The sequence below is a fragment of the Oncorhynchus masou genome, chromosome 32 (genome assembly GCF_036934945.1).
Source record: "Oncorhynchus masou masou isolate Uvic2021 chromosome 32, UVic_Omas_1.1, whole genome shotgun sequence".
NCBI lineage: Eukaryota > Metazoa > Chordata > Actinopteri > Salmoniformes > Salmonidae > Oncorhynchus > Oncorhynchus masou.
In genome coordinates, this window is record NC_088243.1 from 28,904,092 (window position 1) to 28,976,180 (window position 72,089).

The 72,089-nt window shown below is 42.8% G+C and overlaps 2 protein-coding genes across 3 annotated transcripts in view; both read left to right on the forward strand.

The window, feature by feature from the left end:
- Positions 1-5,128, forward strand: part of jdp2a (Jun dimerization protein 2a) — a 16,255-nt gene extending 11,127 nt beyond the window's left edge. Inside the window, exons 3-4 of the mRNA XM_064953814.1 lie at positions 4,078-4,182; positions 4,269-5,128. Coding sequence (XP_064809886.1) covers positions 4,078-4,182; positions 4,269-4,451 — 288 coding nt within the window. The 3' untranslated portion in view covers positions 4,452-5,128. The remainder of the gene's footprint in view (positions 1-4,077; positions 4,183-4,268) is intronic.
- Positions 5,129-14,558: 9,430 nt separating this feature from the next.
- LOC135525872 (heme transporter FLVCR2-like) lies at positions 14,559-58,729 on the forward strand. Of its 2 annotated transcripts, XM_064953815.1 has the most exons (11): positions 14,559-15,540; positions 27,421-27,562; positions 45,192-45,332; positions 46,372-46,439; positions 46,792-46,895; positions 51,927-52,037; positions 52,546-52,651; positions 53,772-53,883; positions 54,311-54,375; positions 56,094-56,206; positions 57,649-58,729. In XM_064953815.1, exons 1-10 carry the CDS (start codon positions 14,944-14,946, stop codon positions 56,166-56,168), a joined length of 1,521 nt encoding a protein of 506 aa, XP_064809887.1. In that variant the 5' UTR covers positions 14,559-14,943; the 3' UTR covers positions 56,169-56,206; positions 57,649-58,729. The 2 variants fall into 2 exon arrangements, with proteins under 2 accessions (XP_064809887.1, XP_064809888.1); XM_064953816.1 differs by lacking the exon at positions 56,094-56,206.
- The last annotated feature ends 13,360 nt before the right edge of the window (positions 58,730-72,089 follow it).

Consider the following 72,089-nt stretch of genomic DNA (forward strand, 5'->3'; position numbering starts at 1 on the left):
TAGACACTCTACTGTACTTGTCCTCTTTCTCAGTTGTGCACCGGGCCTCCCACTCCTCTTTCTATTCTGGTTAGAGACAGTTTGTGCTGTTCTGTGAAGGGGTAGGCCATTTTGAGCCTGTAATCGACACTGTAATCGACACTGTCTACACTGTATTTCTGATCAATTTGATGTTATTTTAATGGATGAAAAATGTGCTTTTCTTTCAAGAACACGGACATTTCTAAGTATCCCCAAACTATTGAATGGGTATGTAATATATAATATATATTATTATTATTTTTTATTTTTTTTTACAATGGAGCCACAGTCTCTTGTATGATTTAGGATGTTAAATAAAAATCGGAACAGCCTATGCTTATCAAAACACTTGATTTATAAGTTAGAAATACAAAGTAACCAGTGTTTCAAAGAAAAAAAAGAACATCCAAACAGGGATTCGTTCCTGTGCATTAAGACCACAGACTCAATTGCTGCTGCTGTACAGGCAGAATCACCTGTCATGCGAGAACTGGAGAAGAATGTTTCTATTAACCCTGTAAATAGTGCCCAGCAGGGCTCAATGTCTTGGAAGCCACAGCGGGATCCACTGAGGGAGGGATCAAACTAAGCTTTGTACGTAATTTATTACGTGGTAACTGCTTGTCAACATTGTTTTGGCTGTTTAATTTACAATCACTGAGAAAGACAATTCTAAATAGGCACTCAAGATTCAATGGTGTGCTACAATTTCAGAATAGATTATTCTACCTTATGGCGCTACGCCCTGAGCTACAGTAGCTTTCCCACTGCTAAGAAGGTGAAATGTCTAGATAAAAACAAAAATCTGCTAGCAGTGATCGGCTCTCTGTTACGACACCTGTCAGATGCTAGTGTGACCACCAACGCTTCCAATGTCATCATCATGTGGTATTTTTACTTTTGATACGAGCATCGATAAGTTGTGTTGAATCAGTAGTGCTATCAACCATCCCATCACTACCAGGCAGGCAAAAACTCAAACCCACCAAAGCAGGCTGAGATGTATTTTCCAACCGTTCTTATACGTAAATAGCATTTCCGGATTTCACAATATTATTCCAACCTCGTAGTGTGGAAATAACCACCAGTGGTGGTTAGTGCTGTTTATGATGAGGGAGGACAACATTTTTTTTTTTTTATGAGAATGGCATAATTTCAATTACAGAATATTGGATGACTGTCATTCATATCCCGTTCACCTTTGTTCAGGCTACTTCATGATAGGTAAATGTTCCCTATAGCCATCATGAGTTTGCTAAAACTTAGCATATGAATGGAAGTTTACAATGTAGGTGCACACAGGTTGAGATAAATTTGAGGTGACAGTGACACATGGACAGTGACACATTCAATACTGCCTTGCACACTCTTGCCTTCATCTCGCTTATCTAGGGTGTAATCATTAGTCCAACAGTTCCAAACAGGAGTTTCTATAGGACGAATTCAGTTATTTTTATCCCTGTTTCGTTTGCTTCCGTTTTAAGAAATGTTTTTCAACAGAATTGGCAGAGTGAATACACCTCTGATCATGCGTAAACACCACGTTGTATTCCTTCTCGCCTCTATGCACTCTTCTCCTCTCACCTTTATCCCTTCCTTTGTGGACTTCAATGTACAACACATCAGCTGTATGTGAGCAGGCAAAACAAAACTCCTACAATCATGCAGTAACATTAATGTTTAGTCAGTAGGCAGTTACACCGATGGGCCCTGGTGGCAATAAATTAATAAAACCAAAAGCTTACCTTGACTTGGAGATATGTTGTTGGATAGTCATAGCCAGCTAACGTTAGCTGACATAGCATCCCTCTGTTTGAGCCGGGTGTTTGAGTAGGCTAAACTAGCTAGCTGCATTTGCTAGCTAGGTAAGTGAACCTGAACGTGAAAAATGACACTCCTCTCTTCTCTTTCATTTTTGAAAATATTAATTTGTTAAACTGTTCAACTATTGTCTTTCTCTCTCTGAGTCAATTACTCACCACATTTTATGCACTGCAGTGCTAGCTAGCTGTATCTTATGCTTTCTGTACTAGATGAGTTATCTGATCCTTTGATTGGGTGGACAACATGTGAGTTCATGCTGCAAGAGCTCTGATAGGTTGGAGGACGTCCTCTGGAAGTTGTCATAATTACTGTTTAAATCTATGGAAGGGGGTGAGAACGAAGAGCCTCCTAGGTTTTGTATTTGAAGTCAATATAGCAAGAGGAGGAGGAAGCTAGCTGTCCTCCGGCTACACCATGGAGTGCTGTTGAGGCAACTGTAGACCTTCATTGCAAAACAGTGTGTTTTAATAAATTATTTGGTGAAATGTGAATCTATTTAGTATAGTTTTGTCTAAATGTTTTACATTTATTTTTATGAAGTTCACTGTGAAGGATGGTCCTCCCCTTCCTCATCTGAGGAGCCTCCGCTGACATGCATGCATACAGTACCAGTCAAATGTTTGGACACACCTACTCATTCCAGGTTTTTTCTTTATTTTTATGATTTTCTACGTTGTAGAATAATAGTGAAGACATCAAAACTATGAAATTACACACATGGAATCATGTAGAAACCAAAAAAGTTTTAAACAAATCAAAATATATTTGAGATTCTTCAATGTAGCCACCATTTGCATTGATGACAGCTTTTCACACTCTTGGCATTCTCTCAACCAGATTCATGAGGTCGACATTTGGAATACATTTCAAATTCAAGTGAATTTGTGGAATAACTTACCTTAATGCGTTTCAGCCAATCAGTTGCGTTGTGACAAGGTAGGGGTGTAGCCCTATTTGGTAAAATACCAAGTCCATATTATGGCAAGAACAGCTCAAATAAGTAAAGAAAAAATGACAGTCCATCATTATTGTAAGACATGAAGGTCAGTCAATCCGTAAAATTTCAAGAACTTTCAAAATTTCTTCTAGTGCAGTCGCAAAAACCATCAAGCGCTGTCATGAAACTGGCTCTCATGAGGACCACCATGAAAGGAAGATCCAGAGTTACCTCTGCTGCAGAGGATAAGTTCATTGGTTACCAGACTCAGAAATCGGCAGTTAACTGCACCTCAGATTACAGCTCAAATAAATGCTTCAGAGTTCAAGTAACACACTTCTCAACATGAACTGTTCAGAGGAGGCTGTGCGAATCAGACGTTCATGCTCGAATTGCAGCAAAGAAACCACTACTAAAGGACACCAATAATAAGAGGCTTGCTTGGGCCAAGAAACAGGAGCAATGGACATTAGACCGGTGGAAATCGGACCTTTTGGCCTGATCAGTCCAAATTTGCGATTTTTGGTTACATCTGCCGTGTCTTTGTGAGGCTCAAGACTATGTGTGGTTTCCACCGTGAAGCGTGGAGGAGGTGTAGAGGTGCTTTGTTGGTGACGCTGTCAGTGATTTATTTAGAGTTCAAGGCACACTTAACCAGCATGGCTACCACAGCATTCAGCAGCGATACACCAGTCCATCTGGTTTGCACTTAGTCCCACTATCATTTGTTTTTCAACAGCTGTGTAAGGGCTATTTGACCAAGAAGGAGAGTGATGAAGTGCTGCATCAGATGACCTGGCCTTCACAATCACCTGACCTCAACCCAATTGAGATGGTTTGGGATGAGTTGGACTGCAGAGTGAAAGAAAAGTAGACACAACAAGTGCTCAGCATATGTGGGAACTCCTTCAAGACGGTTGGAAAAGCATTCCTCATGAAGCTGGTTGAGAGAATGCTAAGGGTGTCCAAAGCTGTTGTCAAGGCAAAGGGTGGCTACTTTGAAGAATCTCAAATATATTTTAAAACTGGTTTGGTTACTACATGATTCCATATGTGTTATTTCATAATTTTGATGTCTTTACTATTATTCAACGTTTGGGTGTGTGTCACAGAATATCATGTTTTTGATTGTACTGGGCCTTTAATGTTGACCAATAGCATCACCTATTGGACAGAATTATCATTAAAACAAGTAACCCGCTTTTAGATTGTTTCTTGCAGTTGAAATATAATTGCGGGGTCCATTTTCCACCTTGTTCGGTTTTAAAATATGTTTGCATTTTCCTTTAATGTAGAGAGATGAGGAAGAAGACAGGAGGAAACGAAGGAGAGAGAAAAACAAAGTAGCAGCAGCACGCTGTAGAAACAAAAAGAAGGAGAGGACAGACTATCTACAAAGGGTGAGAGGTTTTTCTTTAATGAAATGTGAAATAATTCTCCAGTTTTCTAGGAATAAGTAATGATCTTCCTGCCCCCACTGTCTCAGGAATCTGAGAGACTAGAGGTGATGAACTCTGAACTCAAAGCTCAGATTGAGGAGCTGAAGCATGAGCGGCAGCAGCTGATCATCATGTTGAATCACCACCGCCCAACGTGCATAGTCAGGACGGACAGCGTCAAGACCCCTGAGAGTGAAGCCAACCCCCTGCTGGAGCAACTGGAGGGCTAGTGATGTCTCAAGACTCTGAGCTGAAGAGCAGGGTGTTGTTACAGTTTACAGTGAAGCCCCACTCCGGCCAACTAGCAGCACTTCGGTATCTCTGGGTTCCTGGCTTAGAGGCAAACCAGCTAAGCACACCTGCCTGGAGCCAGAGAGCCTTTAAACACAAATGTGACCCAATGTGATTGGACTTTGTGCTGGCAGTTAAATACATTTATTTTGATGTGTTGTTATTGTTTCCATTCAGGTCCCCATAGCCTCAGCCACTATCACTGTAAATAAATAAATACATACATGGCTAAATGCAGCTTGGTGAGAAATACTCCCACTCCTGGGCAACGTGACAGATCTCTCAGGCCCCATAGGCACAGTCAGAACTTGTCCTATGTTTGTTTTTACTTGTGTACTGGTTATGAACTAGTAGGGTTTTTGAATATATTTTTTCCCTGTATTACAGTATGTGCTGATGGCAGACCGGTTGAGACGTTTTATTTTTGTTGGCGCAGGCGTCATATGCACATAGCCTATGTATGGACTGTTTACATTGTAGTTGGTCTGCTATTACTTCCAAATATGGTTCTTATTTTTAAACTTACTGTATATTATATCATATAGACACATATAAGCTATCACAAAAGGTGATACATTTTGTATTTCTGTTAAATAAATAGTTCCTTTCTCCTTTTCTCCTTTTGTTATGGTTTAGAACAGTGAACGTCTATTCAAATGGTCATTTATTCCGTGATATGAATAATGGCATTACACAAATCCTAATTATAAACGATATCATACCCTGGCACCACCACAAACTTACTATAAGTCCATGTAAATACAGCTGATGATTTGTCTATAGGGTTATTTAAATCAGTTGCCTGATTTGATCACTCTTCTCATTCATTTGTTTACAGGGTGAATGTAGTTTAACACTGCCATCTGATGGCAGATATTCATATAGGTTTTGGCTTGGGAGGCTATATGGACCATAGAGTAGATGTTAAAACCAGATATGGACACGCCTGGTGCCCAAATTGATGACCTATTATTTAAATAAATAAATCGCTTTCTATTTTTTTTACAAGATAGGCTAATTGATAACAACTTCTCATTTACAACTGTGAGTTGGCCAAGATAAAGCAAAGCAGTGTGACAACAACAACACAGAGTTACACATGGAATAAACAAAACATACAGTCAATAACACAATAGAAAAAAGTCTATATACTGTGTGTGCAAATGAGGTAAGATAAGGGAGGTAAGGCAATAAATAGGCCATAGTGGCAAAATAATTACAATTTAGCAATTAAACATTGGTGTGATAGAGACTGGAGTGACAGATGTGCAGAAGATGAATGTGCAAGTAGAGATACTGGGCTGCAAAGGAGAGAAAAAAAACAGTGGGGATGAGGTAGTTGGATGGGCTATGTACAGGTGCAGTGATTTGTGAGCTGCTCTGACAGCTGGTGCTTAAAGTTAGTGAGGGAGATTCAGTGATTTTTGCAATTCGTTCCAGTCATTGGCAGCAGAGAACTGGAAGGAAAGGCGGCCAAATGGAGGAATAGGCCTTGGGGTGACCAGTGAAATATACCTGCTGGAGTGTGTGCTACGGATGGGTGCTGCTGTGGTGACCAGTGAGCTGAGATAAGGCAGGGCTTTAACTAGCAAAGACTAAAAGATGACTTGGAGCCAGTGGGTTTGGCGACGAATATGAAGTGAGGGCCAGCCAACGAGAGCATACAGGTCGCAGTGGTGGGTAGTATATGGGGATTTGGTGACAAAACGGATGGCACTGTGATAGACTGCATCCAATTTGCTGAGTAGAGTGTTGGAGGCTATTTTGTAAATGACATCGCCGAAGTCAAGGATCTGTAGGAGAGTCAGTTTAACAAGGGTATGTTTGGCAGCATGAGTGAAGGATGCTTTGTTGCGAAATAGGAAGCCAATTCTAGATTTAATTTAGGATTGGAGATGCTTAATGTGAGTCTGGAAGGAGAGTTTACAGTCTAACCTGACACCTAGGTATTTGTAGTTGTCCACATATTCTAAGTGATGCTGGATGGGCGAGCAGGTGCGGGTAGCGATCGGTTGAAGGGAATGCATTTAGCTTTACTTGAATTTCAGAGCAGTTGGAGGCCACGGAAGGAGAGTTGAATGGCATTGAAGCTCGTCTGGAGGGTTGTTAACACAGTGTCCAAAGAAGGGCCAGATGTATACAGAATTGTGTCGTCTGCGTAGAGGTGGATCAGAGGCTCACCAGCAGCAAGAGCGACATCATTGATGTATACATAGAAGATAGTCGGCCCAAGAATTGAACCCTGTGGCACCCCCATAGAGACTGCCAGAGGCCCGGACAACAAGCCCTCCAATTTGACACACTGAACTCTATCAGAGAAGTAGTTGGTGAACCAGGCGAGGCAATCATTTGAGAAACCAAGACTATCGAGTCTGCCGATGAGGATGTGGTGATTGACAGAGTCGAAATCCTTGTCCAGGTCAATGAATAAGGCTGCACAGTATTGTTTCTTATCGATTGCGGTTAAGATATCGTTTAGGACCTTGAGCGTGGCTGAGGTGCACCCATGACCAGCTCTGAAACCAGATTGCATAGCGGAGAAGGTGCGGTGGGATTCGAAATGGTCGGTAATCTGTTTGTTGACTTGGCTTTCGAAGACCTTAGAAAGGCAGGGTAGGATAGAGATAGGTCGGTAGAAGTTTGGGTCTAGAGTGTCTCCCCCTTTGAAGAGGGGGATATGTTCCGCATTGCGGCGAACAACAACATTGACGAATACGCTGAGTTGGTGAGCGGGTTTATTTGCAAGTGCATCGGCCATGTCGTACCCACAGCGTCTATTAAAGCATTCTCAAACCAGAAACCGTGGATTGATGGCAGCATTCACTCAAAACTGAAAGCACGAACCACTGTTTTTAATCAGGGCAAGGTGACCGGAAACATGACCGAATACTCACAGTGTAGCTATTCCCTCTGCAAGGCAATCAAACAAGCTAAGCGTCAGTATAGAGACAAAGTAGAGTCGCAATTCAATGGCTCAGACACGAGAGGCATGTGGCAGGGTCTACAGTCAATCATGGACTACAAAAGGAAAACCAGCCCCGTCGCGGACAAGGATGTCTTGCTCCCAGACAGACTAACCAACTTCTTTAATCTCTTTGAGGACAATACGGACACGTGCCGCTACCAAAATCTGCGGGCTCTCCTTCACTGCAGCCGACGTGAGAAAAACAAGGCTATCGAGTCTGCCGATGTGTCAACCCTCGCAAGGCTGCAGGTCCAGATGGCATCCCCAGCCGCGTCCTCAGAGCATGCGCAGACCAGCTGGCTGGTGTGTTTACTGACATATTCAATCAATCCTTATCCCAGTCTGCTGTCCCCACATGCTTCAAGGGGGCCACCATTGTTCCTGTTCCCAAGAAAGCTAAGGTAACTGAGCTAAATGTCTACCGCCCCGTAGCACTCACTTCCGTCAAAATGAAGTGCTTTGAGAGGCTAGTCAAGGACCATATCACCTCCACCCTACCTGACACCCTAGACCCACTCCAATTTGCTTACCGTCCCAATAGGTTCATAGACGACGCAATCACATTGCACACTGCCCTGACCCATCTGGACAAGAGGAATACCTATGTGAGAATGCTGTTCATCGAATACAGCTCAGCATTTAACACCATAGTACCCTCCAAACTCGTCATCAAGCTCGAGACACTGGGTCTCAACCCGCCTTGTGCAACAGGGTCCTGGACTTCCTGACGGGCCGCCCCCAGGTGGTGAGGGTAAGTAACAACATCTCCACCCCGCTGATCCTCAACACTGGGGCCCCACAAGGGTGCATTCTCAGCCCTCTCCTGTACTCCCTATTCACCCACGACTGCGTGGCCATGCACGCCTCCAACTCAATCATCAAGATTGCAGACGACACTACAGTGGTAGACTTGATTACCAACAACGACGAGACAGCCTACAGGGAGGAGATGAGGGCCCTCGGAGTGTGGTGTCAGGAAAATAACCTCACACTCAAATGTCAACAAAACAAAGGAGATGATCGTGGACTTCAGGAAACAGCTGAGGGAGCACCCCCCTATCCACATCGATGGGACAGTAGTGGAGAGTGTAGAAAGTTTTAAGTTCCTCGGTGTACACATCACAAACAAACTGAAATGGTCCAACCACACAGACAGTGTGGTGAAGAAGGCACAGCAGCGCCTCTTCAACCTTCAACCTCTTCAGGAGGTTAAAGAAATTTGGCTCGTCACCAAAAACACTCACTTACAGATGCACAATCGAGAGCATCCTGTCGGGCTGTGTCACCGCCTGGAACGGCAACTGCTCCTCCCATAACTGTAAGGCTCTCCAGAGGGTAGTGAGGTCGACCTCAGGGTAGTGAAAACTACCTGCCCTCCAGGACACCTACACCAGCCGATGTCACAGGAAGGCCAAAAAGATCATCAAGGACAACAACCACCCGAGCCATTGTGTGTTCACCCCTCTATCATCCAGAAGGCGAGGTCAGTACAGGTGCAGTCTCTGTGGTAGCAGAGAGAACAGTCTATGAATTGGGTGACTGGAGTATTTGACCATTGGGCCTTCCTCTGACACCTAGTATATATGTCCTGGATGGCAGGACATATATTGGCACCAGTGATGCTTGACCCTCTGCAGCACCTTCTGGTCAGATGCAGAACAGTTGCCATACCAGCTGGAGATGGAACCGGTCAGGATGCTCTCAATGGTGTAGCTGTAGAACCTTTTGAGGATTTAGGGACCCATGCCAAATCTTTTTAGTCTCCTGAGGGGTGAAAAGTGTTGTCGTGCCCTCTTCCCGACTGTCTTGGTGTGTTTGGACCATGATAGTTATTTGGTTGATTTTGACACCAAGGAACTTGAAACTCTCGACCCGCTCCACTACAGCCCCGTCAATGTTAATGGGGGCCTGTTCGGCCCTCCTTTTCCTGTAGTCCACGATCATCTCCTTTGTCTTGCTCACAGTGAGGGAGAGGTTGTTGTCCTGACACCACAGTGCTATAGGTCTAAATACTTATTACATTTGCAAACATTTCTGAAAAACTGTTTTCGCTTTGTCATTATGGGGCATTGTGTGTAGATTGATGAGGAAAACATTTATTTAATCAATTTTAGAATAAGACTGTAAGGCACATATGTCAGAGTCAAGGCCCGCGGGCCACATCCGGCCCGCGAGAAGGTTTTTTACGGCCCCTGGGATGATCTTGATTTATTATTAGAACCGGCCCGCAGACCGCAGCAAGCCGGCAGCCCGCAGATCTTTTACACGCACCAATACTACATTTCCCACAATGCAACGGTGACGCACCGAGCAGTAGGCTGCTTCATTTCAATATTTATTGGCACAGCAGTCGTCAGCATCACAGTAAAATTAACTTTCAGATACCCATCAAAAATGGCAAAACGGAAGGTGGACACTGAGAACCGGGGTTTCAAACAAGGTGGGAGTCGGAGTATATGTTCACGGAGGTAGCTGGAAAACCTGTGTGTCTTCTGTGTGGAGAAAGTGTGGCGGTACTGAAAGAGTATAATCTGAGACGACATTATGAAACGAAACACGCGGACAAAAACAAGAATATGGACATGGAACAAAGGCTACAAAAGGCAGAGGAATTAAAACGAGGCCTCAAATCTCGACAGGCTCTGTTCAAAAAGCCAAATCACAAGGCCAGGCTGCTGTCAAGGCCAGTTTTATTTTGGCAGAAGAGATCGCTAAATCAGCCCGGCCATTTACGGAGGGGGATTTCATCAAAAACTGCATGATTAAAGTTTGTGACGAAGTTTGCCCAGAAAAAAGGCAACTCTTTTTAAATGTGAGTCTGAGCAGAAACACCATTGCCGAGAGAGTAGACCAGTTGTCCATCAATCTAAAAGAGCAGCTTGTGAAAAAGGGAAAAGATTTCATTGCATATTCCTTGGCTGTGGATGAGAGCACCGACATTTCTGACATTGCCCAGTTGTCAATTTTCATCCGCGGAGTGGACTCCAGCCTAAGCGTGACAGAGGAGTTTTTGGCTTTACGTCCTATGCATGGCACAACTACGGGGCATGATTTGTATGAAGAGGTGTCAAGATGTGTAAATGAGATGGAGCTGCCTTGGGAAAAACTCGTGGGTTTGACAACCGACGGAGCACCTGCGATGTGTGGACACAGGAGCGGACTGGTGGCGAAGATACGGGAAAAGATGCAAGAGGAAAACGCGACAGGTGAGCTGACAGCTTATCATTGTATCATACACCAGGAAGCGTTGTGCGGTAAAGCCTTGAAAATGGAGCATGTAATGAGCATCATCACGCGCACAGTTAACTTTATCAGAGCCAAAGGTTTGAATCACCGCCAGTTCAAGGCATTTCTGACGGAGTTAGAAACGGAGCATGGTGATTTGCCTTATCACACAGAGGTGCGATGGCTAAGCCAGGGAAAGGTGCTTCAAAGATGTTTCGAGCTTCGTGAGGAGATTTGTCTGTTCTTGGACAGCAAAGGGAAAGACACAACACAACTCCGAGACGAAATGTTTCTGTGTGAAATGGCTTTTCTGTGTGACATTACGAGTCATCTGAATGCAATGAACTTGCAGCTGCAGGGTCGGGATCATGTCATCTCTGATATGTACAGTACAGTGAAGGCATTTAAAACCAAACTGACTCTGTGGGAGACGCAGATGCGGAAAGAAAATTTGAGCCACTTTCCCAGCTGCCAGACCATGAAAGAGAAGCTCTCTACCAGTGCGTTCCCGAGCGCACAGTTGGCTGATAAAATAGGTATGCTTGCCGCTGACTTTCGACGCCGATTTGCTGACTTTGAAGCACAAAAAAGCAGGTTGGAACTGCTCGGTAACCCATTTGCTGTTGACGTGGAAAGCTCACCACCAAACCTCCAAATGGAGTTGATTGACCTCCAATGCAATGATGCACTGAGGGCAAAATATGCGGCAGTGGGTGCTGCGGAGTTCGCCCGTTTCCTCCCCGACACAATGCCCCAGCTGCGCATCCAGGCTGCTCAAACGTTGTCTATGTTTGGCAGCACATACCTGTGTGAACAACTTTTTTCTTTGATGAACCTGAACAAAACATCACACAGAAGTCGACTTACTGCTGAACACCTCCACTCAATTCTGAGGATTTCCTCAGCTCAGAGCCTTACCCCGAACATTGATGAACTTGTGGAAAAGATGGGACACCACCAAGTATCACCCTCAACCTCAAACAAGTGAACATTACTGTGCAATCACATATTTAGAGTTTTTACTCAGTTCAAGTTTAAAAGTTAAAGTTTAATATTTGTTTTCACTGCATGTTACTTCTCCTTAAACAAAGTGTTGTTTTTGATTAATAGATTTTTGCACTTTATTTTATTGTATTTCAATCCAATTATATTTTAAAAATATTTCAGTTGAGTGGATGATAGAAAATTGCTATTATTGTTTTTTTCTTTGAAGTAAATTTAGCCCACTTTTGCTAAAATAGAAAATATAGGCTACTGATGGTGCCTTGAATACCGGTTTCTTTCATTTAATGTTCATGTTATGGGGATTTTTATATAAAGGAAATTTGTCTTTTGTGTCTGTTGAAAATTAAAGATTACTGACAGAGCCATAAGAAAATATTGCTTTATTTATCTGATCATATTGGAATATATTTGTTAGGTTTTCAGTAGGTTCAATTAGGTTCACTAGACTATATGCGTCATTTAAAAATTTTTCAATGAACATTCGAACAGTCCGGCCCTCGGCTTGTAGCTAAATTTTTTATTTGGCCCTCCGTCCATTTGACTTTGACACCCCTGCTGTAAGGTAACAAAATGTGGAAAAAGGGAAAGGGTCTGAATGTTTTCTGAATGCACTGTATATGGAGTACACAATGCAATGAAATGCTTACTAGCATGTACCTGTTGACAATGCAACAACAATAGAAAAAGTAAGTAGCTAAGTGAATAAAAAGAGTAATAAAAATAAAAGCTCAATAAAATAATTTCACCAATTGATTAATGGGTAGTTTTTTTAACCAAATAGTAGCTATAAATCAGTCGTTCTGCCCCTGAACAGGCAGTTAACCCACTGTTCCTAGGCCGTCATTGTAAATAAGAATTTGTTCTTAACTGACTTGCCTAATTAAATAAAGGTTAAATAAAATAAAATAAAAAAGATAGCCTGTATGGGAATAACAGACATGAGCTAAGCATGTTTACCTGTCGAATGGAATAGATTATAAGACCTCTATGATTCATTTCATTTTGTCAGTTCTACCTCAACATTGCTCATTTTAAACCGGGTTAAATATAATGTTGTAGTAAAGTTCAGCTTCAGTCCACAGGTCGGCACTGTGTCACTGTCAGAAGATATGTGCTTCAAGTCAGAAAAACATTCTCTCATCTCTTCGGTCTTAACTAGCTAGCCAGCCAGTAGCTACCGATGTGGATAGCAATCCAAACTAGCTACAGAAGCTAAACCCATCAAATACACTTGCTGGAAATAAACCTATTTCCTAATACCATGACTTATATCCAGTGGCAATTTTAGCAAAATAAATAAATAAATGGAATGCATGCCAGCAAAGCCACTACACAACACAACACTAAACAATACATGAATTGCACTACAACGATGTCAAATGGTGCCCAAAAACTGTTAGGGCCTGTCCCAACAGCAGTCCCAACATCTTACCGCTGCTACACCTGGCTATCAGTGGAGCCTTGTCTGGCAGCAAAACAGCTCATTCAGCCTCATTTACTGCCTTAAAAAAATATAGCTGATATAGCTGACTTGCTTAAAAACAAATGTGGTTTCTACTGACAACTGAGATGTACAAACTATGTCATAAGGGGATGACAATTGGCTAAGAGGCAATCCGTAATTTTGATTATGACAATGAGTGAACTAGGACGGACGTAATGTTCGTCAATATAACTTTTTGTTTAGCACTTTTGAAATGTACAGCAACATATTTCAGAACATGGGCCGTTGTTACAGTGCTCTCCCTGTACACCAAGTTAGAACTGTAGGCTAAACAAAGTGGGCATATAAGCAGACAATGAAAGCTCTTACAATATTTGATGATTACATTTCTCTAAAACAGGTTTTCTGAGTGACAGAACACTGAGCCAATCAAGACGCAACGCTTCATATTTTCTGCTGGCTTGCCCGACCACAACAGAACGCACTGAGCTCGGCTGAAAGACATGCATTTACTCAAGAAAAAAAAGAGACCATGTTTGTATGTGGCTTTATTAACTCAATGATATATATTATTTTGACATTGTTTGCAAACTGGTATGTGACACGTATTAATGACAAAATAACACGCCAAACAGGCAAGCCTGTTTTTGCATAAAACCCTGAATGACAAGTCACAACTGCTTATATCAATATCCTTAGCTTGCCCATTTACTAAATATACTGTTCATTAACTCTGACTGACAGGCAATAGCTTAAGGATGCTGACTACTAACGCTAGCTTATTTTCATTAGCCAACCCTTATGCTGAGGGAGACTAGCTTGTTAGCTACCACCAACCCTGCACAAACCTGTGGCTAACTCTGCTGCCTCTGCACCTCAACCTGCTCGTCTTTTTGCCACTCCTTAAGAATACATTTTGAATATCCATAATTGCTCTGTGCTATGCTGCAGACTGACTGAGTGACAGACATTTTGCTGAGTGATGACATTGACATCTAACCAGTGCTGTAGGAAGGGTCAAGGGACATGAGCGGTCCACTGGTAAAATTAGTCTGTAAAATGTTTTATTTTATACCTCATAGGACAGGTGATGTGTGTGTGTTTTTTTTTTACCACCAAAAGGTTCAGGGCTTGATCAAAAACATCTGGGCTGAAGCCCTTCAAGTCCAGGCCTAATGACGACACTGTAATTGTGTACAATGTTTGTTTATTAATTAATTGTCACATTTAGCAAGAAACATGTTTGCAAGAAGCAATATGGGTCATGAAATGCTAATTATAATTTGTTCTGTCAGTCACGTCGTGTGCGGAAGTTTTCCTTGTCATTGGTTCAACTTCCATCAGGGTGGAGATAGAGTTTGGACATCACGTGGTGTTATAATAAGCCGATTGGAATTTTTCTCAGAGGAAAAGCACTATCACCGACCTATTTGGGACATTCTTATGTTAAGAGAAACATAGGCTGTATGTATGATTCCCCATTTCAAGTTTTGGAACTTTGTATCATTATATAATAAGATATGATATTTAACATTAGCCTACATTATACCCTGGTTTACTATTTGGCTTGCAGTTGTCTGCTTTTTAATAGCTAGTTAGAAGATATTGCTCATCGAGCATTTTGACGTTAGTGACGTTAGTCACATTTAAAAAGTTTAGATGTGTTGCGCGTTAGCATACACAGCGTGCTCATTTTGAATAATACATAGACCTAGGTGTTTAAGTTGCAGTTTCTGTAGACTAAGTTAACAGTGCGCGCAGGTACCCAAGGGTACCCAAAAACGTTGTCATTATGGGCGACAATCCTGACTTTGATAACAAAGCAATTAAAGAGGAGAAAAATGGTCTGGATCTGAGGAAAACGAACCCTTCCAAATCAGTGGACATAGAAGAACAAATTGAATGTACGAGCATCTCGAATGAGAACCAGGACAATAGGCCTTCAACTACCACGCGTTTATACAAAAGGAGATGGGTGATGGTGTTCCTTTTCAGCTGTTACTCCCTGTGCAACGCATTTCAATGGATCCAATACGGAATAATCAACAATATTTTTATGAAATTCTACAATGTGGACTCTTTTACCATTGACTGGATGTCAATGATCTATATGTTGACATATATTCCTTTTATATGGCCTGTCTCCTGGCTTTTGGACAAAAAGGGACTGCGGTTCATAGCACTGATGGCCACCGCAATTAATTGCCTTGGGACATGGATCAAGGTGGCTAGCGTCAGGTCAAACTTATTTTGGGTGACAATGCTCGGACAGTTTGCAAGTTCCCTATCCCAGGTCTTCATCCTTGGGATGCCCTCCCGCCTGGCATCGGTTTGGTTTGGTTCCGAAGAGGTGTCCACCGCCTGTTCCATCGGCGTTTTTGGGAATCAGGTAAGTTTATCCCACCTCAAGCAAAGGTACCCTATTAAGTTAAAAAGAGTTGCGATTGATTTAGTTTCTAATTCGCCTAACATATTGATTGACTGATCAAAATAAAGAGTGCACATACATGTGGTGTTTTGAAAAAGGTCGGTCTTAGAGGAGAAGTAACTTATTATTTGACATCTTAGATGATGAATGAATAATCAATAAGAACATCTCAATGTCTTAAACTGGACAGTTCATTGGCTCAGACGACATATAGGCCTACAGTATGGCATGTATGACCAATGGCCATCAAGAGAGGGTCCTTACTTTTTGTGGTATTTTAGATGTAAAAGTTGTTTAGACAAATGATCATACATTGAAAGTGGTTAACATGTTATGATTTAGCCCAGAGCAATCCATATGCATTCACACATGGATTTAGGATACTGTCATTCTGCAATGGATGCTTTGTTGAGCATTGAGCGCATCTTGAGCATGCATCCTCTTTTAATAAAGTTCTGACACTGTGAACACAATCTGGAACTGAAAGTATCTACAACCTCTCTTGGGGCGAGATTTGTCTTATTTCCTCCCTCAAAACACCAAATTAATCAAATTATAGATTGGGTAGTTGACTTCTAAATGCAATATGTAATATGTATAATTACACTACTGCAATATGCCTGTATTCCGTATCCAACTACGTTGAAGTCAAACCTTCAACTGGAGGCCATTTGGGACAATGCTGAGGCAAATCAGTTTATTGGGGCTTATGAAAGAATGTAATACCTTTTGAGCTGCATATTATTCTCCATTAGAGGTTAATATTGCTGGTCCTGTGGACTCACTAATCCAGGCGTATAGTGAGTTACATGCATAGTGACAAGCATGTCCTAAAAACTGATCTGAGATGATTTTCATAGGCAGCTTCATATCCACTGCTCCAATAAAGTAGCTTTCCAACCAACCGCATGCGTTTTGTTCTTTGTGAGCCTCTTTGCTGGATTGTCTCTTTTCAGAGCTCACTTTTGTATGGATTTAAAATATATCTAATTTAGCCTACTTTTATGACTCAAGTAGCTCTGTGGTTAAGTGTTTGAGTTGATAAACAATTATATACTAAACATGCTGTTTGAGCTTAGTTACCAGTATAGCTCTGTGCTCAAATAATAATATTAATATTTATTTTTTGAGGTGTGTGTGTGTGTGTGTGTGTGTGTGTGTGTGTGTGTGTGTGTGTGTGTGTGTGTGTGTGTGTGTGTGTGTGTGTAATGTGCTGAGTAGGGTGGGGAGTTTTCCTCCTGCATGTTCAACTCTACATCTTTCCAACCCCATATCTTCCTAGCTATCCAATCATCTCCTTGGGATGTAGCCCTTTCTGTATGGCTGATCTCTTTGAATATGTATACTTTTTTTAAACAATTCAGCTCTCAGGCTTAAAATGTTTCAGACAGACACTGGCATAAAAGGTTATACCCTAATGCTAACCTGAAAATTGCAAAATACAAATCTTGAAACTCCATGAGAAGACATCATGTCAAACCATTTCAACATTTTTGTGTGTACCTTTTTCTAAAATTGCAGCACATTTCAATATGTCATCACCATAACTGTCAAATACACAACATTGAGCATCTCTATAGCTGAATGATGGACAAAAATTTTCAGAAGTATTTCTGTTATGTTTTCTAATACAACTCAATGGATCTTCCACGATTGGCTAGGTTTCTTGAGAATTCTGTCACTACAGCAATTTATGGAATTCAAAGAAAAACTCTGAAAAATATGAAAATATAAAGGTAAATAAGGGGAAATGACATGGTACAATTCCACCATCTTCTGCCAGTACAGTGTATGCAGCTGTACAGTAGGCTATGCAGCTGTACAGTAGGCTACACTTAATCACACACTTAATGCATTAATGCAGCTACTTTTCTACAGGTATGTTAAATTGTCGCTCTTTTAAAAATCCTTTATGTATTTATGAGGAAATCCGCTAAAATATTTTATGAAACTAATAGGCTAGCCTATTATTGATAAAACCAAAAATTAGACACTTCATACACTCCAGTGGGTGGTGAAGACATTCCAGGACATCACTGGCACCGTGCTCCCTCCCATCTATCTATTCGAAATGGTGCCCGAGGAAGGCCAGCAGCGTCATCAAGGACCCCACTCACTCCAGCCATGAGCTGTTCTCTCCCTTACTATCGGGCAGACGACGTCGGACCATGTCTGATACCAACAGACTCGGAGACAGTTTCTATCTACAAGCCATCAGACTGTTGAAAACCTGAACTGGATTGACCACCTGCACAGCCTCTCCGCAATTTAGCACACTCAAGTGCACACCCACACAGATATGCACTCATCCATACACACATACACACACACGCACGCACACACACACACACTCACACATTCATGCTAAACACACATCACAACTGCTGCTACCAGACTCTTGTTGTATCTTTGGCTATGCCGGATTAAGTGAAAAGACATTCTATTCTATAAAATACTTTCTCCGTAATTAATATTACCTGATTGAGCTAATCATGGAAATGTAATTAACTAGAAAATCGGGGTACCACAAAATAATATTTATAGAGCTGTTATCTTCCGAATAATCTCTTAAAGACCAAGTAATATTTTACATCAATAGCAGTCAATATTAATCATCACCTTATTTCAGTCTCATCTGAAAGTTGTAAATTCTTGGTTATCTTCACGAACCCTGGCTAACAAGTTGAATCAGCAATACAAAATTGGGTTTAATTATTTATTTACTAAATACCTAACTAATCACACTGAATTACATATACACAGAATGAATCATACCTTGATTACAAATTATGTCATAAAGGAAAATGTCCCTAGCTGACGGAACAGATATGACAGCTGGTTACACAAAGGAAAGTGAGTTGGGTTTGAGTGAAAGAGCGGGAAGACTGAAGAACAAAGTGTGAAGCTGTGATATCGTAAATACAATATCCTATGCATTCTAAATTACCGGCCATTTAGAAAAGGAAAATGCAATAAATATTTACTCTGAGCTGCGCTTCAATAGGTTGGTGGTAGATGGATGGCCGTGTTGCCCAACAGAGTCTTTGTCCTTTGAAGAGTGTCTCTGGTGGGGAACGGGAAATGTTGTAGTGTCGTCGTTGGGTGGTAGAGGGGATACTCTGTCTGTCCTTTCCTAGCCCACGTTTTTAGCTGATGTTGCTAACTCACGGCTGGGATGTCTCACTTCTTTAGTGAATAAGAGTTCAAAGTTCATACCATTCACAACCAAAGCTCATGCTGAGGTTGGCTTAGTTCTGTAGTTGACATGTTAGTCCTTTTTAACGTATGAACCGTCGTCCTCACGTCCTCGGAACAGGATGTTATATTGACATCAAGGCTTAATATAGGAAGGGAGAGGAGGGCGTGTTTCATTGGTTATAACCAATGTCTCTTCACGTGGGCGGGCCACTGAGTCGGGCCTAATTCACTCATGAAAACCCAATTCTCACATTTTAGAAGCTAAAATCACATCTCATCCCATCACAAATAATTTCATATTCAAACATTTAAATTGCACAACAATTCCATGTGAATCTGATAACTATCATGTGTAGACTTTCCACTGTAGTGTTTAAGTCATCCTATCATTGATGAGAATGTTTCAGATGACAACTGAACTGACATCATATTCATTATGTACCAGCGCATATGTTCGGCTGGTTTGGTTACCAAAATATGGTTAATTTCCCCTCACCTTCTGATGTTCCTAGAATCTCTAAGTAAACCAAGGGATTTTCAATAGACACATCAGTAGGGTAGAGAGAGGAAAAAGGGGGGGAGGTATTTATGACTGTCATAAACCTACCCCCAGGCCAACGTCATGACACTCTTATTATAATTGCTAAACACTGTACAATTGTAATACGTGCCCCCAACCTCCCTTCCAAAAACATGTGTAAATATTGGACTATAAATTGTGCCTTCCTGTATTATACTTGTGCAAAAAAAAATACACTACCGTTCAAAAGTTTGGGGACACTTCGAAATGTCCTTGTTTTTGAAAGATAAGCACATTTTTTGTCCATTAAAATAACATCAAATTGATCAGAAATACAATGTAGACATTGTTAATGTTCTAAATGACTGTTGTAGCTGGAAACGGCTGATTTTTTTAAATGGAATATCTACATAGGCGTACAGAGGCCCATTATCAGCAACCATCACTCCTGTGTTCCAATGGCACGTTGTGTTAGCTAATCCAAGTTTATAATTTTAAAAGGCTTGCTAGAAAACTATTTTGCAATTATGTTAGCACAGCTGAAAACTGTTCTGATTAAATAAGAGTATCTGGTGCATCAGCATTTGTGGGTCCGATTACAGGTAAAAAATTGCCTGACACAAATAACTTTCTTCTGAAACTCGTCAGTCTATTCTTGTTCTGAGAAATGAAGGCTATTCCATGTGAGAAATTACCAAGAAACTTAAGATCTCTTACAGCGCTGTGTACTACTCCCTTCACAGAACAGCACAAACTGGCTCTCACCAGAATAGAAAGAGGAGTGGGAGGCCCCAGTGCACAACTGAGCAAGAGGACAAGTACATTAGTGTCTAGTTTGAGAAACAGACACCTCGCAAGTCCTCAACTAGCAGATTCATTAAATAGTACCCGCGAAACACCAGTCTCAACGTCAACAGTGAAGAGGCAACTCTGGGATGCTGGGTTTCTAGGCAGAGCTGCAAAGAAAAAGACATATCTCAGACTGGTCAGTAAAAATTTACTGGGAGGCTGGCCTTCTAGGCAGAGTTCCTCTATCCAGTATCTGTGTTCTTTTGCCCATCTTAATCTGTAAATTTTTACTGACCAGTCTGAGATATGTATTTTTCTTTGCAGCTCTGCCTAGAAGGCCAGCCTCCCGGAGTTGCCACTTCACTGTTGACTTTGAGACCGAAATCTATTCTAATATTCAGCTATATTTCAAATAGCAGAAATTAAACATTTTCTTTCTTTCCTTTATTGCATATGTGGATAAGCTTAATAGCAGGCTTACTTTTTAACGAACAATCTTTACATGGCCTATTTGGAATGCATTTGTAGTTTTAGTCTCAGTTTACATAAAAAGGATGTTGTTGGTCGGGCTTCAAGCTTGCTGTGAAGTTGTTCCTTCTCCTTTTCCGTTAAACGTTTATGATCAGCAGTTGTATAGGACATAGCAGAGACTGAAGGGGCAGTATACCATTGCAATTTTCCACTGTGCTCAATCACATGAGAGCTATAGACAGCTTTTCTTTTGATTTGAAAATAATATGGACTGGGTCTGGCCCTACAGTCCTATATACATAATCATAAGATGTGTCTTGTGTTTAGTTGAAAAATGTACACAAATAGACATATAACCCACAATAAGTAGAACACAACTTGTCGTTTTATGATAGGCTACATTATATAGGAGTGGTGCCGGGAGAAGTGGGCATACTCTAATTTTGCCCAAAATTTCTCAAACAGACCACCCGGTGAAGGAAAGGTGCCTTGTGTCAAGAATTCTATGAGAAACTCTGACATACACTCTGAATGACTTAAAATGATCAATCCCATATTGGTATTTCACAGTCAGGCCAATCCAAGCTGTACTGTGCAAGTAGGCAAATAGTATAACTACTATTGAAATAGATAAATGAGGCTGTCAACTAAGTCTGAAATACACAGGTTTCTGATTTTTTCTTTTTTTTCTTCAGGTTTTCACTTTCAAAGTCACACTTTTCTCATAAAAACAACAACAATTTTGGATGTTTTAAGTCCACAACAAAGCTTAAACCATATCTGGAGACCACTTTCAAAGTCTGGGGAAAAATAAACAAAATGTAGATTTTTGAGTGTAGTTACCCTGTAATTCAACTGTGCATTCACCTAGCACTGTTGTTTGGTTAGCAGGGTTTCTGTAGCGCACATGATATGGAGTTTGCAAAATGGCCACTGGATTGATGCCAGTAGTGGAAAAAGTACCCAATTGTCATACTTACTTAAAAGTAAAAATACCTTCATAGAAATTGAGTCACCCAGTAAAATACTACTTGAGTAAAAGTCTAAACGTATTTGGTTGTAAATATACTTCAGTATAAAAGGTAAATGTAATTGCTAAAATATACTTAAGCATCAAAAGTAAATCATTTCAAATTGCTTATATTAATTAAGCAACCCAGATTTTCTTGGAGGCTTGAACAAGGAGAGCAACACCACACCTCATGTAGTAGTACATCCTAGCCATGTCGAGCTCTCTGTAAATAGATTTTAGACTTGTGTAACCAACACACAGGGTGCTAACTCTCCTGTGCTCCAGAAAAGCATTGGGCTGCTAAGCTGAAGTCTAGGCATTGACTCAGGGAGCCAAAACAACTCTTTAGGTCTCAGGCAAGGTTAGGCCTACTCATCAATCATGTGTGGTAACTGAATCACCTCAGTTACAATTCCCCATCCTTGGACCTTTTTCCTCATAGAAACCCATTTGAGCCATGGCACAAATATGAATGACAGGGTTCCAACAAGTGTCACATCACATTTGTTTGCTAAACCAAAGCCTATAGCCAATGTAACTCTTCAGGTATCAGGCAAGGTTACTCAACATGAAAACAACTAACCAGGATGAAGTGGTTTGGTGAACACACATGTGATGAGTAACTTTGCCTGAGACCAGAAAAATGTAATTAGCTTCTCAAGATAAATTGCCTATAGGCTTTGGCTTAGCAGGCTAAGATGTCTTTCTGGTGTACAGAATATCAGGTTCGAATCCCTAGGCTACCTGGCTAAAATGCATCCTCGCGAGCCTAACTCATGGGCAACGATGCACCAGGCAGCTAGTTAACATTAGCATACTACATCTATCTACATGTTGAAATTCCATCCTCTCAGGCCACAATGTATGGATTTATGGTTGGATCAGAATCACTGTTATAATCATTGGCTGGGGTTAGGGTTCAAATCACAGCTGAGTTCATACAGTTTAACTCAATGCTGATTGGCTATTATAAAAATATATATCAAGGGAGGCCAAATACTCACTGGTTTCCTTGTATTCAATGCTACGGGCAGCAATAATGTCATACTCTTTTTGACTAGACATCATCATAGATACGCTATACATACTGAGACAGAGGGGCGCTGTTTTGTTTGCTCGAATGCTTTCCCCGGTGAGATACATTCAGCCTCTTGTGAATTGAAGGACCTATATGAAACACAGAGAGGCGAAAGATTAAAAAATATGTAATTTTTTAAAATTATTTTTTATTGGTAAATTATTTTGGGAAGACTTGGCATCCATGCCATTTTCTGTTTACCCTTTACAATGTTCATTTTGAATGTCTGATTACAGTTTCCAATTCTCAGTTAATTAATTAATCCTTTTTTTATTTAATTTAAATGTTTGTTGTGGTATGAATCATTTACACGGATGTTTGTCCTGTATACTGTGTTGTTTGTGCCGTATTATGTTGAGGATTGTGTTGCCACATTGCCGCACAATGGTTGTATGGTGTCTTAGTTCAGGCATCTCTGGCAGTCTGTTTAATATCTATAAAACCCAGCAATTAAGACATGTTGAACTGGTGCTATGGTTCAGGTCAGAGGGGATCCTCATTTCTGGTCTGTGAAAGACATTAGGATCCCATCCCGTGAACAATATATTAATGACATTAACTTCTCAGAAATCGAATTGTATATGGGGGCTATTTGTTTACCTGAGGTCAAATCATTGCATTATTTTGAAACATGAAAGGAAACCTTTGTCATGATGCGTGGAGGTCTCTGGGTTTCTCTTCCTGCACTAGCAGGTGCTGTGGCAGAAGTTCACAACCATTTTACTCATGCTGCCAAACTGGACATATGGAAGTCTCTCCAGGCCCATATCTCTGGCCATTCCTGAAAAGTAAGGACATTTAGTGACATTTTCACAAGTGACCTGACCTCAACTTTTAGCATCATGTTTTCACTGGATCATGAAATGACACTCACACTGCAGCATCCAATACAAAACAGGGGTTGGATCTGCTTTTGTTGTCCAGGTTTCATGGTCAACTTTATTATACATATTATTAGCCAATTTTGTCAGTACATGCTCTACCATTTGAGGTCAGGGTACCACGGAGTCATTGGCTGATAATAACAAAGATTGAAAATAAACTGGCTGAGGTTTGAGTTTATGCTCTGTTGAGGTAATGCTCAAGACAGATGATGTAATGTGATCTGGCATTAGAAGACCCTATTTATGCCACGAACACTGAGGCTATGCCCAATAACTGAAATCAAATTTTAAAAATTGTCACATGCGCCAAATACAACAGGTGTAGACTTTGAGTTTATTTTATATTACAGGGACAGTGCACATTAATCAACTTTTCAGTAAAAGTGCTGGTTTTAGCCAGCTGGCTAACCTTCAATCGCAGTGCCTGGGCAGGTTATTAAAAACAATTACAATAACAATACAGATAAACAATGAGCAGTGAGTGCTTCCCGAGTGGCGCAGCGGTCTAAGTCACTGCATTGCAGTGCTAGAGGCATCACTACAGGTCCGGGTTTTATCCTGGGTTGTGTCGCAGCAGGCCGAGACCGGGAGACCCATGAGGCGGCGCACAATTGGCCCAGCGTCGTCCGGGTTAGGGGAGGGTTAGGCCGGCCGGGATGTCCTTGTCCCATCGTGTTCTAGCAACTCCTGCGGCGGGCCGTGCACTGACACGGTCGCCAGTTGGACGGTGTTTCCTCCGGCACATTGGTGTGGCTGGCTTCCTGGTTAATCAAGCAGTGTGTCAAGAAGCAGTGGGTCTTTTGTTTTCTTTTGTTGCGATTGCTGCGTGCTACTTGGTGATCATAGTAACATTCATTAATAAATGTTACTATGATCAGTAAGCACATGCAGAGCAACATAGGACATGCAACAAGTAGCACGCAGCAATCGCAACAAAATAAAATTCATAAAAGCAACAAAGTGTTTCCACACTCCAGAAGCTACTGACAACTTTAACGTGAAATGCTTACTAACAAGCCCTTTCCCAACAATGCAGAGTTAAAAAAAACCGTAAAAACAAATAGTAACACTATAAAATAACAAGGCTATATACAAGGAGGACCGGTACCGAGTCAATGTGCAGGGTACTCTGCCCTAACTGCTGGATATCACAAGAAGGTCATATGAGGAGCAGGTGCATCTTTTCTTAAGGTCTATTGTAGAATATTTGGATTGTGTATGTTCATTCAACACTGGTGAGTTGGCTGGGCAGATCGTGTAGTACAGTGGTTCACAAACTGTGAGGCACACTCCTTAGGGGGAGCATGAGGGGTTTGCAGGGGGGGAGTGGGGTGCTTTAAAATGGCAAAATCCTCTTTGCACCCTGTGACAAAAGGTGTAGAATTGGAGTAAATAAGCTTTAAGCCTAGAAAAGTCTCTCCACCAACAAGAGCGGTGTAAACAGTTTGTGTCATGAACAGTGCTTGTGCCTATAGAAATAGACGTGTGCGTGGGGGAGGCAGTGAAAAAGTTTGGCAGCGTCTGATGTAGTAACAGTAAAAACATAGAAGGTCTAGTCTAAGCGTAGCGTACTATGAGTCTCACATGGTCAAGAACGTAAATATAAGTTTGCATCATCTCCACTGTTGTTTAAGTCCAAGTCCCTGACATAAGAGCTTGAGTGTGACTTTAGCATGTGGCAGGGGGGGGGGGGTATTAGTGATTTGTATTTGACATTTGTATCTTATAGTTATTGAGAAAGAATTGATTGAAGTTGGAATATTTGTGACATTATAGCTTTACCGAAGCCTCCTTTAAGACTTCATAATGTTTCATCTGTAGGTGTTACAAAGCAAACGTTGGAGTCATATGAAGCTTTACCGCTCGCTCTGTAATATGAGTAGTATTTTGATTTCAATAACATGCATAACAAGTGTACATACACTAAGTTGACTGTGCCTTTAAACAGCTTGGAAAATTCCAGAAAATTATGTCATGGCGTTAGAAGCTTCTGAGTCAATTGGAGGTGTACTTGTGTATGTATTTCAAGGCCTACTGTAAAGGAGTCTGTGTGTAGCTGGTGAGATGAGTCAGGCGCAAGACAGCAGATTTGAAGTAATAAAATACTTTACTCAAAAATTCAAACATAGCACGTAATATAGACGGCCGCACAATATGGACCACAATACAGCAAACAATCACTCACAAATACAACATGTAGAACAGGGGGTTAAATAATAAACAAGTAATTGATGAAGGTACTACGTTCATCTGTACCAACAATAGTACGCAAGTATAAACACTGTGGGCCCAGGCAGCCGTCATACCGCTCAGGAAGGAGACGTGTTCTGTCTTCTAGAGATGAACGTACTTTGGTGCGAAAAGTTCAAATCAATCCCAGAACAACAGCAAATGACATTGTGAAGATGCTGGAGGAAACAGGTACAGAAGTATCTATATCCACAGTAAAACGAGTCCTATATCAACATAACCTGAAAGGCCGCTCAGCAAGGAAGAAGCCACTGCTCCAAAACCGCCATAAAAAAAATTGCCTATGGTTTGCAACTGCACATGGGGACAAAGATCATACTTTTTGGAGAAATGTCCTCTGGTCTGATGAAACAAAAATAGAACTGTTTGGCTATAATGACCATTGTTATGTTTGGAGGAAAAAGGGGGATGCTTGCAAGCTGAAGAACACCATCCCTACCGTGAAGCACCGGGGTGGCAGCATCATGTTGTGGGGGTGCTTTGCTGCAAGAGGGACTAGTGCACTTCACAAAATAGATGGTATCATGAGGGAGTAAAATTATATATATTGAAGCAACATCAGTCAGGAAGTTAAAGCTTGGTCACAAATGGGTCTTCCAAATGGGCAATTACCCCAAGCATTTACTTATTTTACCTTTATTTAACTAGGCAAGTTAAGAACAAATTCTTATTTTCGATGACGGCCATCACAAAGCCCTGACTTCAATCCTATAGAAAATTTGCGGGCAGAACTGAAAAAGTGGGTTAACTGCCTGTTCAGGGGCAGAACAACAGATTTGTTCCTTGGGGATTTGAACTACTAGTCCAACACTCAAACCACTAGGCTACCCTGCCTCCCCAGGAATACTTCCAAAGTTGTGGCAAAATGACTTAAGGACAACAAAGTCAAGGTATTGGAGTGGCCATCACAAAGCCCTGACCTCAATCCTATAGAAAATGTGTGGGCAGAACTGAAAAAGTGTGTGCGAGCAAGGAGGCCTTCAAACCTGACTCAGTTACACCAGCTTTGTCAGGAGGAAGTGGTCAAAATTCACCCAACTTATTGTGGGAAGCTTGTGGAAGGATACCCCAAACATTTGACCCAAGTTAAACAAATTAAAGGCAATGCTACCAAGTACTAATTGAGTGCATGTAAACTTCTGACCCACTGGGAATATGAGGAAAGAAACAAAAGATGAAATAAATCATACTATTATTGACATTTCACATTAAAATAGAGGGGGTGATCCTAACTGACCTAAGACGGAATTTTTACTAGGATTAAATGTCAGGAATTGTGAAAAACTGAGTTTAAATGTAGTTGGCTAAGGTGTATGTAAACTTCCGACTTCAACTGTATATGCATTGTAGGTAAATTGCACAATGCTAGAATAATATGGAAATAGGTCAAGGCCAACTACGCATAATTTCTTCCATAAACTGTAGGACTGTTTAAACACCTTAACATTTTAGTGTGTATGTTTGTTTTTGATTTGCAAAGCAGGGAAGCACTGGAAGTTATTTTAAATATGTCATATGTGTTTTCTTTTATGCCTCAAAAAAATTATGATCCCTTTTTCCAAGCTTTGTTTTATATGTCTGGAGGTGTGAGGGGAGGAGTCATTGAATGATCATGTATTTTTGTCTCCCTCACTCACAGTTGGGCATTGCCGTTGGCTTCCTGGTGCCACCCATCCTCGTGCCAAATGTTGACAATATAGACGAGCTGGCATACCACATCAGCATCATGTTCTACATCACTGCTGGAGTGGCCACCGTGATCTTCATCCTTGTGGTCTTCAGTAAGTCCCAAGGGAAATGGCCAGTCCTATGCACAGTACATCCTGTGGCTAACACATTTTTTTTACCTTTATTTAACTAGGCAAGTCAGTTAAGAACAAATTCTTGTTTTCAATGACGCCCTAGGAACAGTGGGTTAACTGCCTGTTCAGGGGCAGAACGACAGATTTGTACCTTGTCGGCTCGGGGGTTTGAACTTGCAACCTTCCGGTTACTAGTCCAACGCTCTAACCACTAGGCTACCCTGCCGCCCCACATAGAGTTGGCCAGTAGAGTCACTCCTTCCTAAACTCATCCCAATTATAACGTTTAACTTTTTCAGTCATTATGAGCCTTGAGGTGTTGAATTTATCATAATGCCAATATGAGGGGCCAGAATGACCTATCCCCTTACATTGTCAATGTCACAACAACTCATAGTTAACTCTTGGAGGACAAATAGAGCCTCAGTTCATAACCTTGTGCCGAAGGGATTTGGTTTCCGACTTGCTTCATTGTAAGATTATTTCAACGGGGACACATAGCTCTGCTTTGGCAGTTGGAATACAATTACATTGCAGCATTGCATCTCTGGGTCTTACCATTGGCTCTGTAGTCTCCTGTCCTGGATATCTATTTGTCCCTGGCTGTCATGTTCTCCTGGCAGGGTTGGTGGATAGGTCAGCAGTCTCAGGGATTAGTGTGTGTTGAGATGTGCTCTGAACAGACCACCTAACGTCTCTTCACTCACTCGCTGTGGCAGGGCTGCGATCGCTGTAATTGACCGAGATCTCTTTAGTTGTGATATTAAAACGGAGTAGGGACGTTGAGAGTTCTAGTATAGAGTGATTCCTTTGCCCCCTAGACTCTGTTTAATGACTGACACTTTCGCAGAGTGATGACATGGTAGGATAGATGGTATTCACATAAGTCACATGGACTTCAGTAACCTATGTTTGTCCACTGTTCATGACTTCTGCATTTACCCTCAGTTAAAACCGCTGAACTGCCTTTTTAAGGTATTTTTTATTTCATCACACAAACCAGGTCATCCCACTTTTGTTTTGGGGCTTCCCATGTTTTGTTGAAAGAGGCACATTGGGCAAGCTTAGACATGGAACCTAGCTTTAGATGAAGAACGGGGATTCACTGCCTGACCTGTCATTATTTATCTTTTCTTGACTATTGGGAAATGAAACTCTCCTCCGGTGTCAGCAGACAGTATTGAGTAGCGACTTAACGAATTGATCAAACTGAACACAGGATAAGACAAGGCCCTTTCTATCTCCCCAGACTGCTCTGTGGGAAAACATAAGCATGTTTACAGCCTGTAGCCCTCTAGTTCTGGATCAGTAAACCAGATAATCTTCCAAGAAAATTCAGAGACAACCTATGCCTCTCTTGATACGGTATCTGCAGTATCTGATACCTATTGAACCCCTCTGTTAGCTGGATGCTGTAAGATGCAGTATCTGATACCTATTGAAGCCCTCTGTTAGCTGAGTGCTGTAACATATCTGATACCTATTGAAGCCCTCTGTTAGCTGAGTGCTGTAACATATCTGACACCTATTGAAGCCCTCTGTTAGCTGAGTGCTGTAAGATATCTGACGCCTATTGAAGCCCTCTGTTTGCTGAGTGCTGTAAGATATCTGACGCCTATTGAAGCCCTCTGTTAGCTGAGTGCTGTAACATATCTGATACCTATTGAAGCCCTCTGTTAGCTGAGTGCTGTAACATATCTGACGCCTATTGAAGCCCTCTGTTAGCTGAGTGCTGTAAGATATCTGATACCTATTGAAGCCCTCTGTTAGCTGAGTGCTGTAAGATATCTGATACCTATTGAAGCCCTCTGTTAGCTGAGTGCTGTAACATATCTGACACCTATTGAAGCCCTCTGTTAGCTGAGTGCTGTAAGATATCTGATACCTATTGAAGCCCTCTGTTAGCTGAGTGCTGTAAGATATCTGACGCCTATTGAAGCCCTCTGTTTGCTGAGTGCTGTAAGATATCTGACGCCTATTGAAGCCCTCTGTTAGCTGAGTGCTGTAACATATCTGATGCCTATTGAAGCCCTCTGTTAACTGGGTGCTGTAAGATATCTGATACCTATTGAAGCCCTCTGTTAGCTGAGTGCTGTAACATATCTGATACCTATTGAAGCCCTCTGTTAGCTGAGTGTTGTAACATATCTGACACCTATTGAAGCCCTTTGTTAGCTGAGTGCTGTAATATATCTGACGCCTATTGAAGCCCTCTGTTAGCTGGGTGCTGTAAGATATCTGACGCCTATTGAAGCCCTCTGTTAGCTGGGTACTGTAAGATATCTGACGCCTATTGAAGCCCTCTGTTAGCTGGGTACTGTAAGATATCTGACGCCTATTGAAGCCCTCTGTTAGCTGAGTGCTGTAACATATCTGACACCTATTGAAGCCCTCTGTTAGCTGAGTGCTGTAAGATATCTGACGCCTATTGAAGCCCTCTGTTAGCTGGGTGCTGTAAGATATCTGACGCCTATTGAAGCCCTCTGTTAGCTGGGTACTGTAAGATATCTGACGCCTATTGAAGCCCTCTGTTAGCTGGGTACTGTAAGATATCTGATACCTATTGAAGCCCTCTGTTAGCTGGGTACTGTAAGATATCTGACGCCTATTGAAGCCCTCTGTTAGCTGAGTGCTGTAACATATCTGACGCCTATTGAAGCCCTCTGTTAGCTGAGTGCTGTAACATATCTGATGCCTATTGAAGCCCTCTGTTAGCTGAGTGCTGTAACATATCTGACGCCTATTGAAGCCCTCTGTTAGCTGAGTGCTGTAACATATCTGACGCCTATTGAAGCCCTCTGTTAGCTGAGTGCTGTAACATATCTGACGCCTATTGAAGCCCTCTGTTAGCTGAGTGCTGTAAGATATCTGACGCCTATTGAAGCCCTCTGTTAGCTGAGTGATGTAAGATATCTGACGCCTATTGAAGCCCTCTGTTAGCTGAGTGCTGTAACATATCTGACGCCTATTGAAGCCCTCTGTTAGCTGAGTGCTGTAAGATATCTGACACCTATTGAAGCCCTCTGTTAGCTGAGTGCTGTAAGATATCTGACGCCTATTGAAGCCCTCTGTTTGCTGAGTGCTGTAAGATATCTGACACCTATTGAAGCCCTCTGTTAGCTGAGTGCTGTAAGATATCTGACGCCTATTGAAGCCCTCTGTTAGCTGAGTGCTGTAACATATCTGACGCCTATTGAAGCCCTCTGTTAGCTTCAGTGCTGTAACATATCTGATACCTATTGAAGCCCTCTGTTAGCTGAGTGCTGTAAGATATCTGACGCCTATTGAAGCCCTCTGTTAGCTGAGTGATGTAAGATATCTGACGCCTATTGAAGCCATCTGTTAGCTGAGTGCTGTAACATATCTGACACCTATTGAAGCCCTCTGTTAGCTGAGTGCTGTAAGATATCTGACGCCTATTGAAGCCCTCTGTTAGCTGAGTGCTGTAACATATCTGACGCCTATTGAAGCCCTCTGTTAGCTTCAGTGCTGTAACATATCTGATACCTATTGAAGCCCTCTGTTAGCTGAGTGCTGTAAGATATCTGACGCCTATTGAAGCCCTCTGTTAGCTGAGTGATGTAAGATATCTGACGCCTATTGAAGCCCTCTGTTAGCTGAGTGCTGTAACATATCTGACACCTATTGAAGCCCTCTGTTAGCTGAGTGCTGTAAGATATCTGACGCCTATTGAAGCCCTCGGTTAGCTGGGTACTGTAAGATATCTGACGCCTATTGAAGCCCTCTGTTAGCTGGGTACTGTAAGATATCTGACTCCTATTGAAGCCCTCTGTTAGCTGGGTACTGTAAGATATCTGACACCTATTGAAGCCCTCTGTTAGCTGGGTACTGTAAGATATCTGACGCCTATTGAAGCCCTCTGTTAGCTGAGTGCTGTAAGATATCTGACGCCTATTGAAGCCCTCTGTTAGCTGAGTGCTGTAACATATCTGATACCTATTGAAGCCCTCTGTTAGCTGAGTGCTGTAAGATATCTGACACCTATTGAAGCCCTCTGTTAGCTGAGTGCTGTAAGATGCAGTATCTGATACCTATTGAAGCCCTCTGTTAGCTGAGTGCTGTAAGATGCAGTATCTGATACCTATTGAAGCCCTCTGTTAGCTGGGTGCTGTAAGATATCTGATACCTATTGAAGCCCTCTGTTAGCTGAGTGCTGTAAGATATCTGACGCCTATTGAAGCCCTCTGTTAGCTGAGTGCTGTAACATATCTGATACCTATTGAAGCCCTCTGTTAGCTGAGTGCTGTAAGATATCTGACGCCTATTGAAGCCCTCTGTTAGCTGAGTGCTGTAAGATATCTGACGCCTATTGAAGCCCTCTGTTAGCTGAGTGCTGTAAGATATCTGACGCCTATTGAAGCCCTCTGTTAGCTGAGTGCTGTAAGATATCTGACGCCTATTGAAGCCCTCTGTTAGCTGAGTGCTGTAACATATCTGACGCCTATTGAAGCCCTCTGTTAGCTTCAGTGCTGTAACATATCTGATACCTATTGAAGCCCTCTGTTAGCTGAGTGCTGTAAGATATCTGACGCCTATTGAAGCCCTCTGTTAGCTGAGTGATGTAAGATATCTGACGCCTATTGAAGCCCTCTGTTAGCTGAGTGATGTAAGATATCTGACGCCTATTGAAGCCCTCTGTTAGCTGAGTGCTGTAAGATATCTGATGCCTATTGAAGCCCTCTGTTAGCTGAGTGCTGTAAGATATCTGACGCCTATTGAAGCCCTCTGTTAGCTGGGTGCTGTAACATATCTGACGCCTATTGAAGCCCTCTGTTAGCTGAGTGCTGTAAGATATCTGATACCTATTGAAGCCCTCTGTTAGCTGAGTGCTGTAAGATATCTGACGCCTATTGAAGCCTTCTGTTAGCTGGGTGCTGTAAGATATCTGACGCCTATTGAAGCCCTCTGTTAGCTGGGTACTGTAAGATATCTGACGCCTATTGAAGCCCTCTGTTAGCTGGGTACTGTAAGATATCTGACGCCTATTGAAGCCCTCTGTTAGCTGAGTGCTGTAACATATCTGACGCCTATTGAAGCCCTCTGTTAGCTGAGTGCTGTAAGATATCTGACGCCTATTGAAGCCCTCTGTTAGCTGGGTACTGTAAGATATCTGACGCCTATTGAAGCCCTCTGTTAGCTGGGTACTGTAAGATATCTGACTCCTATTGAAGCCCTCTGTTAGCTGGGTACTGTAAGATATCTGATACCTATTGAAGCCCTCTGTTAGCTGGGTACTGTAAGATATCTGACGCCTATTGAAGCCCTCTGTTAGCTGAGTGCTGTAAGATATCTGACGCCTATTGAAGCCCTCTGTTAGCTGAGTGCTGTAAGATATCTGACGCCTATTGAAGCCCTCTGTTAGCTGAGTGCTGTAAGATATCTGACGCCTATTGAAGCCCTCTGTTTGCTGAGTGCTGTAAGATATCTGACACCTATTGAAGCCCTCTGTTAGCTGAGTGCTGTAAGATATCTGACGCCTATTGAAGCCCTCTGTTGGCTGAGTGCTGTAACATATCTGACGCCTATTGAAGCCCTCTGTTAGCTTCAGTGCTGTAACATATCTGATACCTATTGAAGCCCTCTGTTAGCTGAGTGCTGTAAGATATCTGACGCCTATTGAAGCCCTCTGTTAGCTGGGTACTGTAAGATATCTGACTCCTATTGAAGCCCTCTGTTAGCTGGGTACTGTAAGATATCTGACACCTATTGAAGCCCTCTGTTAGCTGGGTACTGTAAGATATCTGACGCCTATTGAAGCCCTCTGTTAGCTGAGTGCTGTAAGATATCTGACGCCTATTGAAGCCCTCTGTTAGCTGAGTGCTGTAACATATCTGATACCTATTGAAGCCCTCTGTTAGCTGAGTGCTGTAAGATATCTGACACCTATTGAAGCCCTCTGTTAGCTGAGTGCTGTAAGATGCAGTATCTGATACCTATTGAAGCCCTCTGTTAGCTGGGTGCTGTAAGATATCTGATACCTATTGAAGCCCTCTGTTAGCTGGTTGCTGTAAGATATCTGATACCTATTGAAGCCCTCTGTTAGCTGAGTGCTGTAAGATATCTGACGCCTATTGAAGCCCTCTGTTAGCTGAGTGCTGTAAGATATCTGACGCCTATTGAAGCCCTCTGTTAGCTGAGTGCTGTAAGATGCAGTATCTGATACCTATTGAAGCCCTCTGTTAGCTGAGTGCTGTAAGATATCTGACGCCTATTGAAGCCTTCTGTTAGCTGGGTGCTATAAGATATCTGACGCCTATTGAAGCCCTCTGTTAGCTGGGTACTGTAAGATATCTGACGCCTATTGAAGCCCTCTGTTAGCTGGGTACTGTAAGATATCTGACGCCTATTGAAGCCCTCTGTTAGCTGAGTGCTGTAACATATCTGACGCCTATTGAAGCCCTCTGTTAGCTGAGTGCTGTAAGATATCTGACGCCTATTGAAGCCCTCTGTTAGCTGGGTACTGTAAGATATCTGACGCCTATTGAAGCCCTCTGTTAGCTGGGTACTGTAAGATATCTGACTCCTATTGAAGCCCTCTGTTAGCTGGGTACTGTAAGATATCTGATACCTATTGAAGCCCTCTGTTAGCTGGGTACTGTAAGATATCTGACGCCTATTGAAGCCCTCTGTTAGCTGAGTGCTGTAAGATATCTGACGCCTATTGAAGCCCTCTGTTAGCTGAGTGCTGTAAGATATCTGACGCCTATTGAAGCCCTCTGTTAGCTGAGTGCTGTAAGATATCTGACGCCTATTGAAGCCCTCTGTTTGCTGAGTGCTGTAAGATATCTGACACCTATTGAAGCCCTCTGTTAGCTGAGTGCTGTAAGATATCTGACGCCTATTGAAGCCCTCTGTTAGCTGAGTGCTGTAACATATCTGACGCCTATTGAAGCCCTCTGTTAGCTTCAGTGCTGTAACATATCTGATACCTATTGAAGCCCTCTGTTAGCTGAGTGCTGTAAGATATCTGACGCCTATTGAAGCCCTCTGTTAGCTGAGTGATGTAAGATATCTGACGCCTATTGAAGCCCTCTGTTAGCTGAGTGCTGTAACATATCTGACACCTATTGAAGCCCTCTGTTAGCTGAGTGCTGTAAGATATCTGACGCCTATTGAAGCCCTCTGTTAGCTGGGTACTGTAAGATATCTGACTCCTATTGAAGCCCTCTGTTAGCTGGGTACTGTAAGATATCTGACGCCTATTGAAGCCCTCTGTTAGCTGAGTGCTGTAAGATATCTGACGCCTATTGAAGCCCTCTGTTAGCTGAGTGCTGTAACATATCTGATACCTATTGAAGCCCTCTGTTAGCTGAGTGCTGTAAGATATCTGACACCTATTGAAGCCCTCTGTTAGCTGAGTGCTGTAAGATGCAGTATCTGATACCTATTGAAGCCCTCTGTTAGCTGGGTGCTGTAAGATATCTGATACCTATTGAAGCCCTCTGTTAGCTGGGTGCTGTAAGATATCTGATACCTATTGAAGCCCTCTGTTAGCTGAGTGCTGTAAGATATCTGACGCCTATTGAAGCCCTCTGTTAGCTGAGTGCTGTAAGATATCTGACGCCTATTGAAGCCCTCTGTTAGCTGAGTGCTGTAAGATATCTGACGCCTATTGAAGCCCTCTGTTAGCTGAGTGCTGTAAGATGCAGTATCTGATACCTATTGAAGCCCTCTGTTAGCTGAGTGCTGTAACATATCTGACGCCTATTGAAGCCCTCTGTTAGCTGAGTGCTGTAAGATATCTGACGCCTATTGAAGCCCTCTGTTAGCTGAGTGCTGTAAGATATCTGACGCCTATTGAAGCCCTCTGTTAGCTGAGTGCTGTAACATATCTGACGCCTATTGAAGCCCTCTGTTAGCTGAGTGCTGTAACATATCTGACGCCTGTTGAAGCCCTCTGTTAGCTGAGTGTTGTAACATATCTGATACCTATTGAAGCCCTTTGTTAGCTGAGTGCTGTAAGATATCTGACGCCTATTGAAGCCTTCTGTTAGCTGGGTGCTGTAAGATATCTGACGCCTATTGAAGCCCTCTGTTAGCTGGGTACTGTAAGATATCTGACGCCTATTGAAGCCCTCTGTTAGCTGGGTACTGTAAGATATCTGACGCCTATTGAAGCCCTCTGTTAGCTGAGTGCTGTAAGATATCTGACGCCTATTGAAGCCCTCTGTTAGCTGGGTACTGTAAGATATCTGACGCCTATTGAAGCCCTCTGTTAGCTGGGTACTGTAAGATATCTGACTCCTATTGAAGCCCTCTGTTAGCTGGGTACTGTAAGATATCTGATACCTATTGAAGCCCTCTGTTAGCTGGGTACTGTAAGATATCTGACGCCTATTGAAGCCCTCTGTTAGCTGAGTGCTGTAAGATATCTGACGCCTATTGAAGCCCTCTGTTAGCTGAGTGCTGTAAGATATCTGACGCCTATTGAAGCCCTCTGTTAGCTGAGTGCTGTAAGATATCTGACGCCTATTGAAGCCCTCTGTTAGCTGAGTGCTGTAACATATCTGACGCCTATTGAAGCCCTCTGTTAGCTGAGTGCTGTAACATATCTGACGCCTATTGAAGCCCTCTGTTAGCTGAGTGCTGTAAGATATCTGATACCTATTGAAGCCCTCTGTTAGCTGAGTTCTGTAAGATATCTGACGCCTATTGAAGCCCTCTGTTAGCTGAGTGCTGTAAGATATCTGACGCCTATTGAAGCCCTCTGTTAGCTGGGTGCTGTAATATATCTGACGCCTATTGAAACCCTCTGTTAGCTGAGTGCTGTAAGATATCTGATACCTATTGAAGCCCTCTGTTAGCTGAGTGTGTCATGTCTTGTTATGTCTGTTCCTGTCCTTTCTCTTCACTCTGTCTCTCTCTGCTGGTCTTTTTAGGTTACCTTCTCTGTCTCTCATTCTTCAGCTGTTCTACATCTCCCCTAACTAGCTCATTCACTCTTTCCCACCTGTTCTCTCTTCCCCCTCTGATTAGGTCTCTATTTCTCTCTCTGTTCCTGCTACTTTCAGTGTCTGATTCTTGTTTGTGTTTTTGATGCCAGAAGCAAGCTGTCGTCTCGTTTGCTTCCACCTTGTCCTATCCTGTCGGAGTCTGCCTGGCAGGTGCACCCTGCACTATACTAACGTTCTTTTTGTTCCGTTGACAACGTTGGAAGAGGATTTATGCCATTCCTGTTTTTCATTAAAGAACTCTGTTTTCTGTTAAAACCGCTTTTGGGTCTTCACTCAAGTACATAACAGAAGAATCAGACCAAGAATGGACCCAGCGGCTCCGGACCCTTTTCACTCCGCCGTCGAGATCCAGGGAGCGATGCTAGGCAGACACGAGGAGGAATTGTCTGCTGCTCGACATGCCGTTGAGACCCTGGCCGTCCAAGTCTCCGACCTCACAAGACAGGTTCACCAACTCCACCTCGATCCACCGCCCACTTCCAGGGTTTCCGAGTCTCCGGAGCCCAGGATCAACAACCCGCCGTGTTACTCTGGGGAGCCCACTGAGTGCCGCTCATTCCTCACTCAGTGTGATGTGGTGTTCTCTCTCCAGCCCAACACTTACTCCAGGAGCGCAGCCCGCATCGCCTACGTCATTTCTCTCCTTACCGGACGGGCGCGTGAGTGGGGCACGGCAATCTGGGAGGCGAGGGCTGAGTGTATTAACCAGTATCAGGACTTTAAGGAGGAGATGATACGGGTTTTTGACCGTTCTGTTTTTGGGGAGGAGGCTTCCAGGGCCCTGTCTTCCCTATGTCAGGGGAATCGATCCATAACGGATTATTCTATTGAGTTTCGCACTCTCGCTGCCTCTAGTGACTGGAACGGCCGGCTTTGCTCGCTCGTTTTCTGGAGGGTCTCCTCGTCGAGGTTAAGGATGAGATCCTCTCCCGGGAGGTTCCTTCCAGTCTGGACTCCTTAATAGCTCTCGCTATTCGCATAGAGCGACGGTTTGATCTTCGTCGCCGAGCTCGTGGAAAGGAGCTCGCGTTCTCCGTTGCTCCCCTCTCCACATCACTGCCACCTGCCGCATCACTGCCACCCTCCTCCGCCGGCTCGGATGCTGAGCCTATGCAGCTGGGGGGTATCCGCATCTCGGCCAAGGAGAAGGAACGGAGAATCACCAATCGCCTCTGTCTCTACTGCGGCTCCGCTGGTCATTTTGTCACCTCATGTCCAGTAAAAGCCAGAGCTCATCAGTAAGAGGAGGGCTACTGGTGAGCGCAACTACTCAGGCCTCTCCTTCTGGATCACGCACTACCTTTCCGGTCCATCTCCGCTGGCCCGGTTCATCTGCTTCCTGCAGTGCCTTGATAGACTCTGGGGCGGAGGGCTGTTTTATGGACGAGACCTGGGCTCGGGAACATGACATTCCTCTCAGACAGTTAGGGGAGCCCACGGCCTTGTTCGCTTTAGATGGTAGTTCTCTCCCCAAGATTCAGCGTGAGACGCTGCCTTTAACCCTCACTGTCTCTGGTAATCATAGCGAAACCATTTCTTTTTTAATTTTTCGTTCACCTTTTACACCTGTTGTTTTGGGTCATCCCTGGCTAGTGCGCCATAACCCTTCTATTAATTGGTCTAGTAATACTATCCTATCCTGGAATGTTTCTTGTCATGTGACCTGTTTAATGTCTGCTATCCCTCCTGTTTCCTCTGTCTCTTCTTCACAGGAGGAGCCTGGCGATTTGACAGGGGTGCCGGAGGAGTATCACGATCTGCGCACGGTGTTCAGTCGTTCCAAGGCCACTTCTCTCCCTCCACACCGGTCGTATGACTGTAGTATTGATCTCCTTCCGGGAACTACTCCCCCGGGGTAGATTATACTCTCTGTCGGCTCCCGAACGTAAGGCTCTCGAGGATTATTTGTCTGTTTCGCTCGACGCCGGTACCATAGTCTCCTCCTCCTCTCCCGCCGGAGCGGGGTTTTTTTTTTCAGAAGAAGGACGGGTCCCTGCGCCCATGCGTGGATTATCGAGGGCTGAATGACATAACAGTTAAGAATCGTTATCCGCTTCCTCTTATGTCTTCGGCCTTCGAGATCCTGCAGGGAGCCAGGTTTTTCACCAAATTGGACCTTCGTAACGCCTACCATCTCGTGCGCATCAGGGAGGGGGACGAGTGGAAGACGGCGTTTAACACTCCGTTAGGGCACTTTGAATACCGGGTTCTTCCTTTCGGCCTCGTTAACGCTCCAGCTGTCTTTCAGGCACTAGTTAACGACGTCCTGAGAGACATGCTGAACATTTTTGTTTTCGTTTACATGGACGATATCCTGATTTTTTCACCGTCTCTCTCGATTCATGTTCAGCACGTGCGACGCGTCCTCCAGCGCCTTTTGGAGAACTGTCTTTATGTGAAGGCTGAGAAGTGCATTTTTCATGCCGCCTCTGTCCCTTTTCTCGGTTCCGTTATTTCCGCTGAGGGCATTAAGATGGATCCCGCTAAGGTCCAGGCTGTCTTTGATTGGCCCGTTCCTAAGTCACGCGTCGAGCTGCAGCGCTTTCTGGGCTTCGCTAATTTCTATCGTCGTTTCATCCGTAATTTCGGTCAGGTGGCAGCTCCCCTCACAGCCCTTACTTCTGTTAAGACGTGCTTTAAGTGGTCCGTTTCCGCCCAGGGAGCTTTTGATCTTCTTAAGAATCGTTTTACATTCGCTCCTATTCTTGTTACACCTGACATCTCTAGACAGTTTGTTGTTGAGGTTGACGCGTCAGAGGTGGGCGTGGGAGCCATTCTTTCTCAGCGCTCTCTCTCTGACGGCAAGGTCCATCCTTGCGCGTTTTTCTCTCATCGCTTATCGCCGTCAGAACGTAACTATGATGTTGGTAATCGCGAACTGCTCGCCATCCGCTTAGCCCTAGGCGAATGGCGACAGTGGTTGGAGGGGGCGACCGTTCCTTTTGTCGTTTGGACTGACCATAGGAACCTTGAGTACATCCGTTCAGCCAAACGACTTAATGCGCGTCAGGCTCGTTGGGCTCTGTTTTTCGCTCGTTTCGAGTTTGTTATTTCTTATCGTCCGGGCTCAAAGAACACCAAGCCTGATGCTTTATCTCGTCTCTTCAGTTCTTCTGAGGTCTCCTCCGACCCCGAGGGGATTCTCCCTGAGGGGCGTGTTGTCGGGTTGACTGTCTGGGGAATTGAGAGGCAGGTAAAGCAAGCACTCGCTCACACTCCGTCGCCGCGAGCTTGTCCTAGGAACCTTCTGTTCGTTCCCGTTCCTACTCGTCCGGCCGTTCTTCAGTGGGCCCACTCTGCCAAGTTAGCCGGCCACCCCGGCGTTCGGGGTACGCTCGCTTCCATTCGCCAGCGTTTCTGGTGGCCCACTCGGGAACGTGACGCGCGTCGATTTGTCGCCGCTTGTTCGGTCTGCGCGCAGACTAAATCTGGGAACTCTCCTCCTGCCGGCCGTCTCAGACCGCTTCCCATTCCCTCTCGACCGTGGTCTCACATCGCTTTAGATTTTATCACCGGACTGCCTTCATCAGCGGGGAAGACAGTTATTCTTACGGTTGTCGATAGATTCTCTAAGGCGGCTCATTTCATTCCTCTCGCTAAGCTCCCTTCTGCTAAGGAGACGGCTCAGATCATTATCGAGAATGTTTTTCGAATTCATGGCCTTCCGTCTGACGTCGTTTCCGACAGAGGCCCGCAGTTCACGTCTCAATTTTGGAGGGAGTTTTGCCGTTTGATTGGGGCTTCCGTCAGTCTCTCGTCCGGCTTTCATCCCCAGTCTAACGGTCAAGCCGAACGGGCCAATCAGACTGTTGGTCGCATTTTACGCAGTCTTTCTTTTCGTAACCCTGCGTCTTGGTCAGAACAGCTCCCCTGGGCAGAGTACGCCCACAACTCGCTTCCTTCGTCTGCTACCGGTCTATCTCCTTTTCAGAGTAGCCTCGGGTACCAGCCTCCGCTGTCAGGCTTTTGTCCAGCGTTGCGAGCGCACCTGGAAGGGGGTCAGGTCGGCACTTTGCCGTAATAGGGCGCAGACTGTGAGGGCCGCTAATAAGCGTAGGACCAAGAGTCCTAGATATTGTTGCGGTCAGAGAGTATGGCTCTCCACTCAGAACCTTCCCCTTAAGACAGCTTCTCGCAAGTTGGCCCCGCGGTTCATTGGTCCGTTCCGTATTTCTCAGGTCATTAATCCTGTCGCAGTGCGACTTCTTCTCCCGCGCTATCTTCGTCGCGTTCACCCGGTCTTCCATGTCTCCTGTGTTAAGCCCGTTCTTCGCGCCCCCGCTCGTCCCTCCCCCCATCCTTGTCGAGGCGCACCCATCTACAGGGTTCGTAAGATTTTGGACATGCGCCCTCGGGGCCGTGGTCATCAGTACCTAGTGGATTGGGAGGGTACGGTCCTGAGGAGAGGAGTTGGGTTCCCTCTCGGGACGTGCTGGACCGTTCGCTGATCGATGATTTCCTCCGTTGCCGCCAGGTTTCCTCCTCGAGTGCGCCAGGAGGCGCTCGGTGAGTGGGGGGGGGGGTACTGTCATGTCTTGTTATGTCTGTTCCTGTCCTTTCTCTTCACTCTGTCTCTCTCTCTGCTGGTCTTTTTAGGTTACCTTCTCTGTCTCTCATTCTTCAGCTGTTCTACATCTCCCCTAACTAGCTCATTCACTCTTTCCCACCTGTTCTCTCTTCCCCCTCTGATTAGGTCTCTATTTCTCTCTCTGTTCCTGCTACTTTCAGTGTCTGATTCTTGTTTGTGTTTTTGATGCCAGAAGCAAGCTGTCGTCTCGTTTGCTTCCACCTTGTCCTATCCTGTCGGAGTCTGCCTGGCAGGTGCACCCTGCACTATACTAACGTTCTTTTTGTTCCGTTGACAACGTTGGAAGAGGATTTATGCCATTCCTGTTTTTCATTAAAGAACTCTGTTTTCTGTTAAAACCGCTTTTGGGTCTTCACTCAAGTACATAACAGAGTGCTGTAAGATATCTGATACCTATTGAAGCCCTCTGTTAGCTGGGTGCTGTAACATATCTGACGCCTATTGAAGCCCTCTGTTAGCTGAGTGCTGTAACATATCTGACGCCTATTGAAGCCCTCTGTTAGCTGAGTGCTGTAACATATCTGACGCCTATTGAAGCCCTCTGTTAGCTGAGTGCTGTAAGATATCTGATACCTATTGAAGCCCTCTGTTAGCTGGGTGCTGTAACATATCTGACGCCTATTGAAGCCCTCTGTTAGCTGAGTGCTGTAAGATATCTGATACCTATTGAAGCCCTCTGTTAGCTGAGTGCTGTAAGATATCTGATACCTATTGAAGCCCTCTGTTAGCTGAGTGCTGTAAGATATCTGACGCCTATTGAAGCCCTCTGTTAGCTGAGTGCTGTAACATATCTGACACCTATTGAAGCCCTCTGTTAGCTGAGCGCTGTAAGATATCTGACGCCTATTGAAGCCCTCTGTTAGCTGAGTGCTGTAACATATCTGACGCCTATTGAAGCCCTCTGTTAGCTGAGTGCTGTAACATATCTGACGCCTATTGAAGCCCTCTGTTAGTTGAGTGCTGTAAGATATCTGACGCCTATTGAAGCCCTCTGTTAGCTGAATGCTGTGAGATATCTGACGCCTATTGAAGCCCTCTGTTAGCTGGGTGCTGTAACATATCTGACGCCTATTGAAGCCCTCTGTTAGCTGAGTGCTGTAAGATATCTGACGCCTATTGAAGCCCTCCGTTAGCTGAGTGCTGTAAGATGCAGTATCTGATGCCTATTGAGCCCTCTGTTAGCTGAGTGCTGTGAGATATCTGACGCCTATTGAAGCCCTCTGTTAGCTGGGTGCTGTAACATATCTGACGCCTATTGAAGCCCTCTGTTAGCTGAGTGCTGTAAGATATCTGACGCCTATTGAAGCCCTCCGTTAGCTGAGTGCTGTAAGATGCAGTATCTGATGCCTATTGAGCCCTCTGTTAGCTGAGTGCTGTAAGATAGCTGACGCCTATTGAAGCCCTCCGTTAGCTGAGTGCTGTAAGATGCAGTATCTGATACCTATTGAAGCCCTCTGTTAGCTGGGTGCTGTAAGATATCTGATACCTATTGAAGCCCTCTGTTAGCTGAGTGCTGTAACATATCTGACGCCTATTGAAGCCCTCTGTTAGCTGAGTGCTGTAACATATCTGACGCCTATTGAAGCCCTCTGTTAGCTGAGTGCTGTAACATATCTGACGCCTATTGAAGCCCTCTGTTAGCTGGGTGCTGTAAGATATCTGATACCTATTGAAGCCCTCTGTTAGCTGAGTGCTGTAAGATATCTGATACCTATTGAAGCCCTCGGTTAGCTGAGTGCTGTAAGATATCTGACGCCTATTGAAGCCCTCTGTTAGCTGAGTGCTGTAACATATCTGACGCCTATTGAAGCCCTCTGTTAGCTGGGTGCTGTAAGATATCTGATACCTATTGAAGCCCTCTGTTAGCTGGGTGCCGTAAGATATCTGACGCCTATTGAAGCCCTCTGTTAGCTGGGTGCTGTAAGATATCTGATACCTATTGAAGCCCTCTGTTAGCTGGGTGCCGTAAGATATCTGACGCCTATTGAAGCCCTCTGTTAGCTGGGTGCTGTAAGATATCTGATACCTATTGAAGCCCTCTGTTAGCTGGGTGCCGTAAGATATCTGACGCCTATTGAAGCCCTCTGTTAGCTGGGTGCTGTAAGATATCTGATACCTTTTGAAGCCCTCTGTTAGCTGAGTGCTGTAACATATCTGACGCCTATTGAAGCCCTCTGTTAGCTGCGTGTTGTAAGATATCTGATACCTATTGAAGCCCTTTGTTAGTTAAGTGCTATAAGTTATCTGACGCCTATTGAAGCCCTCTGTTAGCTGAGTGCTGTAAGATATCTGACGCCCATTGAAGCCCTCTGTTAGCTGAGTGCTGTAAGATATCTGACGCCTATTGAAGCCCTCTGTTAGCTGAGTGCTGTAAGATATCTGACGCCCATTGAAGCCCTCTGTTAGCTGAGTGCTGTAAGATATCTGACGCCTATTGAAGCCCTCTGTTAGCTGAGTGCTGTAAGATATCTGACGCCCATTGAAGCCCTCTGTTAGCTGAGTGCTGTAAGATATCTGACGCCCATTGAAGCCCTCTGTTAGCTGAGTGCTGTAAGATATCTGACGCCCATTGAAGCCCTCTGTTAGCTGAGTGCTGTAAGATATCTGACGCCCATTGAAGCCCTCTGTTAGCTGAGTGCTGTAAGATATCTGACGCCTATTGAAGCCCTCTGTTAGCTGAGTGCTGTAAGATATTTGAAACCTTTTGAAGCCCTTCGTTAGCCCGGTGCTGTAAGATATTTGAAGCCTTTTGAAGCCGTCTGTTAGCCTGTTACTGTAAGATATTTGAAGCCTATTGAAGCCCTCTGTTAGCTGAGTGCTGTAAGATATCTGATACCTATTGAAGCCCTCTGTTAGCTGAGTGCTGTAAGATATCTGATACCTATTGAAGCCCTCTGTTAGCTGAGTGCTGTAACATATCTGATACCTATTGAAGCCCTCTGTTAGCTGAGTGCTGTAACATATCTGACGCCTATTGAAGCCCTCTGTTAGCTGAGTGCTGTAAGATATCTGATACCTATTGAAGCCCTCTGTTAGCTAAGTGCTATAAGTTATCTGACGCCTATTGAAGCCCTCTGTTAGCTGAGTGCTGTAAGATATCTGACGCCTATTGAAGCCCTCTGTTAGCTGGGTGCTGTAAGATATTTGAAACCTTTTGAAGCCCTTCGTTAGCCCGGTGCTGTAAGATATTTGAAGCCTATTGAAGCCCTCTGTTAGCTGTACAGATAGGTGGAGTAGAAGCTAGTTGGTGTGTGGGTCTACTCTATGAACTCCTAGTGAGCTGATCTCTCCTCCACTTCTCAGACTGAACGTTGGAGCTGGACTCTCCAGCGTGGCTGTTGTTGAATCACTGACTGACTGACTCACTCACTGCGCACCAGGGCATGGAGGAAGAGAGGGGGCCCTGATAGGGCAAACAGTTACTGATGCATTTCATCTCTCCAGTCTTCAGACAAATTCTCAGACACGCATCTTTCTTTCTCTCTTGCTCTTTTAGCGATAGGCCCGGTGTGTTGCCTTGGCTGCGTTGTACTGAACTAGCTGGATGTAACTTTGGACCCTCCTGTCCTATAGTCCCCCAAAGCTATGTGACTGGCCTAACTCCTACTGAGCTCAGGTGTCTGTGTTGATTGATAGAAGCACAGATGGAAGGATGTTAGAAGTCATGGGATGGCCATTGGCCTTTCACTAATTTGTTGCTATCACCAGCTTATTTGAGTGACTGCTGCTAGTTTTTCTTGGGAGGAGAAACGAGGGGGAGGATTGACTTGTGGTTGGATCCAATTTTAACATGGTCTTTTAAAGGGCTCTGACAGATGTGCAACTTCAGAATCTACATCCAACCCTTTTCTAATATATTTTGGGTGTGTCTCGATAATGTATGTTGAGAACACACATTTAGGTGTGTCTATGATTGGTGTTTGTCAAATGTCTGTATAGGAATGAATGGTCCAGTATTACGGGAATTGCATACAAACTTCTTCTCTATAGTATATCAGCATTATCACATTACTATTATTACCGGGTCTGTTTCTGTGTTCAACAGTGTTCCAAGAGAATCCGGAAATCCCTCCCACCCTGGCTCAGGTCCAGGCCAGGAGCATCCCTCTAGAAGAGTACTCCTACGTGGCTTCTATCCTGAGACTGCTGCGTAACCTACCCTTCATGCTCCTCGTCATCAGCTATGGTGGGTCGTATTCACCCTCAATCACTCTCATGTCTACTCCTATTATTTGAGAAAACAGAAGTTACATACGGCTGGCCAGATCAAAGCTTGTTGTATTGGTGATGCCCCAGACCTCATCTCATAAACACACACACATGGCCTCACAGCAGAATCACCCTATTCGAAGTACACTGTGCATTATCCTGTAGTCTCTACTGTGTGTCCCCTGAATGAGTTCAAGTAAGGTGAACTCACAAACGTAAATATGAACAACGTGGATGCTGTTGCATCATCACAGTGACATGTGATTGAAAACATGTACACAACATCTGAAGAAAACATCTGTTAGGGTCTTAAAGCCTATCAGTTTGTGCTTAGAGATGTGAATATATCTCTCATTATGTTTTTGTATCCAGCACACTGTACATATTTGTACATCAAATGGTGTTTTTGAGGATTTTAGGTTTATTGTCAGATTCTTAGGGTTGAAAGGTCACAGTCCGTGTAGTTAATGGTTAACTTATCGAAGATTTGCAATGGTAGGGTTACTAGTCCATGAAAGTATTGCCTCGGCTCAGCTTAGCCTGATTACATTTTCACTGAATTATTGTCTGCCTTGGCTGTGCCATCTCAATATAAACAAAAACATAAATGCTTGAGTTGAACTATTACATATGTCATGCCCTTTAGCTGTTTGGAAATATGGCGGTTTACTTTTTGAAATGTTATTTGATATTAACATTGTTTACCCTTTGATGTGGCAAATTAGGATTTTCAGGAACAAGACAACAAACGTTAAGGGCAAAGCTGTCCACCATTTATGTCAAAGTCAAATATTCTCTCCTTTGTAGAAGTAGACTGGCTAAGGGCCAGGTATGGGTTCCATTAGGACAGGGCCAGTGAAACCCAAATACAGCGTCCCATCTGGATCCCCCTGCTTTCCCTGCAGGCCTCAGACTAAATAAAGACCTGCTCCTCTGCAGACTACAGCTCCTGTAAAATACAGCTCTGTCTCAGAGTGCAGAAACAAAACTAACATGTGTCCTTATGTTTTCTGCAGGGCTGAATGTCGGTTGTTTCTATGCTGTTTCCACACTGCTGAACCGGATGATCACTGAGCATTATCCAGTAAGTCTCACCTGAATCTTATCACAACAAAACCAACCTACTGTAGTCTGCATAAGTCCCTCTGTGGTCATGCCCTTCAGTTATATCCTCACTTACTGTATTCAAAGAAGATCTTGAGATGTTACCTCCCCAATAAGTAAAACATTTAACTGTGTAGTCTATAATTAAGGGTATTTTCTAGACTAAAGACACAATTCTATAGCCCCGAAAAAGATGACTGAGGTATAAGAGAACTAGTATCATGTTCTAGTAGCAAGTAGGCTCACCCCAGATAAGAACTGAAAAGCGTGAGAGGGTCAGGATGTCTAATTTGACTGCAGAAAGACCAATTCAGTCATTTTAACATCCACAGGGTGAAGAGGTGAATGCTGGAAGAATTGGCCTCACCATTGTCATTGCGGGGATGGTGGGGTCCCTCATATGTGGGATCTGGTTGGACAAGACCAAAACCTACAAGTAAGATACTCTTAGGAACACTTGAGAGTACACAATACTTTACTAAAAATACACGTTATTGCATGCAGCATTATGCTCCTAGATACAATAGCTTTTTTGTGTGACTTTGATCACTGAATGGCAAGTCCGACCCTACCCTTTTGGGCCCTAAGCGAGATTTGTGCCCCCCCAAATGTTACAGTTTTAACACAAGTTTTATGAAATTCTATACATTTTGACATGGACGGAAAGAAAATTATGCAATTTTTTTTTTTTATCATGCAATTCTACAAATGTTGCCATGGAGCGGAGCAAGAAATACTCTGTTTAACAGCTAAATTCCTGCAGTTATACCCATTTTGCCATGGAGCGGAGCAAAAAATGGTCTGTTTCACAGCTCAATTCCTGCAGTTATACCCATTTTGCCATGACTTATGCCATGATACAATTATATCTGAATGAGAGTGACGAACAAAATCAATGTGGGCCCCCTGGAGGACAGGGCTCCTGGACATGTGCTCTGGTATAAGGCCATGATTATTAGATAGCTGGCAAGACAAACTTGCCAATCAAATGATTTTCTCTGCAATGGCTATTGAGTGACTGAAATAACAAGATAACTGCTGATGCACAACCACATTTCGAAATTGCACTTTGTGTATTCTAGTAACAGTAAGTAGAGAGCCTGACTGAGTTCCTAAAAAAACTAAAACGAGTTGGTTAGGGACCCTCTAGTGGCCGCGTGGCCCTAAGCGACCACTTAAGCCCAGGGCTCAGTGGCCCTTCCTTAGTACGAATTAACTAAATAAGGTTACATACACATTCCCCAACTTAGACACATACACATTGTAATAGTGTGGCTGTAGTTGGCTGCTGACAAGGCTACTGGCTAATCTTTTGTCTGATGACACCAGAAAATTCCCAGTAATTGGCTTTATAATCCTCTCAAGCTTTTTCGTCACGCTCTCTGATCAAGTCAGTCAAGCTCCGTGTTGGAAGAGGTCCAGTAACTGCTGATGAGTCAGTTAATAAGATAAGAGCTGTTAAGGTCCCACTTCTCATCTCTTTGAGAACCTTTGCCCTTTTTAATTAATGATTAAAATGTGATTTGTCTTGCGTACAGATAACTATTGTGTACAGATAAAGACTAGTGCATACAGTAGCCAGATTCACTGTATCTACTTAATCTTACTCTACATCTAACATCTCAATCATATCCTTCATTAAAAAAACTATCCATAGCATAGGTTGACAAGGTAACAATCAGTAAAGTTGTGTTACACTCTTGAGCTCCGGGCTATGAAAACAGTCAACCGAATATGACCTTGGATGGGCTGGGCTCTTGCTTCTCTCATTAGCCACTCTAAAGGAGTCACTTTCTACATGAATGCTTTTATAGCTCTCATTCAAAGGCAGGCGTCTAGGCAGATTAGTTATTTTTGTTGGAAGTGGAAACCATTGAGGTTCTGGAGGAACTAAGCGTTGTATCTGATGCCTCTCCCTGCATATCCAAGCTGACAAGTTTTATCTATGAATCCTCTCAGCTGAAGTACTGGCCTGTTGGAATTGAGGCTCCATAGTTAATGGTGCCTGAGAGGAAGTCTCTATCCTTTTAAATGCATCTATATACAGATGTAGATCTTAAGGGAAATGGGGATATCTAGTCAGTTGTACAACTGAATGCATTCAACTGAAATGTGTCTTCCGCAATTAACCCCATTTTACTGAATCCGAAAGGTGTCGGGGGCTGTCTTAATCAACATCCACGTCATCAGATCCTGGGGAACAGTGGCTGACATTTTGAAGTGGAAATTACAATCTTTAGAAGCCTTTTTAAACCTTGAATACACTACAAGTTCACAATTCCTGCTGTGTAGGAAAATTCTCAGTAACAAAATAGTGATCAAATTAAGATACGACATCTGTAGAGGTTATTAATGTAGTCATTCAGACATCTGGGCAGACAATGTCCAATTCCGTTTCATCTCCTTTCTATTTGTTTTGGACAAATAACACAGGTTGTTGTTTCTCACCACAGAGCAGCCATTCATCAAACACCTGACCTGATCATGAACTGTTGGTGGAAATAAAATAGGTCCACAGACGACGCAATCTCAACCACACTGCACACTGCCCTAACCCATCTGGACAAGCGGAATACCTATGTGAGAATGCTGTTCATCGACTACAGCTCGGCATTTAACACCATAGTACCCTCCAAGCTCGTCATCAAGCTCGAGACCCTGGGTCTTGACCCCGCCCTGTGCAACTGGGTACTGGACTTCCTGACGGGCCGCCCCCAGGTGGTGAGGGTAAGTAACAACATCTCCACCCCGCTGATCCTCAACACTGGGGCCCCACAAGGGTGCGTTCTGAGCCCTCTCCTGTACTCCTGTCTCAGCCTTCAGTATTTATGCTGCAGTAGTTTATGTGTCGGGGGGCTGGGGTCAGTTTGTTATATCTGGAGTACTTCTCCTGTCCAATTTGGTGTCCTGTGTGAATCTAAGTGTGCGTTCTCTAATTCTCTCCTTCTCTCTCTCGGAGGACCTGAGCCCTAGGACCATGCCCCAGGACTACCTGACATGATGACTCCTTGCTGTCCCCAGTCCACCTGGCCGTGCTGCTGCTCCAGTTTCAACTGAACCGCGGCCCTAGGACCATGCCCCAGGACTACTTGACATGATGACTCCTTGCTGTCCCCAGTCCACCTGGCCGTGCTGCTGCTCCAGTTTCAACTGTTCTGCCTTATTATTATTCGACCATGCTGGTCATTTATGAACATTTGAACATCTTGGCCATGTTCTGTTATAATCTCTACCCGGCACAGCCAGAAGAGGACTGGCCACCCCACATAGCCTGGTTCCTCTCTAGGTTTCTTCCTAGGTTTTGGCTTTTCTAGGGAGTTTTTCCTAGCCACCGTGCTTCTACACCTGCATTGCTTGCTGTTTGGGGTTTTAGGCTGGGTTTCTGTACAGCACTTTGAGATATCAGCTGATGTACGAAGGGCTATATAAATAAATTTGATTTGATTTGATTTGATTTACTCCCTGTTCACCCACGACTGCGTGGCCACGCACGCCTCCAACTCAATCATCAAGTTTGCGGACGACACAACAGTGGTAGGCTTGATTACCAACAACAACGAGACGGCCTACAGGGAGGAGGAGAGGGCCCTCGGAGTGTGGTGCCAGGACAATAACCTCACACTCAACGTCAACAAAACTAAGGAGATGATTGTGGACTTCAGGAAACAGCAGAGGGAACACCCCCCTATCCACATCGATGGAACAGTTCCTCGGCATTCACATCACAGACAAACTAAATTGGTCAACTCACACAGACATCATCGTGAAGAAGGCGCAGCAGCGCCTCTTCAACCTCAGGAGGCTGAAGAAATTCGGCTTGTCACCAAAAACACTCACAAACTTCTACAGATGCACAATCGAGAGCATCCTGGCGGGCTGTATCACCGCCTGGTACGGCAACTGCTCCGCCCACAACCGTAAGGCTCTCCAGAGGGTAGTGAGGTCTGCACAACGTATCACCGGGGGCAAACTTCCTGCCCTCCAGGACACCTACACCACCCGATGTTACAGGAAGGCCATAAAGATCATCAAGGACAACACCCACCCGAGCCACTGCCTGTTCACCCCGCTATCATTCAGAAGGCGAGGTCAGTACAGGTGCATCAAAGCTGGGACCGAGAGACTGAAAAACAGCTTCTATCTCAAGGCCTTCAGACTGTTAAACAGCAACCACTAACATTGAGTGGCTGCTGCCAACACACTGACTCAACTCCAGCCACTTCAATAATGGGAATTGATGGGAAATGATGTAAAATATATCACTAGCCACTTTAAACAATGCTACCTAATATAATGTTTACATACCCTACATTATTCATCTCATATGCATACGTATATACTGTACTATATCATCGACTGCATCCTTATGTAATACATGTATCACTAGCCACTTTAACTATGCCACTTTGTTTACATACTCATCTCATATGTATATACTGTACTCGATACCATCTACTGTATCTTGCCTATGCTGCTCTGTACCATCACTCATTCATATCTTTATGTACATATTCTTTATCCCCTTACACTGTGTATAAGACAGTAGTTTAGGAATTGTTAGTTAGATTACTTGTTGGTTATTACTGCATTGTCGGAACTGGAAGCACAAGCATTTCGCTACACTCGCATTAACATCTGCTAACCATGTGTATGTGACAAATAAAATTTGATTTGATGATTTGATTTAAAAGTACAGGGTTTGTTACCTCAATACCTTTCAAATATAAAGAAAATGTGATAAAGTTGACGGCATGGTAAAGTTGGCAACTTTTCATCTTAGTATGAAAGGGATATATAACACATGTTATGAGGGTGAAAATTGTTTCCCCAAATTCTTCACATGACATCTGAATAAATCGAGCCAAAGCAGTCAACCCAGATTTCTGTTATTGATGCTCCCTTCCTCATACCTCCATGTGTGCGAGAGACAAAGGACGAAGTTGTATTAACAACAATAGCTGAGTGGAGCAATGTTTCATGCGTGGTTGTACAGGAAGAGCTTCACCATAGTAAGCCTGTTGGTGTAGGCCAGAATGTGCCAGTTTTAATTAGGGGGTCTTAGATGGTCAGGAATCTTGTTTTTCCTCTCATAGAGGATGGGATTGGAGGTGTTGACAGTGGAGCCACAGCCAGCCTTACTGAACAGTTCTGCATGCTAGTTCAGAACCTGGACAGGTTACTGGTGCTGTATGTAGGCCTACCACAGATTGTTGAGGACTGGGACTTTTCTGGAGTGTTTTGTGAAACTTATGTAAAAGCAATATCCAGATAAGATGAATACATTGCAGACTCATTCAAATCCCATATGGGGTATGCAGCAATGTTGACATGTCCGTGAGCAATGCAGCAAATCAAACTGCTTATTAAAATATAGTTAGTACATTTCTATTTACACAAGCATACAGTACATTTCATACAGGCAAAATCCAGGAAAAACAAACATATGATTATTTTCCTCTCTCCCCAGACAGACTACCCTGGCTGTATATCTTCTGTCCTTCGTGGGAATGGTGGTCTATGCCTTCACCCTCAACTTGGGCCACCTATGGGTGGTGTTTGTAACATCGGGGGCTCTAGGGTAAGAGTGAACAAACACTGTGACCATACACAATGATGTTTGTGAATGAGTTGCATTTGCTAGCTATTCCACCTTTAGCATGTCAGTTGTAATGTGGGGTGGCCTAGGTTTCCTGCCCTGGTCACACCGCAGGAGCACTGCATGCTATTTACATTGCAAACTGCCTCCTTGCTCTTTAAACAGCCACTCTGTGGGAAGAGGCAGACAATATCTTAAAATGCTCAGTAGTTAATGCTGTTTAAGGTCAAGTGTAGTGGGAGACAAGCCCATGATTATGTGCAACATTAATTATTTTCCTCTGGAGTTGAATAAGTATTTTATTATTTGTTCACTGATGTATAAAGGAGATGAACAAGAGCTGAAGGTTTTAAAGGGTCTGCTAGAGTAATGCCCTCAGAGGAGATTTGGCTGTGGAATAGATTTTTTAATTTCTCTCAGCAGGCATGAAATGTTAAGTGCTGCTCTTTACATTGACTAAAAACAACACTGGAAAACCTCATGTCTTCAGGTTCTTCATGACCGGGTACCTGCCGCTTGGCTTTGAGTTTGCTGTGGAGCTGACCTTCCCAGAGTGTGAGGGCACCTCCTCAGGCCTGCTCAACTGTTCAGCTCAGGTAACAGGGATCATACTTTGGGATAATATTCACCATTGAAATAGTACATCTAGGTTTGTTGTATGCATGAAGTCTATGTATGAACTTAATGCATTTTATGCACGCGTTGACAATAACAACATAGTCCCGGGTGTGAGGGCTGCCACCGACCCAGAAGATTGGGTGATCTCGCTCTCCAAGGCCGACGTGAGTCCAGTCTGTAATCCACCTCAATGGGGCTGCAGTGGAGCAGATCGAGAGCTTAAAGTGTCCAAATCACTAAACTTAAAATGGTCCACACACAGTTGTGAAGAAGGCGCGGCATGGGCCCTCAAATCTTCAAAGTTCTACAGCTGTACCATTGAGAGCATCTTGACTGGCTGTATCACAGCTTGGTATGGCAATAGCACCGCCCTCGACCGCATGGACAACCCAGTACATTACTGGGGCCGAGCTCCCTGCCATCCAGGACCTCTATATCACGCTGTGTGAAAGGAAGGCCCGGAAAAAAGTTAGACTCCAACCACCCAAGCCCTATAAGGTTCTCTCTGCATACGCACAGCAAGCGGTACCGGTGCGTCAAGCCTGACACCAATAGGCTCCTGAACAGCTTCTATCCCCAAGCTATAAGACTGCTAAATAGCTAACTAAATAGCTAACAAATGGTTACACATAACATCTGAGTTGACCTTCGTATTTTATTCTTATTTTTGCACTCTCTATGCACACTCACAGGGTCCTACACACTATGCACATTGATACTTCAACACACATAAGCTCTCTCCATAATATGCACAAACCTTTACATTTCATACCAACTCTACACACCCACTCACATACACTCATCAGATATGCTGCTGCTACTCTGTTTATCATATATCCTGATGCTTCGTCACCTCACCTTACCCCTAGTCATATCTACCTCTATCCATCCAGTATCCCTGCACATTGTAAATATGGTACTGGAACTGACTCGTGTTATTTTTTGTTGTTCAACCTTGTTATTTTTAGTATTACATTGTTGGGGTTAGAGCTTGCAAGAAAGGCATTTCACTGTACTTGTGCATGTGACATTAAAACTTGAAACTTGATTGTGTTTAGAGATGATCAACTCTCATGTTCACTCCCCTCATTCTTCCAGATATTTGGGATCATATTCACCATCGGTCAAGGGAAGATCATCGAGCACTTTGGAACGTTCGCTGGGAACATCTTTCTCTGTGTCTTCCTCCTCATAGGCACTATTATGACAGGTAATTTGCTTAACCCCTACACACATTATAGCCCTATTTTGCAATAACAGAACAGCTTTACGGTAGATGGAACTTTGGACTCATCTGCCTGCAGTTGTTATAGTGAAGCACAGTGTCCTGTTATGTGATCCACATTATATGGGGCTGTAGGAACGCATGACTCCTCAGATAATCGCAGTCAGTTGCACAGATTTTGCGTAACAGCCTTATCTAGGATTCATCCTGGAGTAATGATGCCCTCTAGTGGGTCATAGTGACCATGATTTCTCTTCACAGGAAAACGTTAACACATTTTCTACATACAGTAGTACATTTCCCACATAGTTTCCGAGGCTATACATTCCTGAACATCAATACTATATATGACCCATGCATTTCTGAATATGTTTCTGAGTAGTGCCTTACTGCTCTCATCTATATGTCACAGCATTCATCAAGTCTGACCTCCGACGGCAAAAGGCCAACCATCTGGCTGAGACACAGGCGGCAAGTGTAAGTATATCTGTTTCTGCTATTTGGTGTCAGCGGTAGGATCTCTGCGTTCCAGTTAAATGTGATGTGTTGGATACTGCCCCTGGCTGATACTCCATTCAATGGACTATGCTGGCTGTCTGGCTGCTTCTCTGGTGTGGGTTCCTCTTGTTTGCTGTGGAGTGGACACAGGGGTCACAAGCGTCAGACACCACCATGCTTTTTCTGAAAACATAACTTTGCACCTGCTGTCAGCTCTCTGAAAACATGACTTTGCACCCGCTGTCAGCTCTCTGAAAACATGACTTTGCACCCGCTGTCAGCTCTCTGAAAACATGACTTTGCACCCGCTGTCAGCTCTCTGAAAACATGACTTTGCACCCGCTGTCAGCTCTCTGAAAACATGACTTTGCACCCGCTGTCAGCTCTATGAAAACATGACTTTGCACCCGCTGTCAGCTCTCCGATTAGCTGTATTTGATTACATGCCTTGCTGGTGTTTGATACAAAAACATGCTTGAGAAGTTTCTGTTTCATTCGACATGCAACATGCATGACAAAGATACCGTACCTTTTGTCACAGATTATTATGGCTGCAGAGTTGTAGGAATCTACAGGTATCACACAATATCAGGGCGAAATATCATTGTGGTATATCTGGAGTATAGAACTACAATGATCCAGCCACCTTTTTATTTAACTAGGCAAGTCAGTTAAGAACAAATTCGTATTTTACCATGACTGCCTACCCCGGCCAAACCCTCCCCTAACCCGGACGACGCTGGGCCAATTGTGCATCGCCCTATGGGACTGCCGATCACGGCCGGTTGTGATACATCCCGGGATCAAACCAGGGTCTGTAGTGACACCTCTAGCACTGAGATGCAGTGCCTTAGACTGCTGCGCCACTCGGGAGTATATTCATCATACGAGTGTACAATAGGCTATAGTAAAAAATACATCACATTTACTTTTTCAATTACTCTCACTTGGCAGCAAAAATAAATCATATACCAATGGCTTGCTCACGCAAGAGAATGTCATTCTGTATTTTTTTTGTTGCTTTAATCATATAATAGATTCATAATTAACTTCAGGTTCAACTCACCATTGGCCAGTGATGTTCAGCTGTTGAAGGTCATCTTTAAATCATTAACAAGACTTTCATGCCTAACAAATGCACTCTGCTCAGCGACTATTCTTTCTATTATGAGAATATCGCTATCACTTATTTTATCTCAATGCAGGTTGGGAGCTTTACTCACTTCATTTATGGAATACTACAAGAATCCCATCAATACTTCTCTTAATATTTATAACCAGTGGAATGTCCCTTGTCTCCAGTAACACTGCCAAGAGAATTCAAGAATTTTCTCTCCATTTTTTAAAAAAATTCGATGTTGAAAATGGAATGGTTGTTAGTCACAGTAGGTAGCATTGTATTAGTTGAAAATATAGCTTAGAACATTTTTATAGCGTCTGAAGAGTCAAAAGACCATATTGCACAATTTGACTGTTTAATCCATAATCCTTTACAATTCCAGTCCAGCTTTATGTCATATCCTTTCCATCCTCAGAAGAGTCCTCATTAAGAGAAGGCTCTCTTGAGGCAGGGGACTGCTGGAGTTAAAAGAAGGTGTTATGGGAGGGTCTGGAAAGGGCAGAGGGTTTATGGTGATAGGGATGGTGGAGGAGCCCTCTTGCCCCTCTTGTGCGTGATTCCCTAGTCGTTGTTCCAGGCTGCAGACTCCCCGTCTCGGATACAGGACTACGGGGCTACAACACCCAGCAGATCACAGAAGCAGCAATCCTGACATTCACTTCACTAAAACCCAAACACACACCTGCCAAGGTACAGGTATCATGTCTTTGAATCTTATTTCACACATGCAAAGTGCTGTACAGTACAAAATGCAATCATAAAGAGCACTCCTATTGGGGATGTGTTGAGAATTCCAATAGAAATATAAAGACATGAAACACTAAATTCACTCAATCTTTACACATTAAACATTTTCTAAATGCTGTAGTCTGTAACCCACTTCAGCAGGGTGAAAGGTCTTAAAGAAAGACATGGCACCTGCTCTTTCTGTGAAAAGAGCAGTAACTTGGATTTAGAATGCCATGTGGGACTTGCCAAAGCAGAAGACAGGGATTGGTAAAGCATAAGGAGTCTCCAAGCAGGGTTGGGAGTTAATGTCTGGATAGGGTACTGTGCTTCAATTCCAATAATCAGTAAGACACATTTTCTGTCAGCTAAGCAGTGACTGAGGAACTGAAGTTCTGTAAAATATTGTTGGAAATTAAGTGATCATGCCGAAGCTTTGTTGAAGTATGCTACTTGCAGCTTGAGTGTAATATTAGTGCTTTGAACTATTTGTCCTTCGGTTGATCATCCTTCTCAAAGCAAAGCCCTACTATATGAGCTGGTTGAAAAACAAAATGGTGATGATTTTATGTGTGGCAGAGAGCTTTTAACTTCCTGTTTAAGTGTTCGCTAATAAACCCCTGAGAAAATGTTTTGGTACCTTACAACAAGGGTCAGGGGAATCAATCAGCTTTTTCTGTTTTCCAGAGAAAGATAATCATAAGTATATACATTACCTGTAAAACACATATTGTTTTGATAACCTAAATACATTCTAGTGAAACCAAGTTACTTAAGTGCCTGTTTGTCTAATTTACACCATCAGCATACCACCCTGCATCCCACTGCTGGCTTGTCTATGAATCTAAGCAGGGTTGGTCTTGGTTGGTCTCTGGATGGCAGGCCAGATGCTATTGGAAGTGGTGTTGGAAGGCCAGTAGGAGGCACTTTTTCCTCTGGTCTAAAACAAATATATCCCAATCCCCCAGTGCAGTGATTGGGGACATTGCCCTGTGTACGGTGACGCTTTTGGATGGGACGTTAAACATGTGTTCCGACTCTGTGGTCACTGTGGCACTTATCGTAATAGTAGGGGTGTTAATCCCGGTGTCCTGGATAAATTCCCAATCTGGCCCTCATACCATCCCCAGCTTCCAATTGGCTCATTCCTCCCCTGTAACTGTTCCCCTGGTCGTTGCTGTAAATGAGAATGTGTTCTCAGTCAATTTACCTGGTAAAATAAGGGTTAAATAAAATGTGCTTAGTTTATAAATATTGAGACCCAATAAGATGTTCCATTGTTAGTAAGCTCCACCTCAATAGAAATAACACAATTGAAAGTTTTAACATAGTACATGTAGTAATATATAATATTGGAACATCATGAGGAAAATCTGATTTTTAATAGTAATGTTTTGATTGGTCAGAAACAGGACGGCATCTCACCGCCAGCTACACTGAAGGAGGTCAAGGTATAAGGAGGAATTCCAGTTGGACAGGTGTGAGAAGACAGCCCAGCACACACTGACATGTTTGAAAACGACCAAAGGATGTACACACAAACAGATACAGTACGTACTGTAAAAAGCATGCTGCTTTCCCTTTACAAATGTGAAGGTGAGCACATGCACAAGTGATGAATTTGGATGAACATGTAATTACTACTTAATTGAAACTATGACATGGAGGACGCCTCTGAGGAAGTCAGAGCCCAGGAATGTACTGTAGGCTGGGGCATGGACACCCTGCTCTGGCTTTAGTTCCAGTGACTGCTATTTCTACTGCCTAGCACAACTGGCTCCCCAGATCTACTCAGGCCATGCAGAGGAACTCACGTGGAACCTCACATGTTCTCCCTCGACAGATAACGAGTTTGATTGTCAGGCACAACCGGAAGTATTTCAAGTTTAATGTCCTGTTAATTCATATTGAAGTGTCACTTTTTGAGAGTACGCTACGAATGGTTCCTCTTTTCATTTTCTTTACCTTCGTCTCCAATCTAAATCATGTCAATGTTGATGTCTGTGCTTCCTGATATGAGCAGTATTGTGCTTTTTGTTTCCTGACATTTGACCAATACTATACCGTAACCAAACTTAACATTGCTAAATGTATTAATGTAACTGTTGTATTTTTGGAATGCTAGTTAAAGGTAGACTACAGACTCAGTGGTTTCAGTTGAATGGCAGTCTGTTCAGAGGTTCAGTCAAGCCAACTCACCTAGTGGTTTAACATGATTTTGAGATTGCTATCTGCCAAATAGGATTACAGAGATACTTGTGAGTACTACTGATAATGGTGAATTAAGCTGATACTATATAGTATGTCTCAGAAGGAATCAACCTGCTTTAACCACATTCTTAGAATAACTATTGTATTTAATGCTCTGCATTGACTTGTTTTAGAGCCTAAAACGCAATGATAACAATGTGAGCACAAAATCATTAGCGTGACGAGACAGACAATCCAATGGATTTGTCATTTTGCACAAGGTAGGCTAGTGATTCTTTTGGTCTGTACATTTGTTACTGAGAACTCGTTCATGCCATACTTAATGTTAATAGTGAGATTTAAAATGAAATTCCATAGTGCAGTGTTTCATCAGGATCATTTTATATACATCAAATGGTGATGTAATTTTTTACTATTTCTCATACTCAGTAATGAACAACATAATTATAGTTTTGTAAAAATGTTTGTAGACGTTGTTTGGACAAATTGTCAGTGTGAACAATTGTACATGGTAATCTGGTGAACTAAATGTAAAAAAACATTTTTTTTAAATGCTCTGTTATTTTATCAATGGATGTGTTATACCACACACAAAATCCAGTAACATACAGAAACCTTCACTGAGCAGTTTAGAAATCAAGACAAAGGCCCAATGTTGAGAGAATCCATTCAGGTACAGTACATGGCACTCACACCAAATTGTTAATTTACATAAAACAATTCCAAATCCAGTCAACCCTACCACACATTAATCAAACCATTATTAACATACATAAAATCATCACTGTACATGTATGCATCATTACTGTACATGCTGAAACATTGATCAACAATCCCTGTTGAATTGTCCATGGAAGAGTGAAAACAGCTGTAGCCAAACTCTCTAGTATATACTAGCACAGGTACAAATCACGTAGGACAGGTACAAATTACCTGCAAAATAAATTCCAGTTATTGTATACCCCCTCTTAAAAGCTTAAAGCTATTGGACTTGTCTTTGTGTACATACAGTATAGTTAATAGGCCACTCATTATTCAAGAGAAGAAGCATACTATCCCACAGCTCTCTCTATTGCTGGGCTAAATGGCACAATGTATAACAAACGTTTTCTGTAGCTTGGAATCAGTTCTGCTTCTTATGCTGTGCAGCCACCTCCTCCTGAGGCTCTGGAACACACTGGAACCCAATCAGCATTCCCATGATAGAGAAACCTGGAGAGGTGAGAGGATGGAATGGGGTTTCCTCTGCAATAACAGACACATGTTGTTGAGCGATGCACATTCTGTACCTGGTAGTTTGATGATTTACTAACACTGTGTTGTTACTGGTTATAACAAAACAAGCTCACTATTTGATCAGATGGGATTATAGAGCTGCAGTACTTTCTCGCCACAATGAGAGGTGCCAGAATGCCAATGGTCAGAGGTGCCGTTTTGTGGATGAAGGATGGATAGACTCTACAGTACCCCATTCATAGACACTAACTGCTTTTGCGCCTATTGATAATAGCATCTTCGGGTCGGGGGAGTTGTGTGTGTTATGGGAGGGTCTGACTCTCTGAACGTTGAAAATGCATCGGTTTTTGGAAACATAAGGAACCTATCTTTCACATCCGCTAGAAATGATTTTCAAAACAAACACACCTTAATAGAGTTAGTGTTCCCACACAAAATGGCACCTTCTAGTTGTCACTGAACTGGATTCAATACCACCAACCCCGGACTGTCTTGTCTCATTATGCGCACCTGGTTCCATTCCCCCTGATTTGGATATATATATATATATATATATATATATATATATATATCTATATATATCTATCTATTCCAATCTCTACTGTATATCTCTCACTCACACACACACACACACGCGCGCACACACACACACGTGTGCCCTCTGTTCCCTGTTGTCCTTGTCGGTTGTTGTTATGTCCGTTGGTCTTGTGAGTACCTGTGCTGTTGTATCGTCTTCTATGCTCCGTGTTATTATGCACATGTTTTACGGGTCCTGTCCCATGTATTGTTTAGGGGTTTACACCTCGCTCTTTTGTTTGGGTGGAAAAATAAAAAACCCTATTACGTATGCGCTTGTCTCCTATCATTATCCAGCGTGACACAGTGATGACCTCCCCCTCAACCTAGCAAAAACACCAGGTGCATGACTTAATCTTCTTCCCATTACGCTTTTCCATTTCCAGAATCTTCCCTTGCTGAGCCTGGCTACCACAAAATATTAGAAATCTACCATTTCCAATTAACTGGGCTAGTTTAACTTCACCCATCTCTCTCTTTCTCTACAGCATTAGTTAGTCAGGTAGGGTGTAAATGAGGCCCTATGGTCTCATCAATCACAACTTTCCACTCCGACACATTTTTGCTCTTGCTTCCTACCGTGACCCTATTTTTGCTTTCTACACTAGACGCTCAGTTGCTTTCAGTATCATGATCTCTCTTCTTATGTCTTTCCTCTACAGACCATTCAGATCCTTGCCCTTCATTCTCCCACTCCATATCATCAGAATGGTCACCCATAATGATCGCACTCCAGCACAGCTATTGCTTCTCTAACATTCTCTTAATTCTTAGGGCTGCAATCCCATTACCGGGATTGATATGACAACAGCCAGTGAATTCAAACAACAGAAATTTCATAATTAAAATTCCCTCAAACATACATGCATCTTAAACCATTTTAAAGGTAAACTTGTTGTTAATGTCACGTTTGTTGTAACGATGAGACCAAGGCGCAGCGTGATAAGCATACATTCTGTAATTAACGAAGAACACCAAAACAAACAAACAAACAAACAAACAAACAATGCCCTTGAAGCTATATAACACAAGTGCTGACAGGCAACTACACATAGACAATAACCCACAAAACCCAAATGGAAAATGTCAACCTAAATAGGATCCCCAATCCGAGACAACGATAACCTGCTGTCTCTGATTGGGAACCAATTCAGGCCACCATAGACCTACATTTACCTAGACAATACCCAAACCCCATAGATATACAACAAACACTAGACAGGGCAAAAACACCTAGACAATACAAAAACTAAACCAACCACCCTTGTCACACCCTGACCTAACCAAAATAATAAAGAAAACAAAGATAACTAAGGTCAGGGCGTGACAGTTAATCCCACCAAAGTGTACAATTTCAAATAGGCTTTAGAGCGAATGCACCACAAACGATTATGTTAGGTCACTACCAAGTCACAGAAAAATTCTGCCATTTTTCCAGCCAACGAGAGGAGTCACAAAAAGCACAAATAGAGATAAAATTAATCACTAACCTTTGATGATCTTCATCAGATGACACTCATGGCACTTCATGTTACACAATACATTTCTGTTTTGTTCGATAAAGTGCATATTTATATAAAAAGATCTCAGTATACATTGGCGCATTACGTTCACTAGTTCCAAAAACATCCAGTGATATTGCAGAGAGCCACATCATTTTACAGAAATACTCATTATAAATGTTGATGAAAATACAATTGTTAGACATGGAAATATAGATACTTCTCCTTCATGCAACCGATGTGTCAGATTTAAAAAAAACTTTACGGAAAAAGCAAACCCTGCAATAATCTGAGTACAGCTTTCAGACAACAAAGCAGCCAAAAAGATATCCGCCATATTAGGTAGTCAACATTATTCATAAATAGCATTATTCCCTTACCTTTGCACTCCCAGGAATCCCAGTTCCACATTAAATGTTTGATTTAGTTCAATAATGTCCATCATTTATGTACAAATAGCTACTTTTGTTAGCACGTTTCATAAACAAATCGAAAGTCATGAAGCGCGATCCCTAGTTGCAGACGAAATGTCAAAAAGTTCCGTTCCTGTCTGTAGAAACATGTCAAACAATGTATGGAATCAATCTTTAGGATGATTTTAACATAAAACATCAATAATGTTCCAACCACAGAATTCCATTGTCTTCAGAAGTGCGATGGAACAGAGCTCCCTCTCATGTGAACGCGCATGGTCAGCTCATGGCAGACCTTTACTCATTCCCTTCTCATTTGGTCCCACTTCACAGTAGAATCCTCAAACAAGTTTCTAAAGATGGTTGACATCTAGTGGAAGCCTTTGGAAGTGTAACACAACAAATTTCCCACTGTGTATTCAATAGGGGCTGGGTTGAAAATCGACCAACCTCAGATTTCCCACTTCCTGTTTGGATTTCTTCTCAGGTTTTTGCCTGCCATATGAGTTCTGTTATACTCACAGACATCATTCGAACAGTTTTAGAAACTTCAGAGTGTGTTCTATCCAATACTAATAATAATATGCATATATTAGCAACTGGGACTGAGGAGCAGGCCGTTTACTTTGGGCACCTTTCATCCTAGCAACTCAATACTGCCCCTGCAGCAATAAGAATGTATATATGTATGTATGTATACATATATATATATATATATACCTATGTACTATAAAAACACCATACATATGTGGATACTTCATCAATTGTTTTAATACTATGATAGACAATGTTGATTTACTTTTTTCTTTCACCTTTATTTAACCAGGTAGGCTAGTTGAGAACAAGTTCCCATTTGCATCTGCGACCTGGCCAAGATAATGCAAAGCATTTCAACACATACAACACAGAGTTACACATGGAATAAACAAACATACAGTCAATAACACAGTAGAAAAATATATATACAGCATGTGCAAATGAGGTATGATAGGGGAGTTAAGGCAATAAATAGGCCATAGTGGCAAAGTAATTATAATATAGCAATTAAACACTGGAATGGTAGGATGTGCAGAAGATGAATGTGCAAGTTGAGATACTGGGGTGCAAAGGAGCAAGAAAAATAAATAAATACCGTATGGGGATGAGGTAGATTGGAAAAAAGTTTGGATGTTGCCACCCACATACCTACTTATTAACAAAATTAAGGAAGTTTATTTTAAAATTATTCATAAATATTATCCTGCCAACCACTATATGAAGAAGTAAGAAACAAAAAAAACGAATTCAAATTGTACCTTTTGCAATGACCACTCAGAAACAGTGTTGCATCTTTTTTGGCATTGTACTCATGTAAGGAATCTGTGGCAAGACATCAGTAGATTTATAATTGAACACATTTATGAAGATTTTACACTATTATTGTCACGCCTTGGTCTTAGTATTTTGTGTTTTAGTTAATTAGTTGGTCAGGCCAGGGTGTGACATGGGTTTATGTTCGTTGTATTTCTTAGTGGGGTTTTTTAGTTATTGGGATTGTGGCTGATTAGGGGTGTGTGTTGCATAGGTTTGGTTGCCTGAGGCGGTTCTCAATCAGAGTCAGGTGATTCTCGTTGTCTCTGATTGGGAACCGTATTTAGGTAGCCTGGGTTTCACTTTGTATTTCGTGGGTGATTGTCCTTAGTGTCTTGATGTCCTTGTGCTGTGTTAGTTGACACCAGTTTAGGCTGTTTCGGTTTTCGTTTATTTGTTTTGTAGTGTTTTGTATTGATTCGTGTTACGTTTGTTTTATTAAACATGGATCACAATAGACACGCTGCAGTTTGGACCGACTCTCCTTCACCATATGAAAACCGTGACAATTATGGAGAGCTGTGCTGCTTGCATTCTTTATTTATGATAGAAATAAGTTGTAAATGTTTTATGTAATTAATATAATTATTATTTTGGCCAATTGTGCGCCGTCCCATGACTGCCACAGAGCCTGGACTTGGACAGAATCCTGGACAGAATCTCTCGTGGCACAGCTAGCACTGTGATGCAGTGCCTTAGACCACTGCGCCACTTGGGTGGCCCGCCCAAATGTTCTTTGTATATTCTTAATATACACTTGTTTTCCGCATAAACTCTTTGTATTGATTTGTTGTTAATAATACAAATAAAGTTCCAAATGTAATATATAAACTACCGGTCAAAAGTTTTAGAACACCTACTCATTCAAGGGTTTTTCTTTATTTTTACTATTTTCTACATTGTAGAATAATAGTGAAGACATCAAAACTATAAAATAACACATATGGAATCATGTAGTAACCAAAAAAGTGTTAAACAAATGAAAATATATTTTATATTTGAGATTCTTCAAATAGCCACGCTTTGCCTTGATGATGGCTTTGCACATTCTTGGCATTCTCTCAAACAGATTCACCTGGAATGCTTTTCCAACAGTCTTGAAGGAGTTCCGGCATATGCTGAGCACTTGTTGGCTGCTTTTCCTTAACTCTGTGGTTCGACTCATACCAAACCATCTCAATTTGGTTGAGGTCGCGTGGTTGTGGAGGCCAGGTCATCTGATGCAGCACTCCATCACTCTCCTTCTTGGTCAAACAGCCCTTACACAGCCTGGAGGTGTGTTGGGTCATTGTCCTGTTGAAAAACAAGTGATAGTCACACTAATCCCAAACCAGATGGGATGGTGTATCGCTGCAGAATGCTGTGGTAGCTGGTTAAGTGTGCCTTGAATAAAAAACAAAATCGCTGACAGTGTCACCAGCAAAGCACCCCCACACCATAACACCTCCTCCTCCATGCTTTACTGTGGGAACCACACATGCGGAGATCATCTGTTCACCCATACTGTGTCTCAGAAAGACCCAGCGGTTGGAACCAAACATCTCCAATTTGGACTCCACACCACATCGTGTTTCTTGGTCCAAGTAAGTCTGTTCTTGTTATTGGTGTCCTTTTTGTAGTGGTTTCTTTATAGCAATTCGACCATGAAGGCCTGATTTACACAGTCTCCTCTGAACAGTTGATGTTGAGATGTGTCTGTTACTTGAACTCTGTGAAGCATTTATTTGGGCTGCAATTTCTGAGGCTGGTAACTCTAATGAACTTATCCTCTGCAGCAGAGGTAACTCTGGGTCTTCCATTCCTGTGGCGGTCCTCATGAGAGGCAGTTTCATCATAGCGCTTGATGGTTTTTGTGACTGCACTGAAATGCTCCATATTGACTGACCTTCATGTCTTAAAGTAATGATGGACTGTCATTTCTCAATGCAGATAGCCCGGTTAGCCAATGTGCGGGAGCACTGGTTGTTCGGCCCAATTGAGGTAGTATGTACATGAATGTATAGTTAAAGTGACTATGTATATATGATAAACAGAGAGTAGCAGCAGCGTAAAGGGGGGGAACACAATACAAATGGCCTGGGTAGCCATTTGATTACCTGTTACGAGTCTTATGGTTTGGGGGTGAAAACTGTTGAGAATCCTTTTTGTCCTAGACTTGGCACTCCGTTACCGTTTGCCATGCGGTAGTAGAGAGAACAGTCTATGGCTGGGGTGGCTGGGATCTTTTTAGGGCCTTCCTCTGATGCCGCCTGGTGTAGAGGTCCTGGATGGCAGGCAGCTTAGCCCCAGTGATGTACTGAGCCGTAGGCACTAACCTCTGTAGTGCCTTGCGGTCAGATAATAGTACAAATAAAGAAAAACCCTTGAATGAGTGAGTAGTTCTAAAAATTTGGACCGGTAGTGTATTTAAAAAAACATAGCAACACACAAAATATGTTTCATTTTCAATGCATGGTGTGACCTATGATTATGTTTGTTGCTGGGCAGCGCTGATATGGACAGACTCATAATTTATGCATGAACATTATTTTTATAATATGTCTCCTCTCAATTGCAGACAATTTATTATTCAGTAGTAATAATATGCTATGTTTTAACTAGACTGATATTTCAACAGTAGACGGTGAGAACTGGAGATGACCACAGTCATTACCCCAGATCGATACCTGACTCAAAGCAGATTTAATCAGGAGGTACTTCACTGTGGTGGAAATGCTAGCAGTGATCTGGGATAAAGAGGATTCCGAGTCCTCCTCAGAGGACGAGCAAGAGTAAGTGACGGTTCTGATTGGGTGGGTTACATGTCCTTCTAGTTGTAGAAAGCAACATTACTGGGATAAGTAATACATATATGTCAATGTTTAAACTCAATCATAATGGGAACCGCAGAGATCCTATTAAATTCTAAGTGTTCATAAACACTGTGACACTGCCTTATTATGCTTAATGAAGAACAGTTATAGCTAAATATACTGTGTAAAGCATCAATATGTGGGTAAAGTTAGTTCACTGGAGCTTACAGTGCAATCTAAATTAATCCTGGTTTATTTGGTGTATTTAAATGTGATGATTTTGGCACTTAAATAGCCTGGCACCTCCAGTAGTCTTTAAATAGACCATGTACTTCCACAGTAGATTAGGCCAAGAAGTTCACGGTCTAGTCTTAATCTATTCCTGAATTCAAATGTCATTAGAGGGCAAAACTCTTTGGAAACAAATTAGAATGCATGTTCAGTGCACCTTAGATCACTTGCATGTAGCTGTAATGGAATCTGTGAAGAAAACAGTCTGAAGACCTGGTCATCAATCAGACTAAAATGTATTATTGATTTCAAGCGTCTTTAGTGCCAGACAAATCTCCCTCAAGACATTCAATAGGCCTACATTATTAAGCACTGCATGCTTAATATTGAAATGAGTTTGACCTCCGTGTGAGTCTTGAGCCTATGTTAGGTAGATACTGGGTTATTACTGGTGAGGATGCTGCCACGGCACTAGCCTAACTAATACAACTATGTGCTTCTGCATTGCTTGCTGTTTGGGGTTTTAGGCTGGGTTTCATTGGCTGATGTAAAAAGGGCTTTATAAATAAATTAGATTTATTAAAGCTCACTCCTCTGTAGTGACACATGATGTCTAGCAGCACAGCTCCTGTAAATGTATCATAGCAGTCCAGGGCTCAACATACAATGCATTCGGAAAGTACTCAGACCCCGACAACTTTTCCACGTTTTGTAGCCTTATTCTTAAATTGATTAAATAAAAATGTTTCCTTATCAATCTACACACAATACCCTTTAATGACAAAGCAAAACCAGGTTTTTAGAAATTTTTGCAAATTTTATAAAAATAAAAACAGAAATATCTTATTTGCAGAAGTATACAGACCCTTTGCTATGAGACTCGAAATTAAGCTCAGTTGCACCCTGTTTCCATTGATGATCCTTGAGCTGTTTCCACAACTTGATTGGAGTACACCTGTGGTAAATTAATTTGATTTGGACATGATTTGGAAAGGCACACACCTGTCTATATAAGGTCCCACAGTTGACAGTGCATGTCAGAAACCAAGCCACGAGGTAGAAGGAATTGTCCGTGGAGCGCTGAGATTGTGTTGAGGTACAATCTGGGGAAGGGTACCAAAACATGTCTGCCGTATTGAAGGTCCGCAAGAACACAGTGGCATCCATTATTCTTAAATGGAAGAAGTTTGAAACCACTGAGACTCTTCCTAGAGCTGGCCGCCCGGCCAAACTGAGAAATTGCAGGAGAAGGGCCTTGGTCAGGAAGGTGACCAAGAACCCGATGTTCACTCTAACAGAGCTCCAAAGTTACTCTGTGGAGATGGGAGAACCTTCAAGAAGGACAACCATCTCTGCAGCACTCTACCAATCAGGCCTTTATGGAAGAGTGGCCAGACAGAAGCCACTTGTCGTGACATTGTATTAGTTAATGTGACAAGTGTTGCTCATCAAATGATTACAAGTTTCTAATTACGTGATTAACTGAATCACGCAATTATTAACTCATTAACCAGAGGCACCATGGGAAAACTAGTTTTTATTGAGTTTCTATTTCCCAAATTAACTCAAAGAATATCAGAATATCGATTTTACAACAGCCGCTAATTAACCAGTTGCCTCGAACAATCTCGTTCTGAACGTCGTATAGAGCGTGAATCTGCACGGACCCGGGTCCCACTAATGAATTCGTACCACACCAATCTTAATTGAATATTTATTTACTAAAAAGCTAAAATTATGATAAAAGATACACATAGACAAAACACATTATAGGCTATTGATTAGAACTTAGTATAAGGGGCCAACACACTATGGCGCGTGTTACCCACAATGGGAATTTCAAAAGAGAGAGAACAGAAAGAAGTACACAAGAGAAATATACATTTGGGTGAATTTGTCAGCTATGCTATTCTAACCCTAGCCTTGCCTCAAACTGCCGCTCTTATGGGTCAGAATATAATGATGTAATTACTTGGGAATGATATTCTCTGCGTAGGCCTTCAGCTGTTCGATGACGCGTTACTCCGGTGGACCTCTCTGACCGTCTTCCAGGTGTCAGTGTCCTTTTTGGCTTAGGAGTCTGTTCCCTCACCCCTTTCTCTGGAAGGGGTCTTCTGAGGCCAGACAGCTCTGTAGCTCAGAGCATAGGAATGAAACCCTTTAGATACCATGATTCGATGGGAGATGGAGGCTAGGTGGTTTGACTTGAATTCACCCGCTTAGACACAGCTACTCATCTGTAGCTTGGGTAGAAAAGGATTTCTTTGTCCTCAAACTTACGTCTGGGTTTGTTGACTTTTTAAGACCCTGCTGCAGCTGGGGTCACGTAGTCCTGTTCTATACTCACAGGTTTTATACCCTTGGGTCAGAAGTGGGCGTAGCTGCCTTTAGGGCAATTCTCTGGGCGTACCAAGTTAATGACGCAAGGGTTAGGTTTTTCTCAAATCCCATTTTAGACAACTAACTTAACATTTCATCTTCCCCAAAACATTCTCTTTGATTTGGATATTTTCCATACAACGTACAATGTATAAACATCAAACATATACTAGGAAAACCCTTCACATTACAATGTTTTCGTAATAACGTCCTCTATTAACCTTTAATAACAGAACAAAAATAACAAACATTTTTCACAGTCCATCTATCGTCATGACCACCATTGTGGCTGACGGAAACCATTGTTCCAAAGTCCCTTTATTTCATGTTTAATGTTCTGAGGCTGGTTCTCCATAGTAACGGGACAAAGGAATTTGTCTGTGGTCTGAGGTTTACCAGGGCCGTGAGGGGCCATAAAGCCCCCTGCATCTTCAGACCCCTAGATCTCTCCTCCTCTGTTGGGGTTGAGAGATAATCTGTAGGGTTGTGGTCTCCTGTAACCTGACTTGGTCAGGACAGTCATGACACACTCCTCAGTAAAAGCAAATGACAGCCTGCTTGGAATTTTCCAAAAGGTACCTAAAAGACTCTTAGACCATGAGAAACAAGATTCTCTGTTCTGATGTAACCAATATTGAACTCTTTGGACGGAATGCCAAGCATCACATCTGGAGGAAACCTGGCACCATCCCATCCCATTTCAGTTTTTATTTTTTACTTTGTCATTATGGGGTATTGTGTATAGATTGATGAGGGGAAAACCTATTTAATCCATTTTAGAATCAAGCTAAAGTACAGGGTTGGCCTGGGAGGCCTGCTTGGGCCAGTGGCCGTGGCCTGCTTGGGCCAGTGAAGAAAAATATTATAATAATGCTATTTTCAATGGAAGCTATATCATTGATGAGAAAAACTACAGATTTCCAAAGCTGTTAGTTCGTTATGTGGAAAACAGAATTTGGCAAAAAACAAAATGGTTTTGTTAGGGCCCTACAACTGTAGCCTTCTGACTGTTCAGAATTACTAATAATAACACTCTTTTTTGAGATTGCACACTCCTGTTAGTCACTAACACTCCAAAGAATCAGTGTAAATATGCCTTTTATGCTCGCTTCGAGGCAAGCAACAGTGAAGCATGCATGAGAGCACTAGCCGTTCTGGATGACTGTGTGATCACGCTCTCCATAGCCATTGTGAGCAAGACCTTTAAACAAATCAACAGTCACAAAGCCGCGGGGCCAGACTGATTATCAGGATGTGTACTCAAAGCATGCACGAGCCATCTGGCAAGTGTCTACACTGAAATTTTCAACCTTTCCCTGACCGTGTCTGTAATACCTACTTGTTTCAAGCAGACCACCATAGTTCCTGTACCCAAGAAAGCGAAGGTAACCTGCCTAAATGACTACGGCCCCATAGTGTTCGGTAGCCATGAAGCGCTTTTAAAGGCTGGTCATGGCTCATGTCAGCACCATCATCCCGGAAACCCTAGACCCACTCCAATTCGCATACCACCCCAACAGATCCACAGATGACGCAAACGCAATCGCACTCCACACTGCCCTTTCCCACCTGGATAAAAGGAACACCTATGTGAGAATGCTGTTCATTGACTACAGCTCAGCGTTCAACACCATAGTGCCCACAAAGCTCATCACTTAGCTAAGGTCCCTGATGGGCCGCCCCAACTTCCTGATGGGCCGCCCCAACGTGGTAAGGGTAGGCAACAACACATCCGGTATTTCCCCGTAAGACGCTACTGAGTGTACTGCATACGGCCCAGTACATCATGGGGCCAAGCTTCCTGCCGTCCAATACCTATATACTAGGTGGTGTCAGAGGAAGGCCCCCTCCAGTCACCCAAATCATAGACTGTTCTCTCCACTACCTTATGGCAAGTGATACCGGAGCGCCAAGTTTAGGACCAAAAGGCGCCTTAACAGCTTCTACCCCCCAAGCCACAAAACTGCTGAACAATTGAGCATGAAAATCAAATGGCCACCCGGACTATTTACGCTGCTGCTACTTGCTGTTTATTATCTATGTATAGTCACTTTACCCCTGCCTACATGTAAAATTACCATGACAAAACTGTACCCCCTTACATTGACTCGGGACCGGTACCCCCTGTATATAGACTCGTTATTGTTATTTATTATTATTTATTTTTTTACTTTAGTAAATATTTTCTTCACTCTATTTCTTGAACTGCATTGTTGTTTAAGGGCTTGTAACTAAGCATTTCACGGTAAGGTCTACACCTGTTCTATTCAGCGAATGTGACAAATAACATTTGATTTTAAATATGATATTGCCAAGTTAAAGTTTGGCTACTTGCTAAGCCCGCAAATGAAAGAGAAAATCACCTCTATTGAAATTATGTCATGGAGCTTTTGACTTGGCATTGGCCCAGTGTGCCACTGGCAAATTTACAGGAATATCAAGCTCTGTAATCCATATGTTTATTACAGAAACATTACCATAGCTTGCAAGATCTTTAACAAGCGTATTCCAAGAGCCCAGTATTACTGGACTAGACCTTGTGTTGAGTGACTAATACTCTGGAACTTTAGATATCATATTAGATGGGAGCTTTGTTTTGGCTGACATTTTTGGATAGCTGAGCCAAGAGCAGGTATTATTTACATACCACACCCATCATTGGTCACGTCTGATAGAGTTCTTCTCCATCAGCATGCCATCTTATCTCCACCATGGCCACAGACATGCTGGCTGTGTCTGGTACTATCATATATTTTCAGTGCAATGTTACCAGGGTGTTTGTTAGTTGACAGGTATGTTATTTTGCAGTACCTATGAGACTGTGTGAGGCCCCGACCTTTCTCTGGTCTGGTAGAGTAAACACCTTGTCATATTGCATTCCAACACCCTGAGGTAAGCTAAGGGTAGCATCATTTTGGATTTTAAACTCAACATTTCGAGACAGGTTATACAGCTTTAGGTTAAGGGTACAGATGTAGGATCTTAATTTGAGCCAATTTGCTGCAGCAGGAAAATAATCCTGCAGCAACAGGAAATGTGAATTATTATGTGGATTTTAATGAATATATATATATATAAATATATATATATATATATATATATATATATATATATATATATATATATATATATATATATATATATATATATATATTGT

Bases quoted from the DNA above. Each gene is read 5' to 3' on its own strand.
- LOC135525872 (XM_064953815.1), top strand. From the start codon at position 14,944: ATGGGCGACAATCCTGACTTTGATAACAAAGCAATTAAAGAGGAGAAA. The intron at 45,333-46,371 runs GTGGGTCGTATT...TGTTTTCTGCAG, and splicing joins GCTCCTCGTCATCAGCTATG to GGCTGAATGTCGGTTGTTTC. The intron at 52,038-52,545 runs GTAAGAGTGAAC...TCATGTCTTCAG, and splicing joins GTAACATCGGGGGCTCTAGG to GTTCTTCATGACCGGGTACC.